Source organism: Onychomys torridus, chromosome 5 (genome assembly GCF_903995425.1).
Source record: "Onychomys torridus chromosome 5, mOncTor1.1, whole genome shotgun sequence".
NCBI classification, from domain to species: domain Eukaryota; kingdom Metazoa; phylum Chordata; class Mammalia; order Rodentia; family Cricetidae; genus Onychomys; species Onychomys torridus.
The window spans coordinates 20559708-20631796 of NC_050447.1; the positions used below are offsets into that span (position 1 = coordinate 20559708).

General features: G+C 41.8%; 2 protein-coding genes across 5 annotated transcripts in view; both read right to left on the reverse strand.

The window, feature by feature from the left end:
- Window positions 1-311: 311 nt before the first annotated feature.
- LOC118584733 (carboxylesterase 1E) lies at window positions 312-29323 on the reverse strand. Of its 3 annotated transcripts, none has more exons than XM_036188988.1 (14): window positions 29097-29323; window positions 24393-24600; window positions 22711-22855; window positions 21500-21633; window positions 19663-19816; window positions 16449-16553; window positions 15573-15677; window positions 13034-13072; window positions 10230-10370; window positions 8687-8767; window positions 8281-8428; window positions 1947-2078; window positions 924-996; window positions 312-672 (listed from the first exon to the last, which is right to left on the reverse strand). In XM_036188988.1, the coding sequence occupies exons 1-14, from the start codon at window positions 29146-29148 to the stop codon at window positions 501-503; spliced, it is 1689 nt and encodes a 562-aa protein (XP_036044881.1). In that variant the 5' UTR covers window positions 29149-29323; the 3' UTR covers window positions 312-500. The 3 variants fall into 3 exon arrangements, with proteins under 3 accessions (XP_036044881.1, XP_036044882.1, XP_036044883.1); XM_036188989.1 differs by having other exon boundaries at window positions 404-672; window positions 24393-24597; window positions 29097-29148; XM_036188990.1 differs by lacking the exon at window positions 13034-13072 and having other exon boundaries at window positions 404-672; window positions 15567-15677; window positions 24393-24597; window positions 29097-29148.
- A 35958-nt stretch (window positions 29324-65281) lies between these two features.
- The window catches only part of LOC118584151 (carboxylesterase 1F-like), a 44822-nt gene continuing 38014 nt past the window's right edge, over window positions 65282-72089 (reverse strand). For both annotated transcript variants that reach the window (XM_036188176.1, XM_036188177.1), the window contains exons 9-14: window positions 70532-70672; window positions 69983-70063; window positions 69642-69789; window positions 66523-66654; window positions 65714-65786; window positions 65282-65453 (exon numbers count right to left, since the gene is read on the reverse strand). In XM_036188176.1, the coding sequence (XP_036044069.1) occupies window positions 65282-65453; window positions 65714-65786; window positions 66523-66654; window positions 69642-69789; window positions 69983-70063; window positions 70532-70672 (747 nt within the window). The remainder of the gene's footprint in view (window positions 65454-65713; window positions 65787-66522; window positions 66655-69641; window positions 69790-69982; window positions 70064-70531; window positions 70673-72089) is intronic.

Here is a 72089-nt window from a genome sequence, read left to right on the forward strand (position 1 = left end):
CTGCACTTTATTGGAGAAGTCAGTTATGTGGTGACTCCTCCCTGACTCAGTGGTCCCAGGAACTTTATATTCTCCTATCCCTCCACTTCCCCTAATACCCTACTAAACCCTTTAAAGTCAACTTCTTCACATGTTGATGATGTCATCACTCAGAAGCAGGTGGTAGGTGAGCAGGAAACCCACCATTCTCCCTTCCCTTTAGATTTCTGGATAATCATTCCCCATAGACATTCTCTGCAGAGACATCTCCTGCGATGTTGCTTCTCCCTCAGGAGCATAGACTCATCTCCAATCCAAGATATCAACCTTGATTTGATTTACAAACCAATATTTATTTCCCAAATTGAGTCCTTGTGTACAAATAGTCTTTCTCCCTGGCCTCTGCCCACTCCCACTACACAATTCCCTAGTCTCCCCAATAACTTGTTAGTCAAAACAGTCTTCTGTGGAGTAGCCTCGTTTGGGCTCCCTGGTCTTCTGAGGCTGGCAGAGCCTTCCATTCACAGCTCAGTGTGTCCTGTCAGTTGTGGCTTCTCAGTCAGGAGCTCAGTCCAAAAAGCCACATCCTTATCTTTTAGTCTCTGGGCTTGTTGGGTGGTGGCTCCAATCTGCAGGTAGCCTTCCTTCTGGTTATACTCTGGCCAATGGGGCAGCCCCTTCCCATTGGGGTTCCTGGGAACAGGATCAAATAGAATTCCTTGAAACTCTTGTGTGTTCCCCACACTCTTATCACATCTGTGGGGATCTCTGGTTTATCCCTTCCAAAGACTGTGCACCTCAGAGATGGGTGCAGCATTGCCTGAGCCCTGGCTCACAGGATTGGAGCCGATCACTTAAACTTTAAAAGCCGCCCCTTCCCGTTGGGTACCCTTATTGTCCCATCTCTCCCACCATCCTGGCTCCATCTGAGTCACCAGCCTCACCCATTCCGAGCAAAGTTGGCCCAGAATTTCATCACCATCTTGCTGAGATTGATCTCCTCCTCCGAGGCGCCACCTGGGAACAATAAGAACAATCTTTTTGACTCAGTTCATGGTTCACAAGCTAACGAGAGCAGTATCACTTAGGAGATTATTAGAGCAGTAGAGTTTGTATTTTCACACAAAGCCTTTGAGTCAAAATCTTCATTGCTGGAAGATGGCACTTCGTTGGTGTGCACTTTCACTTTGAGAATGACTTATCTAGGACACCCCAGGCAGGCAGGCACATAGTGCGTTCTGCTGGCAGTGATCCATATCCAGCTCTAGGCTCCTTGATATGGAAATGCCACAGACAACGAGTCCAGTGGACCACAGGGTTCACAGGATTGCTGGACCTTGCATATTTTCTTAGTATTCCCCATAAACCCACAATTAGATGTACAATGGTCGTAAGATATAATCTTCGGAGCTGCTCAGAGTGTGTCATAAATAGCCAAAAGGTGGCTCACGGCCAGTAATGAATCAGCAACTGCTGGAAGTCACAGTATTGAAAACATTCTGAGAAGTTTTCTCTAGATATTGTATTATTAATTACAATATAGCTAAAGTATCACATGTGGCTAGGTATGCTTATGGGCAGACAGATGCACATGACAATTGACACATGCTCAGGAACAGCTTGACCTCATCCTCACTCACATTCTGATCAGTCATTTTGAGTGGGAAGTGAAGTAGCAATGGCGTTCTTGTCTTCCAATGAGACACTCAAGTGACCCATTTCTCTTGGTGCTATTATTGGTCCAGATCCCGTTACAGAGTATTGCTGGCTTCCCCTGAGTATGTACCTTTCCTCATGTATGCTTGAATGGGAGAAAGGCTTGGCACTTGACAATTTAGCTCAGCCCTGTTACCCTGAGTTGGGAAATGGACATCAAGAAAGGAGGAGAAATGTGCTCGAGGCCATAGGAGCAAAACTGGAACCCAGACCTCCTAACTGCAAGCTCATAGGCAGCAAATCACCATTACCTCTTAAAATTGGGGCGCCGAAGACAGAGTAGACTTCATCTCCATGGTCTCCACTCACTGTCTTGGGTTTCAATTCTGATGAGAAGCTTGGGTGATATTGAAATTCGTACATGTAGGTGGGGGCACCAGCATCTGGGAAAACATGTATTCATATACAGTTCATGTTGCCAGACGCAAGCCTGGATGTTACCAAAGGCTTTGTAATGCAGGAGACCTCTGACTATCAGTGAAACAGAGAAATGGTTTAACAAAAGCTTCTGGATGTGTTTAGCACTATGAGTTTGTGGAAGTAAAAGTGATATTCATGTGACAGAAATGATTTATGAATGCATTGGATTATTCATTGATAACCCACCAGCGTTCATTTATTTTAAGAGCTATGTCTTGCTGAGTGTCCTGCATTCAGCTTCGTTTTCAACTTTGTAAGTGTTTTTCTCATCTATTCAGGAAAATGTAAGGCACTTCACAGATCCTTGTCTGAAAATGAGGGTTTCTAAAGACAAATACAGGCAGACATGGAGCACTGGTCACTTTTGTCCAGGAATACAGCGTTGGAGAAAGCTGTCCTTCAGAAGTAATGGCAGCTTTCTCAGATAAGTCAAACCTTATAAAACTTTTCACTCTCAACATGCCTCACAGGAACCCTTAGACTTTTCCAATTTAAGCATGAAGATAATGATGAATAACATGAGACAAATGAAAGCACAAAAGTCAATGATACAGAACATCAAACAATATTCAGAACATCTATCATGGCCATGACAAATATTATAAAAATGTAACTAAATGAAATAATAGCTATATCCAAAATATTTCTATGACAAAGTGATATACATTCTGACCTCAAAGACACAAAAGTGCATAGTAAAGGTGTGTGAAATGTGGAGTTGTTCTAGTTATCAAAATTGTTCTTGGCATCCTACACCAAAGCATCTAAATATATAAATCAAGTGTTAGAAGGTCTGAAGGGCTAGAAAGGTAGATTGTAACACAATAATAAAGGGGGCTTCAATACAAGAGCACTGCTAATGATGGATCATTCAGACAGAAAATTCCTAAGGAAACAGATCTTGAACAGTATTTTGAAAAATCAATCTAATAGCACTGTGCATGATATTCCACCCAATGCCAGCACAATAGCTATTAGTTTCAAGCACTCACAGAACAGTCTGTAGAACAGATCCCATCTGAGGACACAACACAATCATCAGCTAAAACAAGAAGACTGGAATTAGAGCAAGTATCATGGATTGAAACTAGATATCAGCAACAGGAGGAATTTTAAAATTAAAGCATATTGAAAAAGGACTGGAGAGACATCTCAGCAGGGAAGATTGGCCACACAAGAATAAGGACAAGTGTCTGGATGCCCAGCATGCGTGTAAATACAGCCCACCTGTGGCATTACAGATTGATGTAATCCTAGCGGGCTGGAGACAGAGCCAGAGTATCTCCAGAGCAAGCTGACTAGTTAGACCAGCTGAACTCTCAAGCCCTGAGTTCAAGCCAGAGTCCCTGTCTCAGTATATAAGGTGGAGAGCAACAAAGGTCTGGTCCTTGCATTCATACACATAAGTGTGTGCCCACTTTTAGGCTTTTGAACAACAGTTCAGCTGAGACCCATTTGGATGAGGACTCAGAGGCTTCCAGTCTGAGGAAATAAGCCCAGCTGAGCAACTGGTGAGGTGAGGAAGCTGTGGCTTGTTCTGCTTCTCTGATCTTCCAGCATTCACCCCAATACCTGGCTTCAGGTTTGTTTTTATTAATAAGAACTTTTAAGATTCGGGTAACAACACACTACAAATAGATTGAGTTAGTGATAACATAAGCCTCCTGCCTATGAATAAACCTCCATACATCTGATTACTTCACAGATGAATCACACCAATCACAGAGAAAAACCTGTATCAGCTCAAACATTCTCCCCAAGTTTCTTTAAAATTCAGGAAGGTGGACAGCATTTCCTTCAAACTAAAATAAGACAAAGACATTATTAGAACAATTCAATAGCAAATATACCCTATCTTTTATAAGTATAGATATACAGCACTCAAGAAAATGCTAGTAATGAAATATAACAGCACATTTAAAGGCTAATCCACTTTGATGCATTAAGATTTATCCATGAGCTACAAAAAATGATTCATTTTTGTGATGTGTAGCATTACAGAATGATGGACAAAAACCAGGTGATCATCTCCATTAAGGCCAGCCTGGTCTATATAGTGAGTTTAGACCAGCCTACATAGTGAGACTCTGTCTGAAAAAATAAAAACAAAAGTAGATAAAAAAATGTCCACATTACACAGTGTTCAATTAGTTCTGTGAAATTCCTATCAAAATTCCAATGCCAATATTCACAGATACATAAAAGTAATTCTAACTTCATATGAACTCACACGGATGAGAGTAAAGACACACACACACACACACACACACACACACACACAAATGCACACATGCAGGTGCATACTAAATCAAGGCAATCATGAGTAACATGAACAATGTCTGATCCAGTACTTTCGTGCTGTACTAAAACTCATGTATTTAGAGTAACAAAATACTTGCAACAATAAGAAGAAAAAAGAAAAGGTAGACACACTGACCAATAGAATCCTGTAAGGAACCCCTAATGAAGTCAAGAGCATAAAGTCAATTGTGATTTGAACACGGTAAGACTTTCTATTTTGTGACAAAAATTTGTGTGCTGTATCTTTCACCTAGAATAAACAGAGTCTCTAGTTATTATGTTATCCTTATTGTTGTTGTACATTCCAAGAAAGCAAAATTAGAAAAAGAAAGTCACTTCAGAAATCGCTATTCAGAAAAGTGGATTTCCATATGCAGAAGTGTTGGACACTTATCTCACATGATTTACAAGAGAAAAACTAGAAAATTGGACTATAGTCTAATCCACAATCAGAATCTAACTATAAAAAACCATAGAGGAGGAAAAAAACTATGACATTAGCTGGAACATGACTCTCTGTATTTGACCCCAGAAGTGGAGACAACCCAGGCAAAAGCTGTGAAATGGGATGGATAGCCCCCTGCAAGCAAAGGGAAAATAATGAACAGTCTACACAGACAACCCATTTCTGATTGTGTGTATGAGTGTGTGTGTGTGTGTGTGTGTGTGTGTGTGTGTGTGTGTTTACATGTGTGCAAGGTAGAAAGTGTTTTCAAATGATATGTGGTATAAAGGGTTGCTATACAAATTATCTAAGGAATGTGAATAATTCAACAGCAGGAAAAAAAGCAAACCAACAACCCATTTATTTGGGTAAAGATCCAGACCTGGGGGGCACACAGGGGCAAGGGTGAGGCACACCTGTATTCCTAGCACTTAAGACACAGAGTCAGGAGGATATCAAGTTCACGGCCAGGGTTAACCTTGTCTAAATAGAGAGACTTTGTCTCACAAAGAAAAGAAAATGACAAGGACTTGAGTAGACATTTCTTATAAAGAGGCATAAAAGTAAAAATGGATGACAAATAAATCAAAATTGTTAACATCAATGACCACTGAGATAATGCAAATTGGAATCACAATGAGATAGTCTCTTTCCCAGTCTGAATGTATTTTATAAAAAGTTAATAATAGCTGGGTGGAGGTGGCATTCGCCTTTAATCCCAGCACTCGGGAGAGCCAGGCAGATGTTTGTGAGTTCAAGGCCAGCCTGGTCTACAGAGTGAGATCCAGGACAGGTATCAAAACTACATAGAGAAACCTTGTCTTGAAAAAAAAAAAAAAACCAAAACAACAACAACAAAAGTGATAGCAAGGATGAGGAGAAAAGGAAACTTATCCATACAACTGTGTACTACAAAACACGAGGACAGTGTTTAAAGCAAGTTAAAAATGGAATTAACATGCAACAGGTTGATCCCAGGTTTTTCATTTTACCCCCCGAACTTGAAACCAGTGTGTTGAAAAATGTAATTGCCCCATGATTGCACTACTCATCAAAGTCAAGTTATGGAATTACTATGTGCCTATCAATAGCTAAATCCATAAATAGTGTGGAATACTGTAGATGGAATAATCCATACTCTTAAAAAGGAAGATGTACCGCCATTATGACAACATACATAAAGATGGAAAATATGCTGAATGGACTAGGTCAGATTGAGGTAGACAAATGCATACATTTTGACTCACATGTGATTTATGACAAAAGATCTCAAAATAGCCAAGAGTGAAAGTATCACAGGCTAGAAGTGAGAGGTGGGTGGATTGTCATTACAATGAGAATCATTATATGCATCTTTAATTTTTTTTTATTATAATTATCTATTTGTATTTTGTGTTGGACGGGCAGCCACAGTGCATGTGTGGTCAGAGGACAACCATGTGAGTCTCAGGGATTGAACTCAGGTCATCAGGTTTGGCAGCAAGAATCTTATCTGCTGAACCATCTACTGGTCCCTCTACTTTTCATTTTTTAAAAGATTTATTTAGTTATTATGTATATAGTATGCCTGTGTGCCAGAAGAGGTACCAGAGCTCATTACAGATGGTTGTGAGCCACCATGTGGTTGCTGGGAATTGAACTCAGAACCTCTGGAAGAGCAGCCAGTGCTCTTAACCTCTGAGCCATCTCTCCAGCCCCCACTTTTCATTTTTTACTTACACTGTATAATATGATAAGTACTGTTAATTAAGTGTATTTAAAAATGCTGATAGGAAATGTCAGGTTTTTCACTAAGCAAAATTTTACTGAGGTAGCAAAGTTATAGTAATTGTTTTACATTGAACACACAAACTGCAGTATCAGTTTGTATTTTATTACTTATATATTTATTATTATTGCACTTGCTATATATATGTGTGTATTTATATGTATATAGTTCATCAATACTCTTACATAGCCTCCTTCTTTCTGTCTCTGTCTTCTTGTTATATCACTGTGTTCACCCCATTTCTTCTTACCTGCCCCTGGGGGAACTAATATAGTTAGGCTGCTGTGCAAGTAGACAGAATAGTGTGTAGTAACCAGTGGCTACTGTTTGCATCATGGTTGCAAACATGAATCTTAAAACCCTCTTGGAGGACAGGATAGATGGCTCAGTCTTTAAGAGCACTTGCTTGCCTTCAAGAGGACCCTAGTTTGGTTCCCATGACCTTCTTCTGGCCTCTGCAGGAACCAGCAGAAACATCTCTCTCTCTCTCTCTCTCTCTCTCTCTCTCTCTCTCTCTCTCTCTCTCTCTCTCTCTCACACACACACACACACACACACACACACACACACACACACACACACTTGCACATAAATAAAATATAAAATAAAAATTTTAAAAACCTTCCCAGAAAGTTAGGGAGAGCAATCCAGAACAGAGAAATTATTTGCTGGCTTACAGATGAGTGAAAGCCGGGAGAGAAGAATGACTCCACAAATGTTGAATGTGAAGGTCACCATCCCTATGGTGAGCTCATTCCCCCTTACCTCATAGCCATGCCCAGTTCTGAGTCACATAGGAAGGTTCTGTGACAGACCTCAGCCTTTATATCCTGGCACACTCAGATGGACAGAAGCTAGCCAAGAACACAGAGAGTTCCTATGCTCTTACCCACCACAGGTCTCCTCCCTCACTGGCCTCCTTGGTCACAAGCACCCTTCCTGATTCTTTGCCTCATTTCTACTCTTCCTAGCTTTGCCACTAATACTCTAAAACTAGCTCTGACCTCAAACCCCTTCTAAAACCACATCTAGTAACTGACCTCTAACCCCATGTACTAGTGTAACTTCAGATAAGGGACCCTGTGACAGATGGTGTGTCACTTGGTCCTGATTGCAGCCTGACTTCTGTATGCGTCCACCTGTCACTCTTTACCTGAGGGTTCTTTGTCTGGTTACTACACACTATCCATCTACTTGAACAGCAGCCCAACACCCAACAAAATAGCAGCCATTTACACCAGGCTTAGCCTAATGGTCATTGATGGAGAAATGCACCAATTCCCTACTACTCAGGTGAGATCTTGAGACATGAGTTCTGCTTGTTTCCCGGCCCTCTGTAGCTCCAGCTCCAGTGGATGGATACTTAGCCAGGCATCATTCATTGGCCTGCATTTCCTTTCAGTGTCAACTCGCCATTTCCCAACCCATGTTTTCTGGGAACAACACCCTTTTATTCCCTTGTATTTCAATTTTTCCTCAGTTAATGTCATTGGCACAAATCAAGAGGACAGTGTGAACATGAGGCCAAAAAGTCAGTCTTAGAGGCTTGGTGTCCACAGTTTTCACATTTGCATAAGCCAGGCCATAAGCCAGTGAGAGAGAAAAGTGGTAAAATAAGGAGTCCATCTCCTGTCCAAACTCTGGAACTCACCTCTATGTCCACGAGCCACAATCACAGATGGGACACCAAATACCACATCTCCAATCAGCTCCAGAAGCTGTTCTTTATTTCTGTCTGGGTCAACTGTGTCTCTTAAATACTTCTCAATGACAACCGAAATCTTATCCTCTGGGAGGTTCTAGAATGGAAGAGGAAAATGACCACTAGCATGTGATTTGTGTGCCTTCTCCATTTCATTGACTATTAACCTCTTGAGCCCTGGACAAATTCTTCCTGGGTAGTAATGTGGGAAGGTCCGAAAAAAAATGGGGTCAGAAGGAAGACCCCAGTCATTTCATGACATTTGGTAGGTTTGCAATCTGGGGCAAATTCAAAGCTTTTCTTTGTTTCAAAGAAGTTGACATAATGACAAATTGACATAATTCCGAGTGCTTACAAGAATAGCAGAGGACTTCTGTAAAAGTGATGCAGCCGTCTTCTGGTCCAGGGTCACTTCAGGGGGTGGGTAGTTCATCATCTGTTTAAAAACACAGTAAAGTACCTTTGAATCCTCAGGAGTTAGCAGAATGAACCAAATAGGCCAAGTGTACTGGCTGGTTTTGTGTGTCAACTTGACACAAGCTGGAGTCTTCAGAGAAGAAAGAGCCTCGGTGTAGGAAATGGCTCCATGAGATGCAGCTGTAAGGCATTTTGTGAATTAGTGATCAATGGCAGAGGACCCAGCCCATGGTAGATGGTGCCATCCCTGGGCTGGTGGTCCTGGATTCTATAAGAAAGCAGGCTGAATAAGCCAGGGAAAGCAAGGCAGTAAGCAGCTCTTTTCCACGGCCTCTATCAGTTCCTGCTTCCAGGTTCTTATCCTGACTGTTTTCCATGATGAACAGCAATATAGAAGTGTAAGCTGAATAAACCCTTTCCTACACAATTTGCTTTTTGGTCATGGTGATTTGTTGCAGCAATAGAAACTCTAAGACATCAAGCAATTAAGGCAAAGCAGAATAAAATTATTGCATTGGGTTTGATGGGCATGGTTGTTTATGAGTTTTAAAACAGTCATGGAAACAGATGGACTTGTGCCCATGGAAACCTCACATCCAAGGACCCCAACATGTGAGAATAAATATCATTAATCCTTTTTGTAACCTCTTTGGAATGCAAACACATGGGATGACAATTCTTGTTCTACCTTTAAATCTCCAATGTTCTAACGGCAGTGGTGGCTTTGTTCCATCTTGGACTTCTATCTGCCATGAAGTGTGTCCTCCTCCTACAGATAAGTTTTGAATAGGAATCTAATGTCTAGCTGTACAGACTCTCCCCTCTCTCCACAGTTTCTCTTCAAGCTCCTGGCCCTTGAAACCTCATCAGGGTTAGAGATGTTTCTAGTTGGGTCTTGAGTTCAGGTCATGTTTGAGCTTCTCCCTTTTACAACCTTCTTAGTGAAAGTGACCTGCCTTACTCTTTCACCTAATATCTGGATTTTATTTTATCTTTGAAAAGGAAAAGTCCTTCTTCCCCTTTAAAAGTGTATATTAACTCGTGAAGGAGTGACTTTGAAACTTTTAATGATGTGTAATGAGAGCATATATGAAGATTTATGGGAAGCATGTTCAAATTCATGGTGGAAACTGTGGTTTCCAAGTCTGACTCTCCTGAATTTCCAGCCATTTTCTATTTAGAGACACCCCCTGTTTGTCTGATTGCCTGAATCTTATCTCCATAGGTTCTCTTAGCCTGGACACCTCAAGCACCTAAGTTTAATGGAATGACAAAGTGTTTATTGAGTTAGAATTTCAAGGATTGGACCATCTAGAGTCAAAGTTAGCTTGGGAAGAAAATGTGTCAATGAAAGTATTCATAGACAGCAAGAGACATATGCTCTAGATACAACCAGAGGTTGGGGAAGAAAGAACTCACATTAGAAGAATAATGGACAGGCGATGGGGTTATCTTATATCTAAGGGTCTGTTTGTGCTCACCATTGGCAGAATCCAGCCAAACTCTTGCTTGTTGATGCCCACCATGTAGGGCACAGTGTTGAAGCTCTTCTCAGCCAGGATCTCTTCAGGCGTCTTTGGCAGCACCACTCCATCAAGCACGGTGGGAACGAAGGGATAGCTCTGGGAAGGAAGCACACCATGCCAGGAATAACCCATCTCCCTTGTTGACTTTCTAAGGGAGCATCAGAATATAAACCCTGTGGCTTGGGTAGGGGACATGGGAACTTGGGGTCCTAAGAAGGAAATTAAGGGTCTATGTGCCAATAAGGCCTAATTTGGGGTATCTTTCAGTGGTAAGTTGAGGGTGGCAAGGAAGGAACAGAAGGGCCCTTAGCTGAAATTAAACATATACCATTGTAGAATGTGTATTTCCATCAGAAGTAGATTATACAATCCAGAATGATTCTCTCTATTCCTGATAGTCATCCCATAAAGTCACCACAATGCTGCATTAGTGAAGCCTGAGCTAGGACTGCGAGGGAATTCCAGAACTAGGTTCCTGGGAACCTTTGCTCACAATACTATCATCATCCTTGTATTATATGTGTGTCCCAGTTTTAAAGACATGTTATATAGCCCAAGTTTATTACAAAGAATTAACCTACAATAGAATTTATTATAATAAAACACCAGATCGATAGGGATTAGTATTTCTTCAATCACAGGTCACATATGAATAAATTTCTTTGGCTTCAGAGTCACAGTCATGAAGTCTACTATGATTTTTAAATGCATTGTCTCATAAATCCACTAATTTACCTAATTTTCCATCTTTTCTGGCTTTGTCACATACTGAAGGCTTCACACAGCCACTCTTAAGTGTGTCTTCCCCAAGAGCTAGGCAATTCTCTCCCTTTTTTGTATTTATTGTCATGTTGACTCAACACTGACTTCAAGGTTGAGAAGCACCGTAACTCAAGCCTGGTAGAAGCCCATCTATCAGGAGTGTTTTCTCCATGATGCTCCTCATAGCCTAAAACAGACTTGGGGACACTGGACATATCAGCATCCCTGTGCTCTAAAGCATCTTAATCAGAGAAATCACTTAAAGCAGTAAACACTGAAGAATGGCAGGAAGCACCCCACAAAGTGGACATATGCAATTATGAGTGGTGAGACAAGAAGATAAAGCATGATTGCAAATGGGATGCCAGGACAGGACCACATGACTCACATTTGGCTCACACCTCCCATGCTCTGTGCAGGTGTTGCAGATGACCACAGTAATGTCACACTTGTGGACCTAGGGCTTATATGTTCACTTTAGCAAGTAACTAAATTCATAATTTATAAGTTCTATAATTGATGGTGAGCTACATGTCTGTATTATTATTCTAAATTAGCTGTTTTTTTTTTTTAAAAAAAACACTTAGATTTTAGCTGGTTGAGATACCACTAAACCATGTTGCAGTTAATAATTAAATGTAGAAAACAAAGAAAATACTGCTGAAAGAAAGAAGTACAAGCTCCATATTTGGCCCACTGTCAAGATGTGCCAAATACCCCTTCAAAATGTCCAGATCTGAAGTACTGTCCCACCCCTCTAAGCTGGTGTAACCCACCAGACCCTCTGCCTTTGTAACTGCTATGTATAGACCTCCCAGGTGGCTCAGCACCTGCCCTGGCTCTTTCCTACACCTCACACTATTTCCACACTGATGTAGAGGGGACTTTTGTGAGGCCACAAGGTTGTTGTTCTGCCAGAATCCTCTGGACATGCACTGCTTCATGTGGGGTCACAAGCTAAGTCCTGTCTGCGGTGTCTCCCTTCTCACGTTCATGACCAACTCAGCTTCAGATCTCTTTCTTCCTCCTTGCCTCCACTTCAAACATGCCAGCTCCTCCCTCAGGGCTTGGCACCTGCTCTTCCCTCTCCCTGTAGTAGTCTTCCTCCAGGTTTCCTGACAGCTGGCTTCCTGACCCCATCCAGAGCTTCACTCATGAACATCAGCCACAAGCACATACAAGACATCTCCTCTGACCCAGCCATTTACAGAAAACTACTGGCCAACTCTCACCACCCCTCCTAATTTTTAATTTAATTCCAATTGACAGAAAACATGCATATTAAGTGTTTTTACATTCATTAGTCTTCTGCTACATACCTCACTAGGACATAAGTCTCCAAGAAAGAAGGAGATTGTACATACCTCACTGTCACATCCCAACTGTTAAATCAACCCCCGACACAAAGGGAGTCCTTAGTAAATCATCTCTGGATGATTTAAATAATCCCATTTCCTTCTAGAAGACCCTTTAGGGGAGTTCTAGGATGCCCCAGGGTTTAAACAGAAAGGACAGCCGGCAACAGCTGGCATTGGGAAGGCAGGAGGGAGGAGATGAAGGGTAAGGTTGCACTTTCCCAGATCATAGGAGACTAGAAGTCTAGGCTCCTCCTCGTACAGCCTCTGCTCTGTTCCTCCCATGACACCCTTAGCTAGGTATCTCTGCCTCCAAGAGTGGAGAGTTCTAGTGTTGCCTCCCCCTGCAGGCTCATTTTAGGAGTGAGGAATATGAATGAGAAGAAGCAGCAGCCCAGAGCATGGAGTTGCTGACCAGGAGCCCTCTATAGAGAGTTGTGGGTAAATTCAACCCCTGCTGCCTCCAATCCCTCTGTCTGTGCTAACTGACCAGCGAATGACTGATTCCCATCTCTGGGTCTCAGCAATGCACACAAGGGAATGACCAGAATTCCACAAACAGAAGGATTATGCATAGTTACTTGGGGTCAAAGCACTGTTAAGACTCAAGGGAAGTCTATCCCAGAATGCAATGGTTCTTACCTCTCTGGAGTCTCCATGCAAATCCAGCTTAAAAAGATTCTGTGAAGAGAAGACAGATCATGTGTTAAGAAGCCTTCCCTATACAAAGTCAAGCCTCTGAGCTGTGTTTGGAGAGTATTCAGTCCTTCCTTTCTGGTTCCTACAGTGTCCTCTGTGGGTAGGTACTGTGGGAGTGTGTGTGTGTGTGTGTGTGTGTGTGTGTGTGTGTGTATGTGTGGTGGGGCAGCAGAGTCATGGTCACTGGTGCTCTGGAAAGGTAGCTTTTGTGGGCACCTGACCTTCTCTTCATCTTTCCCCCTACTTGTTCTCTCTCACAACAACACCTCAAGTTCCTCTGCAGGAATGGTGGGAACAAAATGATTGCATGTGGAGCTTGTGGTAACTTGAAGGGAGATAGGGCTAAGATGAGCTGGAGGAGAAAACACGTCCCTTTCTTTTCTTATCCTGATATTTTGAGTTTAGGCAACCACATGTGACATGGGGTTACCATGCCCCTGAATATAAATAACAGTTCAAAGATACCTGCAAAACAGCATAGAACTTACACCAAATATATTGATAAAATTTGGAGAAAGTTGGCTTCCTAACAGATGTCATATTGATCTTGAGTGCTACTATCTTCAACCTCCCAGGGAACAAACTTCCTGCACAGAGAAGTCAGCCGGAAATGATGGCAAATAGAGGGATAGAGATTGGAAGATTTCCAATACATTCTCCAATACCTGAATTCAGGAGCATTCTGAGACCCCTGCTCCTGACTGCCTCAGGTCTTAGTTACCTGAAGATTCTGTCACAGCATGTTCCTGAAGTGAATGCTCTAGTCTTGTGTTGGGAAATTCTAATGTCTATGCTCACTGTAATTCATTCTACTCCATGCTTTCCTGTGTTGTACATTCACTGTGTTCACAGTGATTACAATGTGGTACTTAGGTGATGGATCTGACCCACATATGGAAAGCAACTCTATATGAGCTACCATAATATTTGGCTCTACCAACCAAGGGACTTAAGTTCTTAGGTCCTTTCTCAGGCTCTCTCTCTCTCTCTCTCTCTCTCTCTCTCTCTCTCTCTCTCTCTCCCTCTCTCCTCATAGAAACTCTTAGAAATATGTCATGTGATCATAGGTTCTCAGGAGCTTCCTAAAGACAGAAAATAATCCTGTATGTTATGGGCATGCCTATGCATGGAAGAAATTTTTTCCCACTCTGAATATATAGACACATCTTTGAAACAGACATCAAGGAGAAAATCTGTAATCCCACCACTGAAGATGGTAAAAGAGGAGAATTGAGAGGCCGGCTAGGCACATAGTGAGGCCATCTCATAAATCTAAAGAGAAAAAGAAAGCAGCTGTTCTTAACTATGAAAGGCTTGAACTTCATTGTATTTTGAGCCTGATGAACCAGAATACAAGACCCAAGATCATATTGGACTCAACCCATGGAATACTAGAAGAACAGAATGCTAGAGATGGTCTATGGGCACCCGGGAGTGTCCTCTAGTGTGCAAAGTCTGTATGAAGAGACCAGGCTCTCAGCTGAATCCTAAGACATCATCTGTACTTGTCCTTACAAAGTGAATATTTATTACATCCCTCTATCTTCTATTTTTCAAATATTTGTCCTGTGAGGTTCCCTGTGATAAACTATCAAAAGCTCAATCAGTCATCAAATGACACCTTCTCTGAGTAGGCTGACTCTAAGGAATGCATCTCCTTTCTGCAGTCCCAACACATGTAATCCATTTGATATATGATTTTTTTGGATTGTTCTGGTAAGCAGAGAGAATGTTTAGCTTATTCTTGCATCTCCTACCCTGACACCATGCTTCCAAAATTATCATGGATGGATGGATGGAGTTGGCCAATATATGAATTATTGGTGAATTGGAAAGATACACCAATAACTGCTTTAAAGGATTGGGTGAAAAGTTACAGATGCTGACTGAATGGTTCAGATTATGGACAAATTGAAAATAAGTTATTGACAAGTCATGATGGCTCTATACTAGAACAAGATAATGGTTTCAATGAATTGGATGGAGGGATGGATAGATGGAAGATAATAAATGAATAGGCAGCTAATTATCCTTGACTCTTCACAGAAGTAGTCTCTGAAAACAGAAAAGTATTTAGAAACTTTTATAATTTAGATACCTTGTAAATCAGCCAAGGTAAGTTATGATACCTTTCATAAAATATTTGTATTTAATGTCCCCATCCTCAATGTTCAGAATGATAATGTGGGAATATAGAATTTTAAGTTCTTCAAATACATTTGAGAACAAGACTACCACAATATTAAATTTTGAAAGAACTAGGGTACTGTTACACAATTTTAACATACTTTCATTGAATGTTTTGTGACATTTGATGATTTTTTTCCTTATAAAAGGGAGAGATAAAAACAATCTCAATGATGTCAGAAGGCCAAGAGGCAAGAATGTCACAGATATCTTCTCCAAAGCTACAGAAGAGATGAAATGATGAAGCCTGTGGTAGAGTACAAAGGTTGAGGACCACCAAGACAGGCACACCTACCAGTTTCAGTGTGGTCTCCAAGAGCTCCTCTTCTGTCTTCTGGCGAAGGCAATGAACCATGGCAGCCGAGGTGGTGGTTTTACAACCAGCCGTAACAGCAATTTTCTTCAATAGATAACAGGCCACAGCAAAGGTCATGAGCTGAGCAGTAATTATACCTCTGTCAATAGCAAAGTTCTACTATCCAATACTCACTTTCTAATGATGGTATATGGTTGCCTCAAACATGTAATACCAACATATGTGGGTCAGAGTGTTGCCTCTGTTGCTAATTGGAATTTGGTACAGACTATTTAAATATCGGTGGCTGTGTTAACTTTATAATTTGTTAAGTGGAGCCTGGCATGTTGACATATGCCCTTCGTCCCAGAAATGTGAGTTTTATGCCAGTCTGATCTATAGAGTGAGTTCCAGGACAGCCAGGATTACATAGTGAGACCCTCTGTTAAAAAACAGAAATAATTTATTAAATGGGCACAGTATTGTAAATGTGGGTGAGTTAAAAGTAGCCATGTGCTCTGTGGTGAAGAAAAAGAACCCAGAATTCTACTGTCTACTGTAGAGACATTTCCTCCATGCTCTGGCCAGGTGGCTTGTACCACCCACAAATAGATTGTGTCTATCCTGTGAGGAGAAGTGATACATGTGATGTGCTCAGGAGGGTAACCCTTGATGTCACCACAAAACTTGTACTGGATTGTAGTGTTTCTAAGGAACATGATTCACACAAAATCACTCCAGAACTTGCAGAGCTTGGTTTAGATGTGAGGCTGAACAAATTCTATCCAGTGACCATGTCAACTCCTTCCCCAGAATAAGAAAGATCCATGAGGAAAGGAGGCAAAGGAACAGAGGAACTGCCCAGCAGGAATTTACCTCAGCCAAGGGCCTGGTGTTCTTCTTGACCAGGCCTGCAGTGAGGGCTACTCCACTTTCAGAAATAGCCCTGTGGAAGAGATTCTTGGCCAAGGGAGACAACACCTGGCAGAGGAAAGTAGAAAAGGAGACTTTATACTCATAGTGACTCATAAACTTCTGTGGGACCAGGGTTTGGAATCCATTTGATCACCTTGATGACCAGCATGAAGCCTCAACCTTGGTTCTGCTGGATCCTAACCAAGGTGGGATGACCTCAGTGGCCCCACATGGCAGTCAGCACCAAATTTTACCTGTACCCATAGCTGAACTTCATTTGGACATCCCTCTGGAAAGATTCACAGAAAACATTCAAATAGTCAGAAGTAGGCAAAACAGAAAGACAAGTCCATTCCAACAGACAGGTGTTCACACACTGAGTATCAAGGAAAGAAAGCTGACTACCAAGCTAATGGAACTGTAATCAAGCAGGCATAGCTATGCTCACAGCTGATAAAGTATATATCAACTAAAACTAATTAGAATAGTTAGAGAACACTACATATTGATAAAGTGAATAATTTATCTAGAAGATGCAGCAATTATGAAGCAAATATTTGGAGCCTCATAATTCTATAAAACAATCACTAAAAGGCATAAAAGAACATCTAAGACATGACACAATAATATTGGAGGACTTCAATACCCAACTCTCATATTTAGCAATGTCTTCCAAACTAAAAATAAGCAAAGAAATTCCAGAACAAAATACAGCATGGATCAACTGGACTTAACAGATTTACACAAAATATACCACCCCAAAGATAGGGAATACAAAGGCTTCTCAGCTACAATTGGAACCTTCTCCAAAACCAATCACACCACAGCCTACAAATCAAACTTTAAAAAGTACAAAGAAATTGAAATTATCCCTATTATTTAATGAGATCTCAATGAAATGAAAGTAGAAATTAATGATAAGTATTTAAAGTTGTCATATCTTAAGGCACACAGAAATATTACAAAATCAATATACAAGCAAATATAATAAAATAATTAACTTTGTCCATAAACCCATTCAATTCATTATCAGAGTGTAAATGATGCATTGAAGTTGTTTGATTGTAAGGATGAAATAAATATGTCATGTGAAAAGCAATGGAACCAAGGAACTGGTGGAAGAAAATGAATTGCAGTGACTTTTTTGTATAAATTAGGAGATTATTTGTAATACTTAGTTATCTCATCAAAGAGCTAGCATGAAACTTGGGCTCTTTTCCTAGAAGCAAATCATTTCAGTTCATGGACAAAAATCCTATGTGCTAAAGTATCCAAATAACCCTATGTGCAGAAGCATCCAACTAGAGAATGCAAAAACTCAAGTTAATTTTTAGGTTTGCTGTGGGGTTACATTAGAAGAAACAAGCTATTACTCTTTATTATTGTATATAGAAAGAAAAAGCATAGCAGAATTAAACTAAAATTGGAAAGTTGAAAGAAGCTAAATGACATGAATAAGTGAAAGAGGAACAGGAACACACACACACACACACAAACACACACAGGCTGAAAGGAGAGATAATGGATAGCAGGTAGACAGAAGACAGATGATAGATATGTACAGCGACTGATAAAAATTGTGGGAATACTACAAAAATACATGTCATAATATTCTCCTTGGATTTATCTGCACTTTTCTTTATCTCTAAGGAAAATAAAAACATTTCCCTTGAAGTATTCAACTAGTAAACCAACACATGTTTGAAAATATGGTGATGGGGTGACACTGATCAATTCTCAGGGAGCTGGAGGGCCACTCATGACTCCCACAAGTTTCCATGGATTCCCTCTATTTCTCCTGCTCCTCATCTCCACACCAAGATGACTCCCCATACCATTGGAATGCGTCCGTGACGTACGTTCTTTGTCCTGCCTCTCCCTGTTGAAGTATCTGTCCATCTTTCCTTACAAGCATCTCTTTTCCCAACTCGACCCTCAGTCCCAGATATTGCTGCCCTTCTTATGGGGTTTTCAAAGCCATGAGATCATCTCAGATGACCCCTCTGTCAGCTCCCAGTGCTCCAGTTCCTGTAATGTGTATGTCTAGCCTGGAGTCAAACAGTGATGCCTGCTCTACCTCACATCTTTCCCTTTTACTATCTACAGTTTGCTCCCAACACTCCTTCCCAAGAATGAATTCTTTGCTAACATGATCAGAAAAGAGAAAGAGAATTCAATTAAGTGAGAAGAGAAATAATATGCAGCAGGTATTTTCAAATTTTTTTTTAATGGTGGAGCATAGAAGCAACTCTAAGAGCCAAGGAGGATTTGGTTCTTAGTCATCCACTGTCTAATGCTGTGCTATAAAAGAATCAACTTGAAGCTGGGCGGTGGTGGCGCACGTGTTTAATCCCAGCACTCGGGAGGCAGAGGCAGGCGGATCTCTGTTGTAGGCCAGCCTGGGCTACCAAGTGAGTTCCAGGAAAGGCGCAAAGCTACACAGAAAAACCCTGTCTCAAAAAACAAAAACAAACAAACAAAAGAATCAACTTGAATCTGACAGTACCAGGCAAATATCATTGAGAGCCTGTTCTAATAACTCAGTTTAAAAACTAGGCCTTTATTTCTGCCTCTTGAAACTGAACAGTTTCTGAGGAAGCCATGAACAAAGGGCAATCAATCTTCAATGCCCCTGACAGCAGGGAAGAGGGAGTTAGCATGTATCAAGCCTGGGCCACTGAGCCAGCCCCCACAGTGTGTACTAGCCTAGCCATCCTCCACAGCAGTTCAAGATGATAACCAAACAAGGACAGAGCCTGGGACTCATCCAGACTTGCTTCAAAATGGAAAAGCTATAGCCTTAACCAACCCCTGACTACCCCTAGCCAGTTAGAATGTATTAATATGATTGCCACTCAAGTAAGGCAATCATGTCTGAAATGATCTAACTGTCCTTGAGACTCCCCTTAGCTGTGCTTCAAAGCAGCTTACATGTCCCTCTCAGGGGTGTTGCCATTTTGCCTTTGTGTAGGATGGACTGGATGGCCCTAGCATGCTGATATAATAAAAGCTCTTGTTGATTGCATGCATGGATGGTGGTCTTTTTGTGGACTTCTCCAGGACCCTAACAAATCCAGATATTGAAATTAAAGTTCACACTGCTGGACTGGCTGGTCTCCAAGGGATCTTATCAGCAGTTATCATGACTGGATAAGGCCTGGTTGAGGACACTTACAAGAACAGAGACACTTTCACCTCCTGCTGACTCTCCAAAGATGGTCACAGAGCCTGGATCACCTCCAAAGTTGGCAATGTTGTCTTGGATCCAGCGCAGTGCAGCCACCTGGTCCAAGTGACCCCAGTTCCCCCGGCCATGTTCATCCCCTGTGCTGCAAGAAAACAGGGCAAAGGTAGATATGCTGTGACTGAGTTCTCAGAGCTGGAGAGAGGCTGAGGCTCTTAGTGAAATAAGTTGAGCCCTGAATTCCCAACACATGCCTTTGCTGCCTCTCTTGTCTCTAGAAATGTTCTATCTGGGATTCTACATGCATCTTCCAGAAACTATGAAGTCTAAGAGCTAGTGAGGACAAAAGATAGACAAAAGCTCCAACTTCTGAGTATATTTATTCAATTCACACTGTGGAGCACAGTAAATGGGAGTGAAGAAATTTTAGTATCAAGTAATGAAAGTGCTTTGAAGAGAAATAAAACCAGCTTACAAAAATGCAGGGATGGGGACTATGCGTGGTATTTTCTGGTTGCAGGACCAAGAGAGGGCTCTTGGGAGCAGTGGTCATTAATAGGGACTTGAATAAAATGAGCATGCAAGCTTATGGATATCATAAAATATTATTCCTGTTAAAAGCAGCAGCAGGTGTACAGACACCTAGGATCAGAAGTGTGAGTGTAGCTAGCAGCAAGCAGAGCAGGTGCTGCGAGCCTTGGAAAGGAGTTCTTTGTTATTACAAGTGGGTGGGAATTATTTGCAGAAACATGATGTGATTCAACCCGTGTCTCTCACAGCACTCTGGCCACTCTATAGAAAACACATGCCTTAAAAGTAACAGATTTATTAAAAAACAAAACAAAAAACAGTGGGTATAACAATAATTCAGTCCAAACTGTAAGACTTTGATTAGAGTGGAAGCGGGGAGTAGATGAGAAGTCCATGGAATCAATTTGTTTGGAAGGTGAAGCCAAAAGGACTGGTTGGTTAGTTAGACACTAAGTGTAAGAAAAGGAGGAGTCCCAAATGTTCCCCCTAGGCTTTCATGTTGGACAGACAGGAGGTGGGATGGACAGCACCTCTTCAGCAGTATACAGGAAAAGGAGGGAGGTTTTGTTCTGTTCTCCTTGCCTGGAATAGCAGAGGCTTGGCATGACTCAATCCACCTCCTAGATCACTGTGACCACTCTGCAAAACGTGCTTTGAAACTAGCTATTGTCTATGTCTGGGAAAGCATAGAGAACAACACACAGATCTGCACAGAAGCAAGTGTAGTGAGTGGAGAATTAATGGACAGGCGAGGTCCCTTACTGAAGGAATGACATGCATTGTGAAGAAGCTTAGCAGAGGTCTCTAAAATGCATGGAATTACTGGATCTGGGTCCTGGCATTTTTGACCTGGCAGATGTTACATTTGATGTGCTCATGTGAAGGGATTATGCAGTAACAGAGCCTGTAAAATGTGAGGCGCAGTGGAATGTCATTAAGCCACTGGGTGCATTGCCCTCGGAGGTGTTGAGCTCACTGGGCCAAGGTTAGTTCCCCAGGGAGCTAGTTATAAAAAAGAACAAGACTTCCAAACTCCTCCCTCCAGCTTTTTGCCTCGTCACACCATCTCTTCCACTTGCTGCAGATTCCATTTCTGTCCCTCTACCATGTTGATCTCAATAAGGCCCTCACTAGACCTCAAACAGAAGAAAGAACCATATCCTGGATGTTAGCCTCTTAAATCTTAAACTCAATAAGTATTTTCCTTATAAGTATTATAAGATCTGGTGTTGTGATATATAATAAGAAAACAGACCAATATGGGGGCTTGTGTGTAGATAAGAGTTCAAACCTCTACCTGAAGAATCCCCAGATGCCCAGACGGTATTGAATGGCCACCACTACCACATTTTCATGGGTAGACAGGGCTAATCCATCATAGGTGGATGCCCCACCCAACACCAGTCCACCTCCATGGATCCACACCATCACCTGGAAAAGGACACAACAACACGATTGTCAGAAGCCTCCGCTGCAGGGCCATAGTAGTTGTCTAGTTTGGTTGCCTATATGTAGGCTAAGTAGGGCATCACCCAAGCCACAGTAGTACCTAGCAAGGCTGCAGCAGGCAGCCTTTGCCCCTCAGTTCCCTCAGCTAGGGTGAGTCATCCCACTCATCATTTCTCACCTGTCTTCCAAGACTCATGGGCCCTGTCTTTACAGGTCTCCTTAAACTGAAGCATCTAAGGCCTCACCCCAACACTGCATCTCCTCCTGGCAGGGCTTTGTGTGAATGGCTCATGTTTGGCTTTCCCAGACTCTATGTCTGACTGTGTACATAGTGACATCGTGCGCAATAATAGGATGAATGAATGACAGTCCACCCTGTACCTCTACATTAGATCTAATAAAAGGTCTTTTCTTTCTCCTCTTCCCCCTCCTCCTCACTTCCTCCCATTCCCCATCCTCTTCTTCCTTTCCTCCTACTCCTTTGCCTCTTCCTCTTCCACCCTCTTTCTGAGAAAAGGGTTTGATCTTTTTAAAAGACAATGTAGCTATGGCTGGCCTGGTACTTGCTGTGTTGACCAGACTGACATCAAACTTGCCCAAATCCTTTTGTCTCAGCTTCTCTAACCCATGATTCCTAGGATAAAGGCTGATGACCAGCAATACTATAGGTGATCAATTTCCCCCTCTATTTGTGCAAGAAAACCAGGGAAGATTAAATTCTAATTCAAGGCCATCTTCCTTAAGCACCAGTTTCATACATGAGCAAATAAAGGCACAGAGGGTTAGAGAAGCTCCTCAATGTTTCACTACTTTGGAGACTCATGCAATGAAGAGTATATCACCAGCAACATTCCCAGATCTCAGTGGACCCAGAAGGGAAGCACCACTGCCTGATATGCGTGGGGGGAAAAAAGGAAAGTTTCCACCAGGGCAGAAGCTCTAGGCCTATGAATCAGTTCATGCCTGTGGTGCCCCTGCCCTAGCTGTCCTCAAGCCTTCTGTTTGCACAGAGGAGCCAGATGCTGAAACTCAGAAGGCTGGAGAAGTCCCACCACTTACCGGCAGCCTGCTGCTCTTCGCTAAATCAGCAGGAGTGTAAATGTTTAGGTAGAGACAGTCTTCAGAAAACTGGAGAGGAATGCTCTCTTTTCTGTTGGTTAGGAGGTCATTGACTATCTGCCCTGCCACTGGGTCTTGAGAGCACCTAGGAGGGGAGAGAGAACATCTGAGGTTCCACCAGGATGCAACCTGGAAACATTACCTGACATTGACTTTGCACAGGGAGATATAACTCAGTGGACCCAGGAGCCAAGCACTGTTGCCACCAGCTTTTACAAGCAGTAGCCGAGGCCCTCAGATGTCAGGATGACACAGAAATCAGGGGACAGAAGTGGATCAACAAATATAAATGGTTCTACATTTCATTCTGAGAACTTTTCCTGCATTATGGCAGGTAAGGGGTTTAATAGTCATAAAAGTAGTAACTCAAATGTCAAAAAGAGGAATCGGTTAATTTCAACAGAAAATAAAGATTGAGATTACATTTATTTATTTTATTCTATTATTTATGAGAGAGGGTTTCCAATGAAAACCAAGGCTCATATTCCTGCCCAGTACCTATCTTTCTGCTGCAGTGACATGGGCTGGATGCTGTTTTTTCTTTTCTTTCCTTTTCTTTACTCTTCCTTTTTTCAGTTTTTTTTTTGACAGGGTTTCTCTGTGTTGCCCCAGCTGTCCTGGAACTCAGTCTGTAGACCAGGCTAGCCTTGAATTCACAGAGATCTACCTGCCTCTGCCTCCTGAGTATGGGGATTAAAGGTGTGCGCCACCACCAGCTGAGATTTACTATTGCTGTGAGTGATTATTACATATTATTTCTTTCCCCAAAGGCAGGGTAAAATTATTTCAATAAGCCTAAGGTTTTTAGGCAGAGTTTGTTGATGGAGACTTTTTCGAGAAAATTTAAGAATAGTTTCACAGTATTTGACTCAATAATGCTATTTATTGGGACTTATCCTAAAAAATTCGTGAATGTGTGGAATAATTTAGTAACACTTTTCCATACTCAGACATGTACGTCAACTATACCAAAGCCAACATGGTCACCAGAATTTAAAGACTGGCTGAGTGTAATACAGTGTGGTGTTTAAATTAAGGCGGTTGAAAGTGGCACTGTGATATTCAATGGCAGCGGGTGATGTTGCCAGCATACTCATAAGTGAGACAGGCAGCTGCCAGAACTGCAGAGGCTTGTGACAAACAAGAGGCTGTCAGTGTGTCAGCTGATGTTAGCAGTTGTCTCTGGGCGGCATCCACTGGGGGTTCACTTTCCTCTGCTTTGCATCTTGTATTTCCTGACTTTACTGTACTAAGTATTCATTATATAAATAACCAAAACACAAAACAGCAGGATTTCAAGGAGTGCATGACCGAGTAAGGGCCCTAGGAAGCTGTGCACTTCTAAATGTCTCACATCTCCACACTGTCCTCTTTTGGTTTTTGTTTTTTCCAGCAGTTGAAAGGCTTTTGGTGGGGGTGAGGAAACACACACATACAGCAGGCACACAGAGAAAAAGACCCCTTGCAAAACAGAGTGGAGATTCTGGAAACTAAAGTCCTCCACAATGTTCTTGATTCCAGAACAAAGTAGAAACCAGTTAGAGTACTGTGCTGACCCCTTCCTATGTCACTCTGAAACAGAGTTCCTTCAAAAGAGACCCAGGCTCACCCCAGCAGCTTACATAGGAGGGTAGGAGGTGGCATTCTTCACGAAGCTCCAGGGCTCTGCAGGCTGTGGAGGAGCAAACCGCAGGGGTCCAAGAGGAGGCTTGGCAAAGGGGACACCCAGGAAGATGGCCACAGGCTGTGGGAATCCTTCTAAGCTGACGTACTTCCCCAGGACTTTGCCATGAGCAGTGTTCACCACGGGTGGTGAGGATGGGTGTCCTGCTGGACAAGAGAACAGGAGGACACATCAGAGGGAAAGAGCAGGCCTGGATTTCTAATGGGTTTCCCCACTTTCTAAGCATGAAGCCTTGAATAAATTGCCTCGGCCTTATAAGCCTCAGTATCATCTCCTCTCAGATAATGATGAAGAAAACAGTCCTTATTTTAGGTGGCACGGAAGGAGCAACTTAGAATTACACACAGAAAAGAAGTTAAACAAAAACTCAATGTGAAAGAATGTTGGCTGCTAGAAATGTATGTGACCTTCAGTGTCATCCTCAAAAGTCTATGGAAATGCTTATCTGTTAAGAACCTGATACTGGCCCAGCATGGTAACATATGTCTTTAATTCAGACACCCAGGAAGCAGAGGTACACAGACTTCTGTGAGTTCAAGGCCAGCAAGGTATACATAAAGAGTTCCAGGACAGACAGAGTTACAACCAGATCATGTCTTTAAAGAGTAATAATAAAAGGAAGATCCCAGGGCTGAGCTGCAAGATGGACAAGAGGATGGACAAGAGGTTTCTTCTCTAAGGAGGCTGACCTTATAGGAAAGGACCATAGACTTGGCCTAATGCTGAGTTGAAATATGTGTCCTAGAAGGAGTGAGCACTTCTGATTTTTGTATCCAAGGAATAGCTGTAACTTGTAGTGGGGAGAGGAGTGAAAAGAGGAAGATGTAGGAGGGAGGGGATGAAGCAAGAACATGCAGAAGACCAGCAACAGTTCAAATAGAGTAGACTAGAGGGTCTGCCGGAATGGCTGAGTAGCCTATGAACACCACCAAGAAGAGCCTGGAGGAGTTACAGGGCACACAGGAGTGAGCAGGTGCCTGTGAAGGAAGGCTGCAAAGTCCAGGCTCCCATCCTACCCAGTGGACAAATAAGCACGAGCAATTGCGGAGTAAAGGAAATAAGTACTAGACATTCCTCCATGAGCTTTGAGCTAGGTCATCCAGACTAGAAGCTTCTATATTCCCCCACTACCCTCATTTTACAGAGTGGACAATCCTTTCTCATTTCTCTGCTTCTTCTTCTGTCTCACTTCTGTGTATTGTGGGGCCTGAGGGAATCAGCCTGACCAGAGGCATGGGCACTTTTACAAACCTTCTCATGATCACCCACATCTTCACTTCCAAGGTCAACCACGTCAGTGTATCAGATCACCCCTTGTCAGTAATTTCTTTTCCCTCATTATTCCAACTGCTCACTCTCACTTTGATACCTCCTCTGTATGTGTGGCAGAACAGAAAATGATTCCAGGATTCCGTCTAACAGAAGAATAACCTATTTTATCTGTACTGAAAACAGTGAACAGAACAGGGTCTGAGACACATGGCATCTAGAAGTTAAATATTGTGGAAATTTAAGTTGTTGCTTGCTGTTGTTTTCTGTTAATTGCTAGAAAATACTAACTTAAGTTTTTGAAGACACTTATATATACTTAAATTATGTTTTGACAATGTTTATCTTACTTTATAATTATTGGGTCATTATGACACAAGTCCATCTTAAGTCTAACATGTTTATATGAAGAACAGCCATTAACACTAGAAAATCTTTATAGAAAGTGATTAAAGAAAACCCAATGCTTCCTTCCTTTCCTGGTTTTTAATTATTATCAAGCCACCTAGAGAGGAACTTTCTGGACAACTTATGTATTAGGATGCCTGTGCATGATGACAGAGTAAATTTCTTTGTACCAGACATTGACTACTCTTTGTAACTAAGAGCAAATGTTATGAGTAAATATAGAGGTAGAGTTGAAAAGGGAAGAACTGACCCCTGACCAGTATAGAGGTCATGTGGAAGGAAGAAGACGGGGAATCAGTCCAAGGCCAGGGCTGTGGAGAAGATGGTAGGATGTTCTAAGATGATGTTGTGTGACAAGAACATTCAGAACTGAAAGTCAGTAAGAAGCAGGTGAAGGTCTGCGTGTGCGGCAGGGATGTGTGCGGCTACTCTTAAGGGCCACTGTGAAGAGACAGGAGGGCTGAGTGTGAATGCGCAGATGGCCACAGCCAGGGGTAAGAATGTCTACCATAGGGCATCAGGATGAGGGTACAGCCCTGAAGAAATGCAGGGAGAAGGGGAACGGGTTGGTGAAGATGGCGAGTGCTTCAAAGAGGTGAAGGAAATCTGAGCAGATCTGTGTTAGTCCAACATCAACCCTGCACTGAGATAAAATGGGTAGAAGCCAAACTTCTCGGGGTAAAAAGTTTGGTTAAGGTGGGAGTTATGAACAAGGCCACCTACAGTAGTTCCCCCTTACATTGTGTTGATTGTGTACATACTGACATTGTGAGCAATCACTGTGTGCTAGAAATACATTCCAGTTCCTTTAAATTATTTCTCAAAGAAAATTTACTAGGTGATTGTAAATGTGCCCACTTAACAGAAGACTAACACGAACTTGCAAACTTATGTGACTCTCCTAAGGTGGAAATGGGGTGGCCAGCAGCAAAGAATGCTCCACTCCCAACCTGGCTCCTTTCCTTGTTATACACTCAGTCCTTGGCTTCTCACCATGTCATGTGCTTAGAGAGAAGATAAAATCTAAACAAATACTAGGCTGTCAGTGTTCTGGTAGCCAAACACCAGCTCTGGATTCGGGAACCCCAGATAGACTAAGGTTATGTTAGGAGTACACGTGACTCTATGCATCTCAGTTTCTCGATTGAGATGTTACAGATCAACACTGAGGTCCAATATCATCGTGTATCAACCATGAATTTAATCTGTTCATGTGATTTGCTGACATACATGCCTTTCATGACCTGGTGGGAACTGTGGTTCCTAGGGAGCATAAAACCTGGAGCCCAACGGCGTCATGCATGTCTCACATCGTGGGCTACCATCTTACCTGCTGCAGTCACTTACAACCATGCACAAGACAACTAAGACAGCCTGTGTCCAAGAGACTCTTGAGTTTTTTCTTTTTGTATTATTTAAAACATTTTAAAATTTAAATATATTTTGACCATATTCTTCCCCTTTCCCAGGTCCTTGCAGTTCCTCTCCCCTCCCTTCCTGCTCAACTTTAAATTCTTTCTCAAAAACAAACAAACAAACAAACAAACAAAAGCCAGGCGGTGGTGGTGCATGCCTTTAATCCTAGCACTCTGGAGGCAGAGGCAGGCAGGTCTCTGCAAGGCCAGCCTGGGCTAGAGAGTGAGTTCCAGGAAAGGTGCCAAAGCTACACAGAGAAACCCTGTCTCAAAAAACCAAAAGAAAGTAAAAGCAAACGAACAAACAAAACAAAACAAAAACCCAACACAACAATGAATCCCGCCAAACCAGGAAAACAAGTTAGAAGTACACCCAAAAAGGAATCAATCCTCTGCCTGCTCACACAGCTCCACCCATCCCTACAGAAGACTTCCAGGAAGCACCTGTCTGTAGTTTCTCCACCCTTCCACCTCCTACTGACGCTGCTGTTTTCTCTTCTTCACACCCCACCCCGATGATGAACCCTTGCTTCGGGAGCTGAGACCGACAAAGTATTATTTTACTGGCCATTATCTCTAATGTGATGACCTGACCACTCCTCCAATTTCCAATGAATGAGCTCCATTTTATTTTATTATAATTTTAGTATGTGGGTATGAATGATGTATGTGTATGTAAGTGTACATTTGTGTGTAGAAGTGAAGGTGTGTGCATGCCATGGTGCACGTGTGGCAGTCAGAGGATCACGTTAGGCATCGTTCCTCACCCACTGCCTTATGTGAAATATAGTTCCTTTGTTGTTTGCCATGGTGTACACTAGACTAGCTGGTCCTTGAGCTCCTGGGAATTCCCGTATCCACATCCCATTTTGGCATAGGAAGACTGGGATTGCAGATGCATGTTACCACTACTGGCTTCATGTGGATTCTGGGGGTTTGAAATCAAGTCCCCGTGTTTGCACAGCAAGTGTTTTCCACTTATACACTTCATTTTAAATCATCCCCCTTGTTGATCTCCTGCTCTCCCACTCCTCCTCCAGCCCAAGCCCACCTTAGCACTGTACAAGGAACCACCTTAGGCACCCTCACAGTGACCCACTGGGGAAGGCACTAAAGTGAACACTTCTTCAGGATAACACAAGTTCACCTAGCAGAGTGCTTTGCCTGAAGACACATGGTTTGGAAGTACTGAGCCAAGATCCAGATTTTTCTTCTAAGTTTCCTTCCATGATCAGGCAAAATGTAGACTAATTTAGGAGAAAACAAACAGCTTTCCTAATCCCCTTTGTGATACTTGGAGCTAGCTCATTGCTCTCTGTACCTACCATGCAATTCTAGGTCTCAGAGTGTTTGCCTTTCTCTGACTCAGCATGTCAACCCCCTCCAATAGCTGGTCTGGGCTACTTGTCTGGAAACTGTAGCAGGGCACTTCACAGCTTTACACTACACTCACCTCTGTCCAACTCTACCAGATATGAGCGGTTTGAAATGTGCCCTCACAACCCCAATATTTGTATTACAAAACAGACAAACAAACAAAAAAGACTCACCCTCTGCTGTGAAAGCTGCAAGAGACACCAGGATCAGAGCGCAGAGGTACATGGTAGAAAGCTTGGGGGAACCGCAGGGTCTCCAACCTGTGACTGATCCTGTCTCAGTCCTGAAGACTTCTGTTAAGTTCCTCTCAATCAGTTGTGTAATTCCAGAAAAGGACAATCTTTCTATTCCAAAGAGTTCTACAGGTTTCCCAGGAGATCACTAAGCCACTCCCACCCAGCCACACTCAGCCACTCACACCCAGAGTTCACCCTGCTTTATCTAAATTGTTTGGACTCTCCACTTAGATTGCAGGAGCCCACAAACAGGTCAAACAGCTTCTTTCAGAAGCATCTGTCCCTGTAGCACTCACCTCAGTGCTCTGCTCTTTCCAAACCCAGGTACCAGCTTTCCAGATACCTCCAGGCAGGGTGACTTCTTGGTTTGGGGTCCTCACATCAAGCTGGAGGAGTTCAGAGCCCCTCGCAGCAACACAGTTGATCCCCAGGGAGGTGAGGACACACCTCTCAGCTTCTGTTGGCTGGTAGAGATTTAAGTTCTCATTTTGGTAAAAATATTAAATTTCATCATTTTCTTTCAACCTAAATGATCTTTCTAAGAGTCCTGTCAAGCAGTCTAGCCTTCTGTCATGTACTGCCACGGTCAAGGAACTCATAGCCTTTCAGAGGAGAGATTTGGAAATAGGTGTTCTTATATAAGTGAACAACATATTTTTGTTTTTAATAGTTTTAAGTTAGCCTGCATAGCAATGGGTTTTGTTATGTTGTCTGATGTGGACTTTGTTATTATTGACATTCTTCTTCATCCCTTTGCTCCTATCAGGTCATGCTTTGCCCACTAATAGTTCCCCTTTGTACGTCATGCTTCTTTTCTCTCCCATCTCTCCTCCTTTCATGGATTCTTCTAATTTCATGACCATTTGACAATGTAGATTCAAAAATATGAACATTAAAATCTAAAAAAAATCTTTCTGAGTCTAGTTTGTTTTACTTAGCAAAGTGGTCTTCATTTCTATCTGCTGTTATTGAAAATGTTATGATTTCATTTTTTTTATATTGGATAAAATTCCCTTATGCAACTGTACCCCATTTCTTCATCCAAATGTCTATTATCTGGGCTGGCTCATTTTTTAGCAGTTGTGAGTACTACAGAAATAAATAGGGATTATTGATATTACTTTGGTAGGATTTATGCTCTTTGGGGCATATGTCTGGGGTGGTTTAGTTGGGTCAGACAGAAGTTCTATTTTTAAACTGTGAGGAGACTCTATTTTCATTTCCATAGTTGCTATATCAATACATTCCCACTAACAGTGACTAATGATTTGTCCTTCCAAACAACTTCATCCCTAGTCATTGTCATGTGCTTAATTTCTGTTCCAAATGGATAAAGAAAATATGGTACATATACACAATGGAGTACTACTCAGCAGAGAAAAACAATGACATCATGAAGTTTGCAGGCAAATGGATGGATCTAGAAAAAATCATCCTGAGTGAGGTAACCCAGACTCAGAAGGACAAACACGGTATGTACTCACTCATAGGAGGATACTAGATGTAAAACAAAGATGACTAAACTGCTACACAACTCCAGAGAGGCTACCTAGAAAACGGGACCCTAGGAAAGACCCAAGGATCACCCAATGACAGAGAAATGGATGAGATCTACATGAACAACCTGGACAACAGTGGGAGTAATGAAGGGCAAGATTTGAGGGAAAGAAAGCTTAGGGGAGCAGGAGATCCCAGCTGGATCAAGAACAGAAAGGGAGAATGAGGAATAACAGACCTTGATAAATGAAGACCACATGAGAACAGGAATAGGCAGAGTGCTGGAGAGGTCCCCAGAAATCCACAATGATATATCCACTGTAGACTGCTGGCAATGGTCGAGAGAAAGCCTGATCTGACCTAGTCTGGTGATCAGATGGCCAAACACCCTAACAGTCGTCTTGGAACTCTCATCCAATAACTGATGGAAGTGGATGCAGAGATCCTCAGCCAGGCCCCAGGTGGAGCTCCAGGTGTCCAACTGTCGAGAAAGAGGAGGGTCTGCAAGAGCGTGAATTGTTGAATCCAAGATTGCAAAAAGCACAGGGACAAATAGCCAAATGAATGGAAGCACATGAATTATGAACCAAAGGCTGTGGAGCCCCCAGCTGGATCAGACCCTCTGGATAAGTGAGACTACTGAATAGCTTGATCTGCTTGGGAGGCACCCAGTCTGTGGGACCAGGATCTGTCCTTAGTGCATAAGCTGGCTGTTTGAAACCTTGGGCTTACACAGGGACACTTTGCTCAGTCTGGAAGGAGGTGACAGGACCTCATTATTATTCATTATTATTCGCACCACTGTCCCTCTTTCAAAATAGACTTTTTGTACATGAATGCTTATCTCAAAGATGCCTTTGGAGAAACTCAAAGTAAGACAGTGAGTCTATGGTTCCTCAGTTAATTCACCCTTGTATTTGATTTGGATAAAAGTATCATTTAGAATTACATGCTGAAGTTTTTCCCCAAATATTATAATGTGGCGGTAATTGGATATAAACCCTTTCAAACAGTTATAACAATAACATGGGGCTCTAACATGGAGCCTAATCCAAATGTGACTGGTGCTATCATAAGAGGAAATGTGAACACAAAAGACATCAAGGGTAATGTGTATAGGAGGCCCACCATGCGTAGAGGCAAGTCTATTCTATCCAAGAAAATATAAATTGAACAAAACCCAACCCTGTTTGCCTCTTGATCTTGGACAGCCAGCCTCTGGAAATGTAAGAAAATCCATGTCTCTTTTGTACCCACCCAGTCTGCAATGTATCTCTCTGGCAGCCCAGTAGACTAATGTGAGAACTGTTTAGTGGAAACTAAGGGTGAGTCATGAGAATGAGATGCTTAACATCCCACAGAAACTCCAGCTCAAAGGCAGAAACATAACCAGAGACAGTTAACTTTCACTCTGTGGTGGCTGCTAGCCACTTCTCTTTCTTAATATACTAGAAAGATGTCCTAACAGGCAGCCTTATCATAAAAAAAATACATGGCTATTGTAAACAATTACAGCCTCAGTTCAAATGGCCAATGGGGGAGGAGGGCTGAAGGCTTAGGAGAGGTGGCTGGAAGAGGCAGGATGTGTTGTTCTCACCAAGGTCATTTGGCAAGTCTACTCTTGTCCTGATTAGACCAACACCAACATGGAAAATAGAGCTGGGTACCAACACCCAAATATCCCACCACAATCCCAGGGGTCACGAGTTCTTCCCCAAGACTGAAGTTTTGCCTGCAATGACATTTCTGGAGACCCCAAATGTAAAAAGGAATCTCCATTAGCACTCATGTGCTGACTGACAGGGTGTTGAGCCTTATACTGAGGGCAAGGACTTAGTGGCAGAATAGAATCAGTTCAAGAGAATGATCTACCCTGAAAAATATTGACCAGGTTGTAGGGTCCTCCCTTCTATCAGAAAAGAACTTTAGTCTTTAGAGAAAAGTGAAAGTTCCCTCCCCTATCTCTGTCCCAGTGGAGTAATGTTAGTGTTGTCCTAAGAAGTCAGGACAGTATCCAATTGTTTAGCAACACACACATACACTTATTAACAATGCTGCCTTTTGCCTTAGTTGGCTGGCCTTTAAAACCTGGCAAACATCCCTGGCATTTAGGTCATGAAAACTATCTTGAACTTTTTAAAGGAATAATAAAATGTAGGAAGGGACTATGTTCAATACATGTTCAATTTCAGCCCCATTTGAGACTCAAGCCAGAAGAAGGGGGGTACATCTAAAACTTGCCTGCTCCTGGCAGCAGCTTCTGATGGTGTTCCTGCTCTCTGAGGATTTTGGAGAAGTGGTCAGTGAAGTTCTATCTACCAAAACCCCACATGGACCTTAGAGCGGCCCAATAATTCCAATGTGTCTGGAGGGACTCACCTCTTTCAGTTTTTGTGTTAGCAGTAGATTAGGATTTGTCATCTTGTATTTTTCTATGTGGAAAGAAAGATCCTAAGAGATGACCTGAAGTCCTAAGAAGCTGGCAGGATGTGGCAGCATGGATGTCTCTGGAGGCTTCCAACAACCCCCAACAGGCCAGTCCATACTCATTAATTTAAATGGTTGTAAGAACTGGACATGTCAAAACAGGCTTTATACAAAAGCAAGCAGCACACCATGGAGCTTTCCCAGCATTGTCTGTTAGTCCTGTGACTACTTAGAGGTGGACTGGGGTGGAGAATACTTAACTGGCTTGGACTCCACCACTGACTTTTGTTAATTTATTCTGGAAGGGTTGAAATCAAGAGTGGTTCCAGATGAGAAACTGGTTCTCATGTTCTATGGTTCACCATGCACAGAATTTAATCAGCTTCCAATGCACTCTCGGCACACATTAAAGCTTTTAAACTGTGTGTGTATTTATTTTAATGTCACCCTGCCTGTATTTTGTGAAAGTTGTCAGAATCTGAATGAAATCCCTGTGTGAAGCCTTAGACATACACAATAATAAAAGGCTTGGAGATGTAGGAAAGTATATTGTGTGTATCAGGCTGCCAACTGACGATTCCACCTTGGATTAGAGCCACCCTAGCCATTGACCTTGGGATTCTTATGTGGACATTTGTAGTCAAGGATTTCTAGTTCAAAGAATTTAATAATCCTCTGGCTTCCTTTAAGCGTCTGTATTCTAGCAACCAAAGATGCACATTCATTACAGTGTATCTGCTCCTCAGTTAATTTTCTCTTTTTTTCCCTATGTAAATACTAGTACTTTTTCTTTCTCAGGTAATCCCCACTTCTACATACCACTTACATCATCAGTTTTGTTTAAATGCATTATATGTTTGCAAAAGGAGGCTTTTATGTACATTTATGAATGGAGAGATGTATTAATATGCAATAAATTCAAGGTAAACATCCATAATGTGTCACTATATTTTGTAAGGGTAAAATAATAGCAAAAATAAAGAGAAACTATGATATATGATAAACGGTCTGATTTATAATAGTGTATTATGAAAACTAAGTCACCCAATTTGGATACTGATTAATTATGGTTATTCAGTAACTGCAGAGTCTTCTTTGATCTGCTCTCTTCAACCTCAGAACTTCAAAAGGGTTCCATGCAGACTTTGACCTTCTGGGGTCAATATCTGTGTTGTCTTTTCTCATATGTTTTTGTAAGTCAATTATTGGAGCTGAAAAGAAGAGGGCTTTACAGAGATCTCTCTTAGGATGTAGGTATCCCATGAAGGGGATCCATCTTTAAAAGACCAGGACAATGATTAAGCAGATTAAGATGAGAGCTGTTCTAGTTTCATTTCTTAATTTGTATATGCAGTGTTCTACCTGCATGTGTGCCTGCAAGCTAGAAGTAAGCACCAGATCTCATTATGGATGGTTGATTGCCACCATGTGGTTGCTGCTGGGAACTGAACTCAGGACCTTTGAAAGAGTGTCTAGTTCTCTTAACCACTGAGCCATCTCTCTTCAGCACCCTAGTTTCATTTCTTCTGCTGTGATAAGACACCATGACTGAAAGCAACCTGGGGGAAGAAAAGGTTTATTTCATCTTACACTTTAGAGTCTATCATGAAGTAAAGTCAGGGCAAGAGCTTAAGGCAGGATCCTGGAGGCAGGAATTGAAGCAGAGCCCATAGACGCTGCTTACTGGCTTTCCCTCCATGGTTTGCTCAGCCTGCTTTTTTTTTTTTTTTAGATTTGAAATATTTCTATGTAATATTTATTTCTAAATTATATGATTGTGCATTTGTTTTATTTATTTATTACATTTTTTAATATTATATTTGTGTTTTAATTTTACACATCAGCCATGGGTTCCCCTGTCCTCCCCCTCCTGCCCCCACCCCCACTTCCCCCCCATCGTCTCCCCTCTATTCCCATCTCCTCCAGGGCCAAGTCTCCCCTGGGGATTCATTTACACCTGGTGGATTCAGTACAGGCAGGTCCAGTCCCCTCCTTCCAGGCAGAGCAAAGTGTCCCTGTGTAAGCCCAAGGTTCCAAACAGCCAGCTCATGCAGTAAGGACAGGTCCCAGTCACACAGCCTGGATGCCTCCCAAACAGTCCAAGCCACTCAACTGTCTCACTTATCCAGAGGGCCTGATCCAGCTGGGGGCTCCACAGCCTTTGGTTCACAATTCATGTGCTTCCATTCGTCTGGCCTTTCTTCCCCATGCCTTTTCCAATCCTGGGCTCAACAATTCATTCTCCCATAGTCCCTCCTCCTTCTCGACAGCTGGACACACGGAGCTCCACCTGGGGCCTGTCAGCCTGCTTTCTTACACAACTCAGGATCACCTACCCAAGGGTGGTACTGCCCACAGTGGACTGACCTTCCTACATCAAGCATTTATCAAGATTGATTCAGACCAATCTGACAGAGACAGTTCTTCAGTTGAGATTCCCTCTTCCCAGATGAGTTCAGGTTCGTGTCAAGTTGATAAAACTCAATCATTACAGGAGACACAAAAGCAATTTGTTAACGGCACCATTCAGGGTGCCTTAGCAGACGATGTCTGGTGGCATCTACACCAACCCTCCTGTTGATGTTTGTGGTTAAGAGACTTAGCAGGGTCATCCTACTTCAAAAGGGAAAGAAAGGTGGCTCTTTCTTGGAAGAATTGGCAGGATAGTCCCTCATTAGAACAAAGTTATTAGTGGTCTTGCACTCCAGCATGGACAAAATTCCTACCCACTGTTTGTGTTCTTCCTCCCTTTGTGTGTGTGCATATGCATATGCATATGCATGTGCGTGTGCGTGTGCGTGTGCGTGTGTGTGTGTGTGTGTGTGTGTGTGTGTGTGTGTGGTGTTTGTATGTGGGATGTGTGTATGTGTGTGTGGTGTGTGTGTGGTGTTTGTATGTGCGTTGTGTGTGTGTTGTGTTTGTATGTGGTGTGTGTGTGTGTGTGTGTGTGTGTGTGTGTGTGTGTGTGTGTTTGGCTGGGAATAGATTCCAGGGTCTCATGCATTTAAATCAAGTCCTTGATCTCTGAGTTACCAGCCCCACAAAGACACTCTTGAGTTAGAGCCACTTTTAATCACTCTCTCCAGATGGCTTCAGTTTGGGGCACCTGCCATGTACATAATGCCAATCCAGCGCTGGAGGTACAGCACAGAAGTGGTCACTCTGCCTCCCTCTTTTTTAACCTGTCTGGACCTTCTTAGGTCTTCAACTACAGGGGACACTCTGAGGCCATAGGCACAGGCTAGGGGGTCTGGCATTAGAGAAATGCTCTTGCAGAGAAGAACAGATGTCATTTGAGATTCCTACAAAGAAGATGAGCCTGCACTTACATATGGCCTCCTTCAGGAGACAGGCCTGTCATGTTCCTTGTCCTGATCTTTGTCCCAAGCATTCTAGTCCCTCTTAGGAGAAGGGAAGAGAGAGCTTGGGCTGTGTGACTCTCTGTTCACCTGTGCATTTGCTTCTGTGAAATCTGCTGTCATTCAAGAATGTACTAGAGACAAAATGATACCCTGAAGTTAGATTTTTGAGTTAGAGAATCCATCTACATCTCAGCCCCATCTTGAATTCACCATTTGAGACAGGAAACCATCCCACAGTTTGATTTCAGTGCTCGTCACTCTCTGAGGTAGGCAGAGCACTGAGACTTCAGGCTTCACTATAGGTCACCCTAGGAACTCAAGGGGTCAACTGAGAACAGCCCCAGAGCCAGTCTCCAAGCATCTGTTGCTCCTCTCTATAACCCCCATTTGTATAACACCTAAGGTCATTGCACCAGGCCACCTTGGTCCCTGATGTTTGTGCTGATTTTCTGTCTTCCCTTTATTCCCCTTTGTTTTATTTTACCTCTCCCAAAGAGCATAAACTGCCTTGATTTACAAAGCTCCAGTGGCTCACCTTTCTGAGAAATGAGATTGTTCTACATTATCTTAGTAAAAATGTTCGTCTGGATGGCAGCTGCAGACAGGACACAACACTCAGTAGATATGCTAGAACCTGTTGTCCTGCACAACAGTCTAGAAGTGGAACATGGGTGTCTCCACTCTACAGTGACTTAGTCTTCCTTGAATACTGCAAACACTTCCACTGAAAGTATAAAGGTGGCCTGAATCAACAACAAACATCCATTATCTTAGCTAAGAAATCTAACCCTAGACAGGAAGGTCTTGGTGTAAGAACACAAGAAAGATCAAAATACCATGACAACTTGTGACCTCCAAAAATTACCAGTCCTCTAGTAACAGCTCCCAATGGAAATAACCTAGACAAAATTTTAGATACATAATTAAAAGAACATTCATAAAGATGATTCAAAGGGGAATAAATCTATAATAGAACACAATAAACTGAATAAGAAAGTTAGCCAACTTTCTTATGTAACTCAATAAACAGGAAAAAAACACTAAAGAAAATAAAATCAAAACAATAAGGGAAAATGAAAAAATACAGTAACATGGTCAAATAAGTTCATTGGAAATTCTCATGAATAGAATGGATCATGCAGAGGATATATTTATCAGGGCTTCGAGACATGAGAGAGTAATTGGATCATTTAAAGGCCAGTGGCCAATTTAGAAAGTGTATGAAAGACCATGTCATGTCTATGGGACACCATTCAAAGGCAAAAATTACATTTTATGGGCATAGAAGAAGGAGAATTGTTTCATGCTGTTAGATAGAAAATATTTTCAATAAAATCAAAGAAAAAAGTTTCCCTAATCTTGAGATCCTGACACAGAGGCACACAAAATGCCAAATAAATAGGATCAGAAAAAAAAATCCCTAGCAATTAGGGAAATGTAAATCAAAACAACTTTGCTATTTCATCTTACCCCAGTCAGAATGACAAAGATCAACGGAACAACTGATAACAAACGTTGGTGGGGATGTGGGGGACTGGAGGAGATGTGGGGGACTGGAGGGGATGTGGGGGGCTGGAGGGGATGTGGGGGACTGGAGGGGATGTGGGGGACTGGAGGGGATGTGGGGGACTGGAGGGGATGTGGGGGACTGGTGGGGATGTGGGGGACTGGAGGGGGTGTGGGGGACTGGAGGGGATGTGGGGGAGTGGTGGGGATGTGGGGGACTGGAGGGGGTGTGGGGGACTGGAGGGGATGTGGGGGACTGGAGGGGATGTGGGGGACTGGTGGGGATGTGGGGGACTGGAGGGGGTGTGGGGGACTGGAGGGGATGTGGGGGAGTGGTGGGGATGTGGGGGACTGGAGGGGGTGTGGGGGACTGGAGGGGATGTGGGGGACTGGAGGGGATGTGGGGGAATGGTGGGGATGTGGGGGACTGGAGGGGATATGGGGGACTGGAGGGGATGTGGGGGAATGGTGGGGATGTGGGGGACTGGAGGGGATGTGGGGGACTGGAGGGGATGTGGAGGGCTGGAGGGGATGTGGGGGACTGGTGGGAATGTGGGAGAATGGTGGGGATGTGGGGGACTGGAGGGGATGTGGGGGACTGGTGGGGAGGGGAACCCTCATTTACTGTTGGTGTGATTGTAAACTGGTGTAATAACTATGGAAATCAGTGTGGAGAATTCTCCAAAAGCTAAAAGTAAATCTACTGTATGACTCAGCTATACCACTCACTGGCATGTGCCCAAAGAACTCAATATCGTACTTCAAAAAGACTTGCTCAGCCATATTCATTGCTGCTTGACTAACAATAACTAGGAAATGGAAAAACCTAAGTGTCCTTCAGCTGAAAATGTTGTACAGTATGGAATACTATTCAGCTGTAAAGAAAAGTGAATCCATGAATTTTGAAGGTAAATGGTTGGAACTAGATCATATTGAATAAGGTAACCTCCTCCCAGAAAGACAAATGTCACATGTCTTCTGTCATTGGAGGTTCCTAGCTCCAAATCCTCCAGTGTGCATACATAGCCTGTATAAACTATAGAAAGCAGGAAAGCACAATGGGACCACTGTCAGTATAGAGGGTTAGGGAGCAATAGAGAGGGGAATAGCAGAATACAACGATCTGATAGGGGAAATGATAAAATGGGGGTGCTCCTTAGAGAGGAGGAGAGAGGTAAATACAGAAGTGGGAAGAGGGTAAAGGGGAATGGTGGAATGGTAGAACACAGTGATCTGATAGGGAATGGGAAAATGAGGGCTCCTAGGGAATGTGGAGGGAGGTAAATACAGGAGAAGAAGGGGGGGAGGTAAAATCATGGCATGGATGGCAAAAAGGAATCATACTACTATTTATATTAAAACAACCTATAATGCACATACTTCAGTGTATAAACACACATATAAGTAGTTTTAATGAATTTTTCTCATCTGGGCTGATGACATTACTTCCAGGAACCAAAGACCAGCTAACAGAAATTCCAATGCCAGGCAGCAGAAGCCCTCTTTGGAGTTGTTGTTCAGGGCTGTCTAAGAGTCCCCAAACATGCAGCCTATTGCTGTTGCCATTTGTTGGCCCCTAGAGGTAGCAGTATTGTCAGGGGCATCAACACAGTAACATACATGGGTGATTCAGTAGTTCTTACCAGTAAGTAATCATCAAAAGAGTCCATAAATAGTAGAATTAAATTACATTATACATTATATTGAGTTCATATAAATTTGCATAGTATTCCATCCAAAAATACAGCATAAACATTCACATAGAGGTTTGATTACTCGCTGATTTAACAATGCTTGATTTTTCATGGTTTTGTATTTGCTCATCATCTCTTCCAGTGTGATTTAATATTCATCCTGTTGTCAGGATTGATTTCATCTGACTTCTGTCGTGTTAGTTTACTGCTTACAATTTCCTGTAGTTACGTATGTTTTAGAGAAATGTAACTAAAAATGGTCTCAAAAATAAACAAAGAAGTAGGACAAAATAAATAAGCAAAAGATCAAACTTACATACAGTTGGAATAGGTGAAGGATGTCAGATACAGGTTAAAGTATAGAAAGCCAAATGAGTAAGATAATAGTGATAAAAATCCCTGAATTTTGGGAAATACATGGACATCCACATAAAGAGAGAGAAGTATTTACAATTCTAAATAGACAGGAGCAGAAAAAGAAACCATCCCCATCACATTATAGTTAAATTTCTGAAGTACAAATCACAGAAAGAATACTTTGAAATGCAGGAGATATGAAGGCAAATCCATAAATAGAAATCTATTATACCAATAGATTTCTCAGCAGAAAGTAAAAAATCCTTACTTCTGGGGAATGAAACCAATGTGATTATGTTGTATGACCTTTTGAAGTTTGAACTGAGTTTGAATTGCAGTAATGAAACTAAATCTCTGTATGTAATCATTTTTTTAATTTAAAAAATTCAAAGAAAATCTTCAGGACATAGAAATAATATGCAAAAATCAGTAGCTAGTCTACAAATAACCCAAGAGTAAGTTTAACCAAAGAAATAAACAAACTTTACAGAGAAAAATCACAAAACAGCCAAGAAAAAAATTTATGAAGACACTAGAAAATACAAAGACTTCTCATGTTCACAAACAGAGAGAACTGATACTGCTTAAAAGGTTATACCATACAAAATAGGAAATACAGATTCAGGGCAATCCCCAAACAAATCCCAGTGACATTATTCACAGATCTACAAAATGTACTCCAAAAAAAATCACATGAAAACAGAAAAGACACTGAATAGACAGGGAAACTTTAAATAAAGAGAATAATGTTAGAAGAGTTCAAGCCAGGTTTTTAATACACACTACACAACCTTAGTAACTAAACCAGTATGGTCCTGGCATGCAAACAAATATCTCAAACAGAATGTAATGGAGAAGCCAGAAACAAATTCATGCATATACAACTGATTGATTAAATTATAGAAAAGATATGACTTTCAATAGGTGGGGCTAAGGAAACTTGAAGATGGATTTGGAGATGAAAACTAGATACCCACTTCTTCCTTGTATGAAAAACAGCTTAAAATTGGGTGGGGTGTAATGCTCGAAAGTTTTAACCACAGGAAGGAAATAGAAGAAGCAATTCAAGACTTGGCACAAAGACTTCTTGAATAACACTCCAATAACTCAGGAAATAAGAGCAAGACTTGGAGCATAGGATTATCTACAAGAGCTCTGCACAACAAAGGAGAGAACTAACACAGAAAAGATGTCACTAAGAATACTGGAAAGTTGTTGCCAGCCATTCTAACATAGGAGAGTCAATCTGAATTGTGATGGCTAATGCTCATTGTCAACCTGATTGGTTGGACTAAGTAAACCCCAGGAGATTAGTGGAACTTATTTTTGGGTGCTTCTATCAAAGAACTTTCAAACAGGACTAACAGGCAATAACTAACACTTCCTAAGTGCAGGCGTCAGTATCCCACAGGCTGGGACCCCAGATGAAATACACCAAAAAGGAAGAGCCAAATATCATGGGCATTCTCTGTGATCCTGACCACCATGGTGTGTACTGCTCTGTTGGACCCTCACCTCCATACAATGATGGACCAAGACTTTAGAAATCATGAACAAAAATAAATGCTCTTTCTCCTAAGTTCTCTATTTTATGTATTTATCACAATGACTGAAATTGTAAGTAAAGGCATCCATACCAGGAACAAGCTTTTCATAGGACTGTATTTCACCATAAGGTCCAGAAACCACTGGAACTGACTTGCTGGAGGAACTTGGTGGAAAGTGGCAATATAAAACAGAGAATTTGGTCAGAGTGTTTTTTCACAGCAACTGAAAAGCAAGATAAGACAGAAGTTGGTACCAGGAGATGATAGGTATTATTATGATGGACTTGATGTTTTTTTTGAGGAGATTATTATAAGTGTTTGGAATTTTGATCTGAGGGGAAAAATACATTGAGTCCTTGGAGCTTAATGGGTTTTTCTGTGTAATCTTGGAGGCAAGGAGAGGTAGCATCTGCAGAATAGTGTTCGAAGCATTGGCGACTTCTCTTCTAACCATCAAAACTAATGACTTAGAATCAATTAAAAAAAAGAGAATCTCTCTGCATTTGGTCTTCTCTTGGTAGCAACAGAAGGATTTAGCAGAGTAGTTGGGATATTTGGGACCAATAAAAGCTTCTTAAGTGGATACAGAAACCCCATTGCTTATCAAGTGAGGTGGACACTTTCTGGTCCATTTCAGAATCTAATTCTAGGGGCCTGAGAAGTGTTAGGAGGGACAGATGACTGTCAGAAAAGAAGACATATTGCTGAGCTTGATTACAGATGTGATATTCAGTGTCTCATCAGTCATGGTGTCCTGTGGTCTCAGGTGTTTACAGGAGATGGACACAGATTCCCCTACTGGGTCTCTGACCTGCCCTCTTCTTGGTATGGCCAGATGTGAAATCTGGTGAGGGTCAGGCCTTCAAGACTGATTTCCTATGGTTCACAATACCTTGTTTTGCTTCTACGTGTGGGTGGTTTTAAGGAAATACAATTTATTTTAGTAATTAATCCCATAAATAGCCATAGCAAGACGGGCAAGTGACACAGAAAAAAGATGAGGAGGTTATCCAGCAATGCCCACCAAGCTGACAGCTGTGGAGCTCTGGCAGCAAGCAGAGTGAGCATCTTAGGGTTTGCTTCTCTGCACAGGAAGTGAGCCCTGGATTAACCTAGCAGGGGCCACATCTCACTGACTAAAACTTCTCCAAAGGGTTGTTAGCTTTGGGGCACCTCCGTCCCTGCAAACATGAGCATAGTTGTTTGCAGGGGCCAGAACAATCTGAGAAGGAGCTAATGATGTCATGCCCCAGCCAGCAAGGTTTCAATGGGGGCGACCCACCTGTGGGAGTGAATGAAAGGGATGGGCAACACAAAGGAGGACAGCAAGACAAGATTCTGATCAAGCTGCCAACTTTATTTTTCTCCGCAAGGCTTATATAGCATAGGGGGGGAAGGGGCAGGAAGGAGGGAAGGGGAAAAGGGGCATGCAGAACATGGAAGGGGTACAAGATGTTTGAGGCAGATCATGCAACTTCAAGATGTTGGCTAAGGTCACTGGTCAGGGGCCGTTTATTCTGTTGCTAGGCTACCTGACCATGGAATGTTCTTTACGTTCGGTTGTCATGGCACCTGACTGTGGGATGTTCTTATCTTTGGGAGCCTCTGGTTACTGCTCTGGGAAGGGGCAGTGGGCTTATGACTTGTTCTCTGGCCTAGCTAGTACTTTCCATGGTTCATGTTTGGTTCCTGACATCTTAGTCCCTAACAATGTCACATGTCAGAGTGAACTTGTCAGTGCTCAACAGATGATGAACAAATCCAAACACAGATAATCTTTAATCTGGTTCTTAATAAAGTCCTCATTTCCACCTGAACCATCATGAGCTTGGCTATTGTCCTCTTTTCTGTTAGTACCCACCTTTATCCCACATAAATTTCACTCATTGAAATTTCCAAATTTCTTCTCAAACCAGTTAAAATTTCTTCTGAATCACATTATCAACTTAGTCACAAAATTATCCACTTCCCAATAACAATTTTACAAGTAACAGACTATCCCAGGAAGGAAGGTTACAGGCTACGATAAGCCAGAGAATCCTTGAAAATCTTAGAGCATCCTTGCAAATCTTAGAGCACTATAAAGACATCATGACTAATTTGCTGAAATTCTTTCTATTCTGTGTGCAGGAACCCTAATGGGGAAGGGCTGTACCATTGGCCGGAGTACAACCAGAAGGAAGGATACCTGCAGATTGGAGCCCCAACACAGGCAACCCAGAGGCTAAAAGACAAGAAAGTGGCTTTCTGGACAGAACTCAGTGACAAGACAGTAAAGAGGCCAACAAGGGGTAGGGGGGACATATTGAATTCTGAGGCTCCTGAGAACACTCATGAGTGTCTCTGGGACCCGTGAATTCAAAGTTGATGCTACTTTGTTCCAGCCTGACTCACCTGAGCTGTGGCTCCTTGTCCTTTCTATATGTCTTTGGTTGCTCCATCTTTATACTTATTATATGTAGTCTTCTTGCCCAGGAAGGTCAGAATTCTTTAAGGAATGACAGTAATTTGGGAGAGAGGGCTCCCAGGCTTGAAATTTTCAGAGGACACCTGGGATAGTCTAGAGAGTATTTCTATGGAATTATCCACTCATGACAATGGAGGCAGCTGCCCTGTGCTCAGAGGAGGCAGAGAGTAGGATGGACCTATGGGAGCAGAGGTTGAAGCTCTGGTATGTGTCTTAAGAGGCCAGTATGTTCTCACCACTAAAAAGAGCCAAACAAACTCTTGCTTGTTGATCCCAATAACGCGGGGTAGGGGGGCAGGGTTGAAATTCTTCTCAGCCAGATCTCTTCTGGTATCTCAGCAGCACCGTTCCATCATTTACTGTGAGTGGGAAAGGATCATTCAGGGGAAGAGATAAAGGTAGTGTATGAGATTACTCTGCCCTAGGTAACAACACTTTCTATTCTCTGACTGACTAAGGGCTTGGTCAGCACATAGATCCCTGTGGTCACAGAAACTCAAGGTCCTAAATGGGGCTTAGTCTATGACTCACCAAGAATATGTCCACAACTGGGGAGCCAGAGGTTATAAGGTGATATTGATAGGGAATGGGTATGGAGGCTTGCCCAAAGTGAAATCACACACACACACACACACACACACACACACACACACACACACGCATGCATGCACAAGCCTTGATTTGTAGTTATGGCTGTAAAATTTCAATGATTCCTGAATAAGCCAATACCAAGTCACTGGACAAGAATAATTCCAGAATCAGGCCCTAGGAGGCTCTACTCATGAAATTCCTTCACCTTTGTTTCATGTGCCCATTCACGTTGAAAGACACATAAATACAGTTGACTCACACATTAGTTACATGGAGAATTCTTCATAATAACATTCCAACTGGAAATGATTTGTTTTCCTGACGCCAAGCAATGTAACTATAAAAGTGTTTGGCTTCTGACTTATAACTGTGCTGCCTACTGTGTTTTTAAAAATGCGTCACTTCAAGCCCTCCTCTCATAGGCTCACAATGGAGAATGGACCCTGAGTCCAGTTAAAACGGCCCCTGGAGAGAAGCTCTGCAATGCAGAGGGCCATCTGAGAGCCACAAACAGAGTAGGAGGAGCTCCTCTGAAGTAGAATACAAGCTGGCCACACAGAAAGGATGCCTGTGCCCTCTGTGGTAAGCTCTGGGCATGAGAATTTCCCAAACAGTGAACAGGGCATAAGCAGGTGGACTGAGGTGTCACTGCTCAGAGCTATCCAAGACTTCTGAACAGTCCTAGGCTTGGAGGAAAGTCCAAGAGAAGGATACAGAGAGAAAAGGGTGGAGCACATTGTCTGTATAATTTTTGGAACATCCCTGGCACTCAGCAGTGTATTGTAGGACAACTCCACGTAGGGGCATCCATCTTAAAACAAAGGTCAGGATTTTAAGATGACAGATAACAGCTTCTCTCTTTCATTTCCATAAGAGTAAGTCTGGTGACACCAGGGGACAAGTGAGTAGGGAAAGCAGAGGGAGAAAATAGGAAAAATCAAAGACATAGAGAGAGGGCCCAGGTGTTGCTAGATCCTAGAGAAGGACAGGGACTCTGTCATTAGTATCTGTAACATGAGCAATTGCCACTGTCCCTGGGATGCTTGTGGTGTACTGTGATGTTGTGTGTATTGCCTGTTTGGGTGAGAAAATTCAGGCGTTTCCTCCCTCCCTCCCTCCCTCCCTCCCTCCCTCCCTCCCTCCCTCCCTTCCTTTCTTCCTTTCCCCTTTCTTCTGTTTTCCCACACCCTTAGCAAATCCTGCTCAGATGTTTCTTCACAGATTCCAGATTCCAGCCATGTCTTATTACTCCATTGCTTGGTCCCTGGTATAATTTATCAGAGTCTTTTTGCCTGAGTTATTGTCACAGAGTGGCCTAATAGCAGGACTGAGTATTCTGTGTCCCCATTTTATCCCATAGTGTAGTTAATGAGACATTTTGGACTTACCATGCCATTGCTCTGTACAAAACCCAGACATCTCTTACTTTGCACTGAGTGATCATCCCAGCATCTTGGAGAGCAATACGCTCTTCCCTCCTCTACCTCCTCAGCCTAAAGCCTTACTGCCTGCACTCTGAACACACTAGTGTTCAGACCTTTACAGCTGATTTCTCCCTGGCTGGAATATTCTTTAGATTTCCTGACAGTTGGCTGTGAGAGCTTTACTCAGATACCAATAGCACTTGAAGTCATCTCCTTGCCCTCCTGTTTACACCAAACCCCTGGGCAACTTTCTTTCCATTTCCTTTTGTCTTTTACATGAACACTGACTGTTACCAGACACACCATGCAGTTCATAAGTTCATTTTCCTACTACAATTTCTCAATCCAGCCAGAGTTTCTAAGAAAGCAATAGATTATGTCTGTCAAGTCCCAGCTCCCCAACTCCATCGTGCCACAGAGTAAAAGCCTTTACAAATTGTTTCAAATGATGAAAATAATCTCACTTTGTCCTCATGGGGTCTTTCTTGGAAATGTTAGGATACTCAGGGTGCAGGGGCAGAGAGAACAGATACCAATAGCACTTGAAGACATCTTAGTAGAGTGGCAAAGCCTGTGTCTCCAGATCCAGACCAGTATTAGGAGATGGAAGAGGAGGGTGGAGGTGATGGAGGGGACTTTTGGGAGTTTATAGGTTCTGGGAAGATGAAGGTGTCCTCTGTATTGAGATCTCAGACTCCTTCCTTATATTGTTTTGGCCCTGTGTCCTCCCTAGAGACCTGTGTTCCTCAGTAGGGTTTGCAGACTCTTAGCCAATCATCTCAGCCTCCAAAGTCTGAGCACCCTCCCTCATTAGATTCGTTTTGGAAGGAGAAACTGTTCATTATATTGAGGTAGAGGATGATCAGGGGAGGCAGGGATTTTCCCCTGGGACCACTGCACTGCTAGTCTGGCCACCATGTTGCTGGTACTTGCTGTGTTACCACGGCAAGTGATTTCCTCTCTTTGGGGAACCTGTAAATACACAATAAGTAGTAGAATTCTACAAAGGAGGCTTCTTTCCTTAGAGTTTAAAGGTTAATGCTGAACATCTTAAATTCACAAAGCAAATGTCTTTACCTCTCTGGGGTCTCCAAGAGAATCAATGCAAAATAGTTCCGCAGAAGAAAAGTAGAGAGAGTGGGTGAGAAACCTTTCCTGCACAAAAGCTTTGAACTGTGTCTGAGAAGGTATTATGTCCTCTGTCCGATTCCTTCTCTGCTGGGTTCAGGGTAAGAGGAACCTGAATGAGGTTCTCATGGACACAGGGCGAGGCAGGATGAGGAGACAGAAGTTAGAGTCTGTCATCAAGAGAGGCTAGGGCAGGAGCTCAAGCAGGAACCTGAAGGCAAGAGCCAAAGCAGAGATGATGGGGCGTGATCTCTTTGGCTTGCTCAGCTTCTTTTCTTATGCAGCTCAGGTCCACCTGCCTAGAGATGGCACCACTCACAGTGGACAGAGACATCCTACATCAACTGGCTTTTAAGAAAAAGCATTACAAGCGTGCTACAGGCCAATCTGATTGAAGCAATTCCTCTGTCATTGTTCCCTCTTCACAGGTGACTCTAGTTTGTGTCAAGATGACAAATCTATCAGCATGTATCAATAACTATAAAGATAAAATTGACAGGTTGGGGAAGGATGAACCATGGATTGGCTGAAAGAATGTAGATACTGGTTAGTCAGATAATTCATGGATGATAGATTGAAAACAGCCGAATTAAAAGTTATTCATCTATATCTACTAAATTGTTGAAATTTAATGGATAGGAAGTTAGGAAAATAATAGATGAATGGATAGGGAGATGGATGCCAATTTGTCATCATGTTTTTTACATATATATTCCATAATAAAAAAACTGAACATCCCAATGTGGAATAGATTGCTGACACTGAGACTCCCCTAGTCCCTGCATGGTGGGACTCAATACAAAACACAGAGTATTCTGGCTACCTTGCATAACATCTGTTATCATTAAAGAAGCAGGCTTTCACGTTAAATTATTTTCATAATAGTTTGCCTACACACATAAGACTTTGTGAGAGAGAATAGTGCTCATTGGTGCAGATTGTGCATGGATTGTCTACCAAGGCTTCATTGCAGGACTCTTGGTCTACGCTATGACAATATCTGGCTATGGTGGAACTTGTGAAGGATGAGGCTTAATAAAAGGTTAAGTCAGGAGAGATGTTGGTCTGGAAAGGAATTAATATAATTCTTTCATGTCCTCATTCTCCCTCTTGTACAAGAATTATTACACATAAAGACTGTCCTCTCTCTGTTTTCTAGCCTCCTTCCTCACCATGAGATCTGTTTGCCTGCTCATATTCTGTTTTATCTTTGCATCATATTATAACATAATCAAGGATTCTCAATAATAGCTAATCTAATGAAATTACATAGTTGTAGACTTTCAGCCTCTAAGATTCTAGACTAAATAAATTCTGCATATTCATTCAGGCTCAAGATGCATTATATCAAAAAAAAATACAGACCAATGTAAGGACTAATGTGCAGAAAAGAGCCTAGTATCTTACATGTAGAAGCCCAAGATGCCCAGGTGATATTGAATTGCCACTACAACTGCATTTTCATGAGCAGAGAGGGGCAGTCTACCATACCCATCCACCTCCATGGATCCACACCATACCTGAACAAGGACAACACAGCCACATAGGTCATAGTTAGCAAAGTAGGGGAAGTTATCTGGTTTGGTCACTTACATCTAGGCTATGATGCAAGGAGACTATCACCAACCACATACCAGTTCCCAGCAAGGCTTCAGTAGGCATGCTGTCTCCTTTCCAGTTCTCCTAACTCAGGGTGTAATGTAACTCAGAGCACCTGCTGTTCTCACTTCATCCTTCCAGCCTCTTCACATTGAGAACAACAAGGGAACTACAAAGGCCAATTATGTCATGTCTTCTCCCATCACCTTGTACCTTAGACTATGGGCAGCCCTGCAGCTCCATCAGCTTCATCTCTTCTCAGTTATCTATTTAGAGGTGAAATGAGATTTTCTGTGTATGAGTGGTTAGGCAAAAAGACACAAGCTGCCCTTCCTGCCTCCTAGGCACATCAAATCCCCTCACTGCTAAGCTCAGCCCCATCCACATCTTCCAGAAACCTTCAGTCATTTGGCCAACATCATCTTAGAACCTAATGTGTGCCTGATAAGACTTGAAGATGCAAGAAATACAGTAATTCATAGTTTGTGGGTTGTTTTTTTTTAAATTGAAGAGCACATGGAGCAGGGAAGAATAAAGTATATAAAATAACATTCTTATAATCTTATTAATAAAAATGAAACCATAAATAGTTATCCTAAGCACTAGGAGTAACCTCTCTATGAGGTAGGGAATAATACTTCCTTAGGTGACAGAGAAGAAACTGGAGCCAAGATCCTATTGCTAAAAGTAGAGGCAGGGCTTGACCCAGGCCATCTGGTTTACCTGCCCCAAACCCGAAGCCAATGGGCATAGCACAGTGTACTGACTGTTGAAGGAGGATTCAGACTATCCTGCAACTCTGAATAATGCATAGGTGCTGCTGCATGTGCTGAGCCAAGGACAGCAGGCATGCTGCTTTCTCCAGAGAACTGAGATACATCTTGACAGTTACCACTGAATACTCATGTGTGATGATCCTCATTTGAGGTAATAGAAGCTAAGAAGGTAAGAAATGGCTCTGGTCTCCAATTTCCTCAAAGGCAAACCCAGGATTTAAGCCTGGACCCCATGACTCTAAGACCAATGTCTAGAGCTGGACAATTTCCTGGCTAGAGCTCCTATCTTTCCTGCCCCTTGGGTTCCTTATTGCCTTCAGGAATCAAGGTTATCTCAGAGTGATGGCTCAGTTCAGGAGCTACCAGGCATGCTGAAGAAGTTATGATGTGTTTCTGCAGACAAGATGGCAATGCCTTTGAGGCAGGGCCATGTGTGAATGGCTTATGTTCTTCCTTTCCCTGATTATTAAGTCTGACTGTGTCTGGGGACACTGAATTCACAATAGATGAATGAAGAAATCAATGGTTGAGTGAATTAATCTTTGTCCTCACCTCCTTGTCTAATGTTAGAAATTGTACGTAGGGACCATATTAGTCCAAAGTTCAAAATCTCCCTCTGTACACCTTGACTCCAAGCCATGGTGGTCCTGGGGGACAGGCAGAGTGCTGACACCCAAGATTATATATTCCAAGGATGGCCTTAAGCACCCCTTTCCTGAACCCTGGTCTACAAATGGAAGCTTGTTCTACCTTGGGCTCTTCATTTGTGTAGGAAATGCTGACTCATTGGGTCATCAATAAGTGCCAAAGGCAATCGCTGATGAAAATGACCTACAATAAAATACATATTGACAGAAGGAAAAGAAAAGTGCTACTGAGATTGCTCCAGGATCCTCCCCTCACACCTTTATCATAGGCCAGCAGATGTTATCACAGGTGCTTCCATGACTAGCCGATATCAAAAAGTACAGATTCAAAGATCAAAAGACTCAGGCTATTGCCCTGTCTATGGACTATGTGCTCCAGCTTTCCCTATCAGAGCCCTAGTTTCTCCTTATGTAAATAATTATATGGGTTGTTAGGTTTTCTGTGATATTTTTACAGCTTATGTTTATTAAAATTATGTCTTAGCTGCTCTAGGATCAGGTTCTTATTCTAGTAACTGAGACTAGATATTATTGTCCTTGTTAGTGTGAGAGCTTGGAAGAATAAGATGATCATTGGAGATACAGGGCAGTTTCTACCCTCATCAACCCTAGACGTCTACTGTGCTGCCACACAGATGAGGAAAATGAGGATACACCACATAAGACAGTTAGCCAGAAACATGGTGCTCATAATTCCAAGTCCGTTTTAAGCAACCTTCCCAGATCCTTCATCACAGAGAAGGCCAAGCATCATTGGGCCCAGTGTGTAGAAGAGGACACCCCAGCTTCCTGTGCCAGAAGACACAGCTTCCCAGTGGCAGAAAAATTGAGCTAGCAAGTATGACTTCCACATCTCCATTCTGAGCACATTTCCTTAGATGAGCAAGGATAAAAGAAATAATATTTATCAAACTAGAAATAGAAATTTAAGTCCAAAATGTGGAAGTCTCCATCTTCACTAGTATTTACAGGCATGCCAAGAATAGAGCAAAATGATGAGTTTTATTGTTATGACTGTTAGATGATCATTTCGTTTGTTCAATAAGCAAATTCAAATAAAGTCAAGAAGTGGTGAGGGTCTGCTGGGATGGATCTTGTCATCTTTCTATGGAAAGAATGTATACAGTTGGGAATTCTGGAGACAAAGTAACAGTTACTCCATCTCAGAAGTGTCATTTCTTGGTACTTATCCTTAACTGTCTGTGAGTGTGTGTAATTATTTAGCTATAATTTCACTGAAGGGATTCTAACCAGCCCCAGCATGACAAACATGCCTCTGACAGGCCTTGCCCTTCTCCCCTGTTCCTTCCATCTTGCTAAAAACCATTAGATTACATTCCTAAAGCTGGCCCCCACGGTCCATTTCCTTATTTGGCGCATCTCTCCTCTGGAGGCTGACCATCAAAGTCCAGCTATGAAAGTAGCAAAGTCCAGCAATCAAGAGCCCCTTTGGCTCACCTAATTAAGATGATTAATTAAAACTAAACACATAATTAAAGTCCTAACATGGGTTCTCCCCTTTTACCTTTTGTGGTAGTTTGAGTGTAATTGGCCCCCATAAGCACATAGGGAGTGGCATTTGTTGTGTGTGCCTTTGTTGGAGTGGGTACGAACAGCCTTGGTAGGGGAAATGTGTCACTGTGGGTGTAATCCCCTTAAGCCACATGAGTGACCAGGCCCCTCCCCTGAGGACCTCCAACTGCCCAAGTTCCATCCACAGGACATTCTAACTGCCCTAACTGCTGGACCCAACCCCTTACCCAAGAGAGAAAAAAAAAACAACCAATCTTTGGACATGAAATTCCTCCAATCTCCATTCTGGAAAGTTCTACCCTGAAAAGCTCTACCCCCTTCCCAGGAAACTCCATATAATCCCTATATCCTGTTCAGTTTGCTGCTGTTTCTCCCTGAAGTAGAGGCAGCCCCCTTTCTGTTTCTTTTTTCCCTCCCAATACATCTTTTGTGTAAGGCTTATTTTATTTTATTTGTTTTTTGAGACAGGGTTTCTCTGTGTAGCTTTGGAGTCTATCCCAGAACTCACTCTGTAGCGCAGGCTGGCTTCAAACTCACAGAAATCCACCTGACTCTGCCTCCTGACTGCTGGAATTAAAGGCGTGTGCCACCACTGCCCAGCCATTGTGTAAGGTTTATTGTGTCATGTAATTGATTTTGTGGTATTCATTGGCTCCCAACTGCCAGGCTACCTTTCCATCCACACTGTAACACTTACAGTGAGGACAGGCTTTGAAGTTTCCTATGCTCAGGATACCATGCAGTGTCTCAGTTGACTTCCTGTTACCGGCAAGATGTAGGACACTCAGCTACTACTCCAGCATCATATCTGCCTGCACACTGCCATTCTCCCCACCATGATGACAATGAACTGAACCTCTGAAACTGTAAGCATGTAAGATCATGGTGTCTTTTCCAACAACAGAAACCCTAACTAAAACACCTTTATAAACTGCCACTTAGCTATGTGTCATATCTGTCTCCTCTCTATCCAGAAGCAGTCCCTTGTCCCTGGGGATAAACACCCCATACCTTGATCCCTTGTTCCCTTCCAGTTTCCCTTGTCATCTGTCTCCTGTCTTTATCTCTTATTCCCTGTCCTTTGTCCCTCTGGGGCAAATAAATCTCTTTTGTACTGAGAACTTTGTCTCAAGATGTCTTGAGCTGACTTTAAGGTCCCTACATAATGTTAAGAACCTTACAAAATTAATGTACCCAAGTAAGAGACTAGATAGATAAATTGTAGTTAAATGGAAACTTGTAATTAATGGCACAGAATGATATTGATGTCACGTGATCAAGGCAGTTGCACAGACTTTCTATATTTAAGACCTACTTGAGAGAAGGCATGAATAACATAATTTCAAATGTTAGCAGCAATTTAGTGTGTGAACTGCAAATGATCTTAATTTGCTCTGAACTTTCCTGCAATGTGTATGTATTACACTTGAAATCAGAATGTAAATGCAAATACTATTTTTTTGATGAGGAAAATATGCTTTATTGTTCAATGCCCTGATTTATTAGAAGTTATAGTACTGCACACCATTGCTATCTTTTTTTTAATTTATTTTTTTTTCACTTTACATACCAACCACTGTTCCCCCATGGCCAGAAGCAGTATCCCAGTAAGCAGCATAAGCACTCTGTTGGGAAGATGATGGCTGTCTGAGCTGACACTTGCAAGTATCTGAAGTGCTCTGGTAGTGGCTGAGAGGCCAACTGAATTCATGGGGCACCTACACTAAGCCTACTAGAATGACTATGGCACCCCAAATATTGGCCAGATTGTAAGTAAGTAGCTAGACACATCATTACTTTGCTCATTCCTATAAAGTGTCTACATTCAATACATGACAATAGGTAGCATGAATAAATACTCCCTCAACTTGACTGAATGAGCATTTTTAAAACACTGATCATATTCTAACACAGTATGTAATTGCTTTATTAATTCGCGTACAGTACATCATATTTCTCCTCCTGTTAGAATATAAAGCTAATGAGGGAAGGAATCATTGTTTTATTCCCTAATAGGTTTTGAGGACCCAAAACATGCACATTGTAGGTGCTAAATTTATACATTCTTAGTGAAGAACTCCAGAAAGCTATGCCCATTCTAGAATGTTTTTAGAACATTCTTGAGAATTCCAGAATAAAGTGGAGCTGATCAGAGGATTGCCTTGTCTCCTCCTGCACCACACTAGACATCTCCACATAAAGAGGCCCAGGCTGACCCCAGGGGCTTACAAAGGAGGGAAGGAGGTGGCATTCTTTATGAAGCCCTGAGGATCTGCAGGCTACGGTGGATCCACAGGGATCTAAGAGGGAACTTGGCAAAGGGGACTCCCACGAAGATGGCCACAGGCTGTGTGAATTCTTCTAAGCTGACATACTTCCCCCAAGACTTTGCCCTGAGCAGTGTCCTCATTGGTGGTGTGGGTAGGTGCCCTGCTGCACAAGGGAAAAATGAAGAAACTTTAGAGGGGAAGGGTCGACCAGGACTCCAGTAGTGTTTTGTCAGTTTCCACGCATGTGACTTTGAACAACGCATCTCAATCCTCTCGACCTCAGCTCCTTCTCATGTAAGGCAATGGTCAGGAAAGCTGTTTTTTCAAACTGGGATGAGGAATAAACTGGAGCTGGAGATAGAAAACAGGTTTTATACGTAGTTATAAAGATAAGGTTGGGAATGAACCTTTGGCTTCTTTCACAGCCTCGGTAAACATTTATCCATTAAGATCCTGGTGTTGAGCTACATGTTGGGTGAGGGCTGGCTTTGTAGAGGAAGGACCAGAGGTACACAATGCATTTCTGAGAAGAGAGTTATGAACCAGGAGAGGGAAATGGAGGGGATACAGAAATTGGAAGGAATGTGGTCCCCTGTTGGTGTTATTGTTGAGGACCCCTGACTTGTACCTCAGAGAGGAGTAATGATAGGAGATAAAGCAGGGGTGGGGGTTAAACAAGAATAAGCATTAAATGCAAAGTCCTAGAGACAGCATGACACAGGGCCATTCTGGAAAGGGTAAATGGCATGTGAATACCACCAGGTGTAGTCCAAGGGGAATGGATGATGATCTCGGATTATCATGTGGGTGTCAGGAAGGACACTGAATGCTAGGCTTTATTTAGTGGGTTAATAAATAGGATAAATAGCTATTGGATCAGAATCCAATAAGATTCTAGAATATTCATTCTTCTTATGACTGAGCATTGTCATCCAGAGAGAAAGAGACTGGGTATCAGGCTCTGGTGTAAACGTTGGCTCCATTCTTGCTCAGCAGACTGTCCTCCCTCATCTCCCAGGAGCTTCATACCTGTCCTGTCCTCATTCTACCTGCTGTGGTACCTGAGAGACTAGAACTGATCCTCCTTCAAGAGTCAGGAGGCTATCAACACATTAGCTCATGGCTGCTATTGATACCCCTTGTTTGCTATCAAATGCTGTGGATATTGCTCTGTATAAATAAAATGCTGATTGGCCAGTAGCCAGATAGGAAGTATAGGTGGGACAAGCAGAGAAGAGAATTCTGGAAACAGGAAGGCTGAGTGAGGAGACACTGCCAGCCGCCACCATGAGTACCAACATATAAGATACTGGTAAGCCATGAGCCATGTGGCAAGGCTTAGATTTATAGAAATGAGTTGATTTAAGATATAAGAATAATCCAGGTGGTGGTGGTGCACACCTTTAATCCCAGCAATTGGGAGACAGAGCCAGGCAGATCTCTGTAAGTTCGAGGCCATCCTGGGCTACCAAGCGAGTTCCAGGAAAGGTGCAAAGCTACACAGAGAAAGCCTGTCTCAAAAAACAAAAAACAAAAAACAAAAACAAAAACAAAAAACAAACAAACAAGAAAACCCATATAAGAATAGTTAGCAAGAAGCCTGCCACGGCCATACAGTTTATAAGTAATACAAGTTTCTGTGTGTTTACTTGGTTGGGTCTGAGCAGCTGTGGGACTGGCAGGTGAGAAATTTGTCCTGACTGTGGGCCAGGCAGAACCAGAAAAACTCTAGCTACAAATGGCAACCAACAGGTTAGCAACATTTTCCACCTAAAACCTAAGAAAAAAGATTCTAAAACGGAGCTAAAAACATCTTCCTAGTTGTCTCTCTCAAGTTAGCAGCAGCCTGCAGGTTTGAGCTACTCTATAGCGGGTTTGTGGCATACAGGCTACGTTACACAGAGGTATCTCCAAGCTTAGCACTATGCTATGTGTTGGATATAGTTTTTGTTAGTTTTTTTAAAAAAGAGAGATTTCTGAGCTACATGCTGCTTTGATAAAAGCATAGACCCACTGTTTCTAAGAGTTGATGGCTCTCAGAGCTGGCAGTAAATGTAGCACCGCCATGTTGGAAAGCTGATGGGGGTGGAGCCAGCAGCCACAGCAGCCATTTTGGTCTTAAAAATGCTGCAGTTTAAAGCAATAGGTTCACAATAAAGCTGATTCAGATACAATAGTTTACAATGTTTGTAAAAATGTATGTAGGCTTGAAAGAGAGAGTAAAGGGAATATGTACAGTTATATAAAATAATAGATAGTTTTTGAAAATAAGTCTTTAACGACAACAAAGGTAGTATAAAAATAAGCCACATAAAGATAGATACTACACAGAAAATCTGGATTGTGTTGTCTTTGGGATTCTTAACTGCAGAAAAACACTTGATTGTAAAAGCTGCTGAGTTAAGCTCTTACGTATATTTTAAAGGTACCTTGACTTCAAAATTTGGATGTAAGGATATGTTGCTTTGGAATGGAGGCTCTGCTTTTGTTTCCATAGAAACCCAGAGGCTAGGGTTTGTTCCAGATTAAGATACATCAGGTTTAACCAGCCAAGACCCCATGAAAGGTCTCCAATGACACCATGGCCCAGATCCAACATCCACAATGGTTTCAAGCAACAGGCTCAGACAATACACCCTCACAGACTACTCCATAATCCTAAAAATTTCTTTATGTGCCCAATAAGATACAGCACCCCCCTCTAGCAGGAAGTGGTAAGAGAAGCTACACCCAAATTCCCAAATATACCAAGCTGACTTTGGAGATGGAATTGGCTCACTACTTCTCTAAACCCAAGCATATTCCTAAAAAAAAGTTGAGAGATTTTTTGTGTCCCATATCAGAAGAGCCCTCTGGTGTGGGACAGAGAAAAACCAATATTTTTATTTAAAGCAGATTGATTATAATTGCAATCTCTTTCTAAAGAAGAAAAGGGGATATGATATAGATACGATAAGATGAAAGGGTAGATTATTGAATCTACTTTTAAAGAGCAACTTGTTTAAAATGTTTTACATTGCAATGGATTTTATTTTATTAATACAAGTTTAAACTTAATTTTGTTATACTGTATATATATATATATATATATATATATATGTATGTATATATATATTTCTATTCTTGTTTGAAGTATTATGTTTATGTAACTCATTTAGATTGTAATGGATAATTAAGAAATATAGATTAATAATTAGTATTCTATGATAGTCAAACTTATAGTCATGTTGTTTTCTAGGTATACATAGATACAATTCAGTTAGGTAGGTAATCTTCAAACATTCAAAGACCTACAGAATATGGCATTTAAAATGTTTTTAAAATTTAGACTTTCTGGACAATGAGACATGTCTGCTACTGGCAGCACCAATTTACTTCAGAGAGGAGGATGGGCATCAAGGACACTCTATATGGAGTTTATCTTCTTGGCAAAAATAGCCATTTCGGCAAGAAACTGTTCTTGCCTGGACTGCTTGATTGATTAGACATGCAGGACTCATGGGAAGGTGACCACTGAACTTTGCTTGGCAAAATGGTCCTTCAGGTTCCTGCTTCGCAGAGGAAACTGCCAGACACAGAGAAAAGTGACTGAGAGACTCTAGACCTGTGGGCTGAAGATAGATGCCCCAACTTTACAAAAAAAACTTTGGATGACTGTCCAGGCTGCCAGTGGTCTCTGTCTTCTCTCATAAAACTCTTGAAAGTTGTTTGCATCCTTCTCCCATTTCTCAGATAATATTATATCCTTCTGAGGTCTTTGATATAGTTGAAGACTAGATAGTTATAATTTTTCTTAATTATGATAAAAGATAAGTTAGATATGAAACCTTAGATTCACAAATATAGGATAGATAAAATATCTTCTTTAATTCTGCCAAATACAAATAGACTAGATATTATAACTGTAATTCTTGCTTGATAATTGTTTTGTTATCTGTAATTTTACTATGTGAAAGTTAAAACCTTCCTTTTTGAAAGAAAGAAAAGGGGAAGTGCTGTGGGATGTTCTGTATGTTAAATATGTTGCTCTGATTGGTTAATAAACAAAACACTGATTGGCCAGTAGCCAGGCAGGAAGTATAGGTGGGACAAGCAGAGAAGAGAATTCTGGGAAGAGGAAGGCTGAGGCAGGGAGACACTGCCAGCCACTGCCATGAGAAGATGTTAAGATACCAGTAAGCCACGAGCCATGTGGCTTATAGATTAATAGAAATGGGTTGATTCAAGATATAAGAATAGTTACCAAGAAGCCTGTTACGGCCATACAGTTTATAAATTATAAGTCTCTGTGTGCTTACTCAGTTGGGTCTGAGCAGCTGCCAGACTGGCAGGTGAGAGAGATTTGTCCTGACTATGGGCCAGGCAGGACCAGAAAACTCTAGCTACAGTAACTCCATTATAATTTGGGGAGCATTTGTATATCAAGAATAGAAAATAACACTACAAAGTCTGTGGAAAGCCACATGATAAAATCTTTTCCATTTTTTGAGAAATTAAGGGCAAACCTCATGCTTGTTCTTTTGCTTTTATTCTTACCATTCTTACTGGGATAACTTTCCTGAGAAACATGTATATTAAGACATGTTTTACGTCATGATCACATTCATTCATGGCATTGATCATACCACATTAGACCCATTTAGAACTAGGAAAAACCTTACGCTGATATTTCTATTCTGAAGTCCACAATGTGTTTTTTAAATTAAATTTTAAGTTAACATACAAGATGATAGATTTCACTATAGCAGTTTTGTATATACATATGTACATATATACATACACACACATATACACGCAAGCATGTGTGTATGTATTATACTTTTTGAAAACTGAGTTCTCTTCCCACACTTCCCCTCCTCTCTCCCAGTTCTGCTTTCATGTTACATGTATTCTGTTGCCATGTCCTACCTCCCTAAGACATCTTTCTCTTTTCTTGTAGTCCTATTCTATACACACACATATCCACACATACATAAATTTAAATTTAGGCCCTACATCTGAGGGAAAATACACACCTACTAAATTGTACAGTATTTTAGTACCCCATTCCAGGGGCCTTGAAGGGAGCCCACTTCTATGGTGTTGTGCTCCCCTCTACTGGACTGGACACTTGGCAATTTACTAAGATTTTGGTTTGCTTCTACATGGTGAAAGAAGACCCAAACTGGAAAATAAGACAGAAAACAAACAAACCAAAAGAAAACCTAGAAAATATGAATTTCAGCCTGGCATAGTGGGGCACATCTTTAATCCCAGAACTTGGGAGGCAGAGGCAAGCAGACATCTGTGAGTTTCAGAGCAGCCTGGTCTATAAAGCAAGTTCAAGAACAACCAGGGATGTTATACAAAGAAACCCTGTCTCCAAAAAATTTAAAAAAGAAAAGATGAGTTTCCAAAATAATTGTGATGATAATGATAAACTTGCTAATAAGAGTGAGAAGCACATGTTCACATATTTTATATTATTACAGTGAGCATGTGTGATCACATATGTTATTACAGTGAGCATGTGATCTCATATTTTATTATTACAGTGAAAATCATGATCACATATTTTTTTTAAAAATTTATTTATTTTTATTTTATGTACATTGGTATTTTGTCTGTATGTATGTCTGTGTGAGGGTGTTAGAGATCCTGGAACTGAAGTTAGAAACAACTGCGAATTGCATGTGGGGCTGGGACTTGAACCTGGGTCCTCTGGAATAGAAGTCAGTGCTCTAACCATTGAGCCATCTCTCTAGCATGATCACATATTTTATATTATTATGGTAAGAATGAAATCACATACATTATTACAGTGAGAATGTGATCACATATTTTATATTATTAGAGTAATATAAAAAATAAAAGACCCTGAATTTTTATACCTCTAAGCCTCAAATATAACTTTTCAATGAACTAAACAACAACAAAAAAATCATGTCTACAAACATGTAGATCCAGGAGATGGGCAAGTAGCATAGACTTGGTCTCATAAACACAACATGCTTTAGCAGAAAGGTAGGGCAGTGTAAGCATGCCTTTGAGTGAAGCTGAGCCTGAGGGTGGACTGTCTGATAAGGCTACCTAATCCCAATGCACAGACTACAACTCAGAAATAGGAAACATGCAAAAAAACAAGCCAATATGGTTCCATCAAAAGCTCCTAAGTGCTCAAAAAATGAAAGGCCACTGTATTGAAAAAGTTGAAAAGCTAAACATGAAAATTTACCAGAGACAGTAAAGAAAACCTTTAAGCAGGACCACAAATTTTAAGAACCCTGAGACGTGATGAAGGGCTGAATCTATCAATCTATTGAGTGGAAGAGTCTGAGATTTGAATAAAGTCAGAGAAAAATCTGTCAGATGAAATTACTGCAAAGAAGTCCCCAAATCTTGGAAGGGATTTGAACATGTTAGTGCTGGAGGCGTTTAGAGTCAGCTAACAGATGTGACCAGAGATGCATACCTCCACAACACATAATAGCCAAAATGCTGAAGACTACTAACAAAGAACATGAAAAATCACAAGAGAAAGACGCCAGCGTTCTCACAAACTCTGCAGAGTGACTTTAGACCTCTCAAGTGAGAACTGAAAGCCAGAAAGGCCTGTGCACATATCACTGTTTTCATTATCCCAATTAAATAATTACCTGACAACAGCAACTCAGGGAAGGGAGGGTGTCTTTCCGTCCACAGTCTGGGGTGCAACATCTCGGTGGATATGGGGGGTGAAATCTCAGAGGATATGGGGGTGCAACATCTCAGTGGATATGGGGGTGCAACATCTCAGTGGATATGGGGTGTGACATCTCAGTGGATATGGGGGTAACATCTCAGTGGATATGGGGGTGCAACATCTCAGTGGATATGGGAGTAACATCTCAGTGGATATGGGGGTAACATCTCAGTGGATATGGGGGTGCGACATCTCAGTGGATATGGGGGTGTGACATCTCAGTGGATATGGGGGTAACATCTCAGTGGATACACCATGGTGGCCGCTGGTCGCATTGTCTCCTCTGTCAGGAAACAGACAAATGCTTGTGCTCAGCTTGTTTTCCTTCTTATTCAAACTGTCACTTGCCAGAGAATGGTGATGCTGACATTTAGGGTGGGTCTTCCCTCTTCAATTAGCCTAATCTAGAAAATCCTTCATGGATATGCCCAGAGATTTGTCTCCAAGGTGACTCTTGATCCCATCAAGTTGATGACAATACTAAATATCACAGAGCACAATGATGTCTTCTAAGCTGTGACAGCAAATGGTTGACAAGTTTGATTACTATACCACACAAAATTATCTTTCAAAATCAGTGAGTAAAGTTTTAGAAAAAAAAGACAGATCTAATTTACAGTGAGTCAAATGAAAGAAACAATATAGATGAGGGCAGAAATTGATGGGGCCTAAAAGAATAATACAGTCAACAGAACAAAGATCAGTTCCTTGAAGAGTTAGATAAGCTTGGTAAGTCATTATCCAGACTAAAGAGAGAACCAAATTAATAAAATGGGAAATTAATGATATAAGTACAGCACTTATGTATTAAATTCTCAAAAATATTTTTACTTAACAAGACAATATTGCAACACATAAGAATAAAACTTATCTTTTATTATTATTATTATATTTGTGTTTTAATTTTACACATCAGCCATGGGTTCCCCTGTCCTCCCCCCTCCCGCTCCCACCCCCAGCTTCCCCCCAGCCCCTCCCCTCCTTTCCCATCTCCTCCAGGGCCAAGACTCCCCTGGGGATTCATTGTTTTGTAGGTGGGTCAATACTTAAGAAGCATATTAACATACATTAATAGGGAAAGCATTCTCAAATACACCAACAAATGACAGGTGTTGTACTTTGTATATGTTTATGATAAACTAGCTACCTTCAAAAGTGAATCCGGATGGCAGTTAAAATCCAGGAAGCCACATATATGGGAACCCCCAAAGAAAGAAAAAAAAGAATGAGACTTAAAATATCATTATGGAATATATTTTTAAACTTATATTACAATAAATTGGGACATCTAGGAGAAATGGGTATTTTCTAGATATAGAAGAGCTCCAAAACTACAATAAAAATAGATTTAAAAATGATATATCCATCTATAATCAGCAAAAAGATTTAAGCAATATAAAAGAGTAAAAATTAAAGAAAATCTACCAGGACCCAGTAAGTTCACTACTAACTCCTATATTTTTTAGCAAAAAACAAATACTCAATGCTTCTTAATTTCATAAAACAGAGAGAGGAGGGAAGCTTTGAAACTCGTTCTATGAAACTATTAACCTGGCACCCAGGCTAGATAAGCACACAACCATGAACAAAGTGAAAACATCCTCAAACCAAATATTTACAAACAGAATGTGACAACACATTTTTAAAGTTCATACACTGTGATCAAGTTCACTTTAGTTCAGATATGCAAGCATGGTTCAATAGGACCAAATCAATAAATGAAATAGAGAATAGGAACTGAATAAAAAACTGAATTCAAAACTGCACAGTATAGATGAGCAAAAATAGATGTACTTTTGTTTGATTTTAGTGAACTGATTCTTTCTGGTTTTGCTTGAGGAGTCTGAAGGTGTTCAGTTAATCTAGTATTGTTACAGGAAACCAAGCTCTTGAGAAACCAGGCAGTGTACAATCAGAAGACTCAGTTGATTGAGGCTAGCTGACCCAACTGAGCTAGTGCCCTAAAGAGACTGGGTAGTGAGTCACAGATTCACACAGCAGCCGTAGAATTTCAGCACTGGTTATTTTAACTGGTACAGTGGTTTTGAATTCAAACTTCTATGGTCTGTAAGGCCCTCTGCAGGTGGCCTTGTAGTCTCTTCATGGTCACCAAGGGGAGATTCCTCTGGGGGAAGCATTTTTTTCTTTTCTTTCTTTCTCTTTTCTTTTTTTTTTTTTCAAGACAGGGTTTCTCTGTGTAGCTTTGCACCTTTCCTGGAACTCACTTGGTAGCCCAGGCTGGCCTCGAACTCACAGAGATCCTCCTGGCTCTGCCTCCCGAGTACTGGGATTAAAGGCGTGCGCCACCACCACCCAGTGGGGAAGCATGTTTACAGAAGCAGAAGCAGATGTTTAAAAGCATCTTCAGCAATGGTCCATGAATAGCATTACCCAGGAACAAATGCTAACAAACCCAGTATCTGGACCAGCTCAGTGCTGGCAACCATACTGCAGAGAATTTATGACTGCAACAACTATGTCATGCTCAGAGATAGTATTTCACAGTCCTCCTCCACATCATCTGGCCATACATTCTTTCCACCTCCTCTTTCCTGATGTCCCTTGAGACTTGGAAGGAGGAGGAAGCACTTAACAGTCAACTACTCTCAGACACTTGAACAGCCACAAGTCTTTACATTCAACACCATTCATTACAAAATAAGCTTCTTTACTCAGGGCTGAAAGAAACATTTCTCTTTGGATATAGACATTAATATTAATAAGGAAGTTTGACATCGTCTCCATTTAGCAAAACAACAGTTCCCCTGCCAGGGCCAATGATTTCCCAGGCACAGGCTTTTGATCAGATATACAGTACCAGGCTTGAGTTCTCTCCTACAGAGCAAGCCTCAAATTGAAACAGAGTTGGTAGTAACCTCTGGTTCACTTCTGTACTAGTGGACACATCTTTCCTGGAAGATCACTGTTGTAACATGCAATGACCACACATAGATATTTCCATTTGTGAGTTGTTTTTCCTAAGTTACCCTCACAGCACTTTTTTGGTAATATGAAAGTTAACCAGCAGGGAGGAAATTCCCAGTTGAGTTTGTTTCATTTATCCGTGTCCGACAACCAAGGTGTGTGTGTGTCATCTTCACAAATGGGTTCTCACTAGCTTATTCTAGTAGACAGCCCAAAGAAATATCAGTATCTTCTGTTGTTTTGGAAGCCTCAAGAGCCTTCCTAACAAGCAAATCATGGAGAATTATCTCATGCCTGTAACTGAGAGTTTTATCACAGATTCTGGGGTTGGAGTTATTTATCCACACAAGGTACTTCCATTCAAATTCTGTTTTCTTAAACTGTAGTTTTTAAGTTTAGATTAGTAGATTTCTAAATGACCTTTGCCTACATCCTTAATTATGGTTAGCCTTATTCACAGCCTCTCCTTTCTTATTGTTCTCATCAACCCTCAGCTTCAGACATGACCTGTGCACCTGCCCTTCAAGATTGCTGCTACTTGAAACACAGCACCCTGTGACTCAAAGGTATCATCCAGGAGTGTCTTCTACCATCCTGTTTCAGCGTTAAGTTCAGGGGAACACTGCGTCCCTGATTACTGAACATGGGAGTTCTTTGGCGATCTGTCCATCACTAGCAGTAATGATCACTAATGATTTCTAATAGAATACTTTCACTTTTCAACACAATTTTTGTCCATTTCTTAAGCTGCAGTAGGTCTTTACAGAGTCCTGGAGGAATTAGTGCTTATTGAGTTTTCTCCAGTGGTTTAAGGATTTCATTTATAAGAGCAGGGCTGCAAGCCTACTAGAATGGGCTAGTGAGAACCCATTTGTGAAGATGACACACACACCTTGGTTGTCGGACACGGATAAATGAAACAAACTCAACTGGAAACTTCCTCCCAACTGGTTAAGTTTCATATTGCCGAAAAAAGTGCTCTGAGGGTAACTTGGGGAAAACTACACATGAATGGAAATATCTATGTGTGGTCATGCTGCAATACTGAGATTAGAGATGGACTTCTAACATCTTAAACATGCCTCTGATTTTCCTCCATGAGCACCTGGCAGTGTACACAGAGAAGTCTGTAGCTGGTATAAAATCTTCCTTCAATATGCAGTTCTTTTGGATTTCAAACTCTCATATTATCTCATGCTTCACCTTTAGAACTTTAGTAATTTTTGATACCATTCTCCTCCATATTGGATGATATCTCCCAGCTAGAGGTATAAGGCAGGCCTAATTTTGCAGCCTGTTTTTCCTGAAACATGTTTTCTTTTTGCTTTCAAGGTAACTATTTTCTATGGTACCTCTTGTAGAGTATCTTTTTATGAGTTTCTCTCTCTCTCTCTCTCTCTCTCTCTCTCTCTCTCTCTCTCTCTCTCGTACATACCTTTATAGTCAGCCCAAAATAGACACTTATTTGACCTTAAAAAGAATATTTATTCTCCAAATTGAGGCCACAAGTACAAATATCCCCTCATCTCAGCCTCTGCCCATCCCGATGACAAAATTCTCCAGGATCTTCTAAGCTCCATCTTTGATTTACAACACCTTTAGTGGAAGAACCATTTGTTGGCTTCTCTGATCTGAGACTGGCCTCTGCTATTCACAGCTCATTGTGCTCTGCACTGGGTTGTTTCTTAGCCAGGTGCTCAGTCCAGAAAGCCATTTCCTCCCCTTTCAGTCTCTGGGCTTGCTTGGTGGTGGCTCCAATCTTCAGGTAGCCTTCCTTCTGGTCATACTTTGGCCAATGGGGCAGCCCCTCCCCATTGGGGTTCCTGGGAATAGAATCAAATAGAATTCCTCAAAGCTACTCTGTGAATCCCACTTTTTAAAAATGAGATATATAGTGATTCCTGGATTATCTGTTTCCACTCATCACAAGGGAGAACATGAAGAGAACCACATAAGAGCAATGTTTTGGAGTGGCTAGATTTGAGTTTATCACTGAACTTTAGAAACTGCCCTTCTTCCCAGTGAGTACCTGAAGGTCTGATCTTGCCCACCACTGCAGGCCCATCTTTACCACCAGACTCACCCATTTCGAGCAAAGTTGGCCCAGAATTTCATCATCATTTTGCTGAGCTTGAGCTCCTCTTCAGAGGCGCCCCCTGTGGAGCATAAAAAAAGGAAAGAGAGGTTTAAAAACCTGTCACTACTGAAAGCATAGCTCTTGAGCCTACCAGCAACAGAACTCAGGGTACTGTTTAGAAAGGCAGAACTTTGGATCTTACTCCATACCTACTTAGTCAACATTCTACAAAATCCTGGTTAACTGGTGTGTGCTTTCAGACTAAGGATAACTGGTCTAGGACTTACCAGTGGAATGCAGCCCATCCAATACTAACTGCCTTTATTTCTCATATTCTTCTGCTTGTTCTTCCTCACCCAGAGTAGGAAGATTACACCCTGGGGTTTCCTCTACCCCATAATATTGTTGGCTCCTAGTTTTTTTCTTAGTCTTGTAAACTTGTCAGGGTTGAAAAATATAAAATTGCAAATGTTCTAAGGGTATCAGTGTCTCTGGAAAATTCCCAGTTAAGCAAATCAGTCATGTTTTGATATGTTATTTTGAGTATAAAATCAAGAAGTGGCATTCTTGTCATCAAGTTGCATACTATGTATGACATACAACATTTCTTTCTACTGTCAATCATCAGGAGTGTGAGAACAGTTATGTTGGGTAACATGTTAATATATATATCCTCCTTAATGTATATTAGACCAGGAGAAAGGCTGGCCACATCTATGTGTACCTCACTCCCATTATACTGAATTAAAAAATTAGCATCAAGACTGGAGCCCAGAACTCTTAATTCTACCCTCATACCAGCCAAGAGTCATTACCTCTTAAAAGTGGGGCACCAAAGACAGAGTAGACTTCATCTCCATGGTCTCCGACTACATTCTTGGGTCTCGCATGGGATGAGAAGCTTGGGTGGTACTGAAACTCATACATGTAGGTAGGAGCTCCAGTAGCTGTGAACACATGGATTCATAACAGTTTATGTTATTTGACATAAACCCAAATGCAATCAAGGCTCCTCCTATCTTCGAAGGAAATGCCTGAAAAACAGCTTCAGGAAAGCTCCTTGATTTGGTTATGTTTACATAGCTAACATAAATAAAAATGGTGATTGAGTCTTATGTTAATGCAGTTAAAATAAATGTATACCAATGAACCTGGTAAATACACTATATACATGTTTTGTGGGAGTTCTAAGAGCAGGAGCAAGTGTGCCTCTCACTCTTTTGTCTGCTCTCGGGACTCTTTCTCCCACTGGTCTGCCTTATCCAGCCTTGGTATGAGGGCTTTTGCCTTGTCTCATTTATTTTGTCCTATTTGGTTGTTGTCTTTTGGACACCCACTCTTTTCTGAAGGAAAATGGAGGGGAGTGCATCTGGAGGAGAGGAAAGATTTGGGGAATCTGAGAGGACTAGAGGGAGGGGAAACTGTGATCAGGATGTAATATATGACAGAAGGATGTATTTATAATAAAGAAGAGGCACAAAGTAAAAGCAGAAAGGACATAAAACCTTCCAGCATGGAGAACCATCAAGCCACAAGGGAGGGTAGCCAGATAGGCAGAAACAAATTGAATACTTGTGAAACAATAACAGCAAATCCTAAAAAAATAGCAATATTGAGTATTTGCATATTAATAATTCCCTCAATATAAATAGATTATACTCTCCTAAGAAAGGCAGAGACTTTTCTCACTTTTAAAGCAATATCTCTTCTGAAGATAAAGGAACATGAAGAGATATTATATACACATAGAAACTAACAGAGAAGAGAGGAAGCTATGGTTATATGAGATGATGAAGTTCAAGCCAAAACTGTAAAAGTAGAGAAATAAAGACATTACATGTTAAATTAATTGGTCAGCTCATCAAGAGGGAATAACACTTGTGTGTTTATATATATATACATACTCAACCAATATAAGAGCATCTAAATATATAGAACATACATCAAATGATCTTAGGGAAGATAAAGATTGCATATAATAACAGGATGGGGTTTCAATATCTCCACCTTTAAAAATGGTCAAATCATTCACATAGAAAATTCATAAGGAAATAGTTCCAGGATAAAACATACAAATATTCCAACAAAAAATGAGCATAATGGCCAACCAATGTTAACAGAAGACTTGTTCTTTTTAAACTTCTACAGAACATTCTTCAGAAAAATATTTCATGTGAAGTCACAAGAAAAATTATTCAGAAAAGTTGACAAGAATGAAATTGTTGCAAGTATTTTTTTTTTCTGAAAAAACTAGAGAAAACCAAAACCAACAGAAGGAAGAATTTTAGGATTTTTTTTAATATACAAGTTAAAATAGTTGTGAACAGCAAATACATCAATAAATAAATTGCAAACTACAGCAGGGCAAAAACAATTAGAACAGTATAATAGAAACTCATTTCTAAAACTAAAGCAGCTGTAAGAGAAAAGCTAAAAGCAGCAAACAACTACAGATAAAACAACTTGATGCCATGCTTTGCTCAAGCCCATGGGATGCCTGCGCCTTTCTGCATGGAAATGGAGGAGGAGTGGAAGGGGAGGGAGGGAGGTGGAAAGGGGGGATGGGGTGAGATGGGGGTGTAGATAGGGGGTCATGGAGGAGTGGAGGGGGGTGGGGGTGGGGATGGGGGTGGTGGTGGTGGGACCTTGGTAGAGGTGGGGATAGGGGATGAGGGGGTGGGGGGTGGGGAGGACCTGGGAGGAGAGGAGGGAAGGGAAACTGCAATTGGCATGCAAAATAAATGAAAAAAATTATTTAAATAAAATTTTTTAAAACTGTGAACTTTTAAAAAAACTCCAGTTGTAGGGATTCTTGCAGCTGGGCTGAATGTCTTTTACTGTGAAATGATTTTACATTACACCATGAGCCTCTGTCTCATGGGGATATGCCTTGTATAAATGTCCCCACATACTCACAGTTAAGTCTAGTTCTCTAGCTGATAGTACTATTTTGAAAGGTGATGGGGACTTGGGGTTGCTGGGGGTAGGCCCTTGGGAGTTTCTATCTTTCCTGACCACTTCCTGCATCTCTCTTCCTCCTCTTTGCTTCTGTGTGCCATGAAGTGACCTAGTTCGCTCCACCATGCTCTCCAGAATGATGTTCAGTTTCACCTCAGTGATAAAGCAGTGAAGTTGCTCACCACACAATTTAATAATACAAGTAAGTCTCCCCTCCCTTACAGTGTCTATGTCAGATATTTCATCACAATGACAACCAACTGAGGAACAATTCCCATGGTGCACAGCTACTACCAAACACTCCTCCTGCCCTCCTGCCTTCAACAAACCTCCTGACCCTGTACTTAACTCATACTGTTTCATGGCTCCAAGTGTAGCAATTTAGTTTTGAAACAACTTACAAATATGACAGTTGCCTCTATTCTGTATGATCAGATGCCCTTGATTCTCACTGGTGTCTCTGTCAGGGCAGGAAAGCCTGAGTTCTACCTCCGCACTGGTGACTCTTTGCTTCAAGTCTTACCCTGGTCACTATAAACTGCTCTACCCATGTGTGCAACAGATCAAAGCCTAAACCCTTCAACTAACAAGTGACTATTGTTGGTTAAATACCATCCATTTCTGTTCTGCTGGGGTAATCTTGAGACCCGACAAAATTCTTCCTGAAATATTCCACAGTTCCAGCTGTCCACAGTGGGCATGTGCCTGGTGGTATATCATTGGTTGACTTTCATCTCTTTCCCATGTGAGCTCTCACATCCCTACTGCTGTTTCCTGGTATCAACTAGAAAATTAACTACTTGCATTTACACCTCTTCCTCATTTGGAAAACAAAACTGAACAGAACCTTTGCTGAACAAGACTTTGCACACTGAGCACAAGAGGTTCCCACATCTGTCTATCCTAGGAAGTATCCAGGTTAGGGACCAAAGCACGAGAATCTTGGTCTCTTTTCCATCCAACTTCTGAGACTCACCTCTGTGACCACGGGCCACAGTTACTGACGGGATACAAAATGTGACATCCCCAATGAGCTCCAGGATTCCGTCTCTGATTTTGACTGGCTCATTGCTACCTTTTACATACTTCTCAATGGCAACTGGAATTGCATCCTCATGTATGCCCTGAAATGGATGACAAAAGCAATCACCAGCCTCTCCAGCCAACTGAGGCTTCATTGAGTCTGACCTTCCTATGTCCTGTGCAAATCCTTCATGGAGTGATGCAATGGGAGACATTGAATTATCAATAATTTGAGCCAATCCCTCACAATATCTATATTTCTCAGTCAGTGGCCACAAATCCCTAGATGCTTACCAAATGGAGAGACAATTTCTGCAGGATTACTATGGCCTTCTTCTTGTCCCATGTTACATCAGTTTGTGGAAATCCCATCATCTGTTACAAAAATTTTAAAAAGGTTTAGTATTTGTGAGTCAAAGAGACAACGAGGAAAACATCCACTGTGAGTTCCTGTGGTGATCTACAGGACCTGAGAGTCCAAGCACAGTATGGAGGCATCTGTGCCACAGTCTGACTCTCCTGAACTCACACATCCTCCCCCACTTTCTGCGTGACCTTGGTTATTCAGGCTACACAATGGTTATGCCAACACACCCCTACCCAGGCTAAGAATTTCAGAATTCATTGAGAAAAGGTATGAAGTCATTGGTATAGAGTTCCTAAGACTAGACATCTCAGTTGGACCATGCCAGAGAAAGGTTCCTTGGATGAATACATTACATCAATGGAACAGCTACCCCAGACACAAGGCAGGGCTTAAAGACAGAACTCATGGAAGTGCAGAGTGGGGGCAGAGTAGTGGGTGGTGGAGGAATATCTGTCTAAGGGTCTGCTTGTGCTCACTGTTGGCAGAAGCCAGCCAAACTCCTGCTTGTTGACGCCCACCATGTAGGGCACAGTGTTGAAGCTCTTCTCAGCCAGGATCTCTTCTGGGGCCTTTGGCAGCAACACTCCATCAAGCACAGCTGGTACCAAAAGGCTACTCTGGGGAAGAGATCAGCACAGTGTCAGAGATCAGCAGCATCTCCTGCTCTGCCTATCTAAGGGAGAAACTGGAACATAGACTATAGTGGATAGCCATCCCAGCATTGGCCTGGAAGTTCCAACCCCCATTGAGGCTTCAGGTAATGGTCATGCCCACAAGGCAGGGTGGAGGAGGAAGCAGAAGACCAAGGATCCAGAGGAGGTCTCTCTCTTGGGTCCAGGACCCTGGACGCTGGAGATAGACCGAGCAGAGTTCTTCAGAGAACACTGCCAGACTGCTCTATACCTTTGCCAGACCCTGCAACCTACCCCTTCATTTGTAAGTTACCCCACAAAATAAACCTCCCTTTTAACTACTTGGAGTGGCCTTAATAATTTCACCCATATCAGGCGCTCACGTGGGACAAATTCCAAAGGCCCAGGTGGCTCCCTCCCTCAGCCTCCTCCCCGGCTGGTGGGTACCTAAACCCTCCTGCAAAGTTCCATTTAACCAGGGGACACCTACACGGTTCCGTTCCCGAAAAAGGGAGCAGCTAGTCTGGTCTCAGTTCCCTAGCTTAGCCCCTAGACCAGCGAAAACTGCTGTGAGTGAGGCGTTCCCGCTCCTCCCTGAGTGCCGGCTCCCCGCCATCTTGGCTCCTGCCTTCAGCTGCTACCAGCCAAGGTCTCCAGCAGGCCCTGCTTTGGAGCGATACCAACGCGTCCTGCTGGCTGAAAAGTGCTACTGCACCACCCCAACCCACAGAAAAGTAAGCTTATTTCAAGTAAAAGTACTTGATAATTTTACACCTTAAAACTGACTAACAAAGTTTGAATAATTCTTGTAATATGGCTGAAAACATTACCTCACAAGAATTTGAAAACCTTTTTGCCTGTATGATGACATTTTCCTGGAAATATACGACTTCCCTAAGACATATCTGGCCTGTACCATTTTGACATTCATTGTAATAATTCACATAGTGTTCAAACACTGGTTTAATAATAAGAACAAAGAAGAGTCATTATTGGGACTGATACAGGCTTTAAAATATAGCAATGAAGGCTTACAGAAAAAGACTCTGTCTATGGAATCTGCTGACCAGGACTTACATAAAAAGATTATCTTTCTGGAATCTGCTAACCAGGAATTACAGGTTTTAAAAGACAGCAATGAAGGCTTACAGAAAAAAATTCTCTTTCTGGAATCTGCTAACCATGATTTACAGGCTTTAAAAGTTAGCAATGAAGGCTTACACAAAAAGATTCTGTGTATGGACTCTGCTGACCAGGACTTACATAAAAAGATTCTCTCTCTGGAATCTGCTAACCAGAATTTACAAAACAAGCTTGTACCCAAAATTGCTTTTATTGATAATAAATATGAGTATTTAATGGATAGAACACTAACTCTCCAGAGTGAAGTCGTAGCTTCTCA

What these genes read in the sequence shown, in the direction of transcription:
- LOC118584733 (XM_036188988.1), bottom strand. Translation starts at nt 29,148, where the DNA reads ATGTACCTCTGCGCTCTGATCCTGGTGTCTCTTGCAGCTTTCACAGCA. An exon ending in TGCATGGAGACTCCAGAGAG is followed by an intron (nt 10,371 to 13,033) that starts GTAAGAACCATT and finishes CTTCCTTCCCAG; the next exon opens with AGCTATCCCTTCGTTCCCAC. An exon ending in TTGGCTGGATTCTGCCAATG is followed by an intron (nt 8,768 to 10,229) that starts GTGAGCACAAAC and finishes GTTTTTAAACAG; the next exon opens with ATGATGAACTACCCACCCCC.